This window comes from Lepus europaeus, chromosome 13 (assembly GCF_033115175.1).
Source record: "Lepus europaeus isolate LE1 chromosome 13, mLepTim1.pri, whole genome shotgun sequence".
Taxonomy (NCBI): Eukaryota; Metazoa; Chordata; class Mammalia; order Lagomorpha; family Leporidae; genus Lepus; species Lepus europaeus.
Genome location: NC_084839.1, coordinates 84204960 through 84275790, shown reverse-complemented (window position 1 = coordinate 84275790; position 70831 = coordinate 84204960). Strand labels below are relative to the sequence as shown.

The window sequence follows — 70831 nt, the reverse complement described above, 5'->3', positions numbered from 1 at the left end:
AAAGTATCCAGCCTCAGGCATTTTGTTATAGTAACAGAAAATGAACTAATGCACCACTGTTGGCCCTCACTTCTCTTCCCTTGGCATCTCCTAGTTTCCACCTTAGGAGTTCCCAACCCAAGCTGCACATTTCCTAGTGAGGGGCAAGCTTTCGGTGCAATGGTTAAGATGCTCCCTGGAGGGGCTGGCACTGTGGCACAGTGGGTTAAAGCCCTGGCCTGAAGCGCCGGCATCCCATATGGGTGCCAGTTCTGATCCCAGCTGCTCCTCTTCCAATGCAGCTCTCTGCTGTGGCCTGGGAAAGTGGTGGAAGATGGCCCAAGTCCTTGTACCCCTGCACCTACGAGGGAGACCTGGAAGAAGCTCCTGGCTTCGGATCAGCGCAGCTCCAGCTATTGAGGCCATCTGGGGAGTGAACCAGCGGATGGACGACCTCTCTCTCTGTCTCTCCTTCACTCTGTAACTCTTTTAAATAAATAAAATAATCTTTTAAAGATGCTCCCTGGGACACTCACGTCCCATATTGGAGTCCCAGCTCTGATTCCAGCTTCCTGCTAATGCATACCTTGGGAGGCAGCAGGTAATGGCCTAAGTTTTGGGTCCCTGGTACCTGTGTGAGAGAACTGGATAAAGTTCTAGGTTCCTGGCTATGGCCCGGCCCAGCTCTAGCTGTTGTGGGCAATCAGCAGATGCAAGCTTTCTCTCTGTCTATTCTGTCTCTAATACTCTGTCTCTCTGCCAATCAAAATAAATAAATAATAAATACTTAAAAAAAAAGAATTTCCAACTGAGATGTAAAAATGTCGATATTCAGATCAGGATGTACTTGGTAGATAAAAGTAGATTTTAATTAATTAAAGGTTTTTTTTAAAGATTTATTTTGTTTATTTGAAAGACAGAGTTACAGAGAGAGGTAGAGACAGAGAGAGAGGTCTTCCATCTGCTAGTTCACTCCCCAGATGGCCGCAACAGCCGGAGCTGTGCCAATCCGAAGCCAGGAACCAGGAGCCAGGAGCTTATTCCAGGTCTCCCACCTGGGTGCAGGGGCCCAAGGACTTGGGCCATCCTCTACTGCTTCCCCAGGCCATAGCAGAGAGCTGGATTGGAAGAGGAGCAGCCAGGACTTGAACCAGCACCCATATGGGATGCCGGCACTTCAGGCCAGGGCTTTAACCAGCAGCGACACAGCGCTGGCCCTTGAATAAAGTTTAACATCTGTTTTAAAAAGTTTGCACATCCAAGGTCCACAGATCAATGAGTTTTCACACACTGAACTCTCCTATGTAATCAGCACCCAAGTCAAATAGCAAACTTTGCCAATACCTAGAAATCCTCCTCATCCCTCTTTAACCCACCGCCCCCCACTCCCCAGCGACATCTGACAGCTGAACACAGGAAAACCTCAAATTTCCCAACAGGTGCTTATTAGAAAGTGTGGTGGGTCAATATGAAAACTATGGGAGCAGGTGCTGGGGGCAGGGGGGTTAGCCATGGCTTGGGACTCCACCATTCCAAGTTGGAGAGCCAGTTGCAGTCCCTAGCTCCTCTTCTGACCCAGCTTCCTGCTAATGAATCCTGGGGAGGCAACAGGTCATGGCTCGAATGGGTGGGCCCCTGCCACCCACCTGGGAGACTGGGGTGGAGTCATGGCTCCTGCCTTTGTCCTGGTCCAGCCCTGGCTGTTGTGGGCATTTGGGGAATGCACCCACAGATGAAAGAGCTCTTTCTCTTCTTTCTCAGTCTCTGTCCCTCTGCTTTCAAGTAGATGAAAATAAACAGACATAAAAATTATGAGAACGGGGCCGTCCTGTGGTGTCGTAGGCTAAGCCTCTGCCTGCGGCACCAGCATCCCATATGGGTGCCGGTTCATGTCCTGGCTGCTCCACTTCTGATTCAGCTCTCTGTATATGGCCTGGGAAAGTAGTAGAATATGGCCCAAATGCTTGGACCCTGCACCCGGATGGGAGACCTGGAAGAAGCTCCTGGCTCCGGATCAGCTCAGCTCTGGCTGTTGCAGCCCTTTGGGGAGTGAATCAGAAGATGGAAGACCTCTCTCTCCGAGTCTCCCTCCGTCTGTAATTCTACCTCTAAAATAAATAAATAAAATCTTTTTTAAAAAAATTATGGGAATAGCGTCTAAAACTGTGTAAGAGCTCAACAGGATCCAATTCACTGGATCTAATCCTGGCTTCTTTTTAAGGCTTTATTTATTTATGTGAAAGGCAAAGTGATTGGGAGGGAGGGAGAGGGGGAAGTGGGAAACAAAGGTCTTCCATCCGCTGGTTTGTGTCCCCAGATGGCCACAATGGCTGGGACTGGGCCAGGCTGAAGACCAGAGCTCAAAACTCCATTTGGGTCTCCCATGTGGGTGACAGGATCCCAAGGACTTGGGCATCTTCTCCTGCTTTCCTAAGCGCATTAGCAGGGAGCTGGAGGGGAAGCAGAGCCGGTGTGACGGGACCAACACGCCAGTACGGGATGGAGGTGTCACCACAGCAGCTTAATTTGCTGCACCACAGCACAGCCTTCTAGACCATGGATTGTTTGCTTGTCCCCGTGGTTTTTTTATAAATGGAATTCTACGGTATATAACCTTTTGGACTTGACTTCTTTAGCTCGATGTTTGTTTTGAGGTGCACCCAGGTGGTTGTGTGTAGCTCTGGTTCATTCATTCTCATTGATGTAGGGTATTACACTGCATGAATATGATACAACTTGCTTATCTATTATTCTACTGGTGATGGACATTTGGGTTGTTTTTGCCCATTTGGGGTTAACACAAATAATAATAATATCAACATTTTTGTGTGTGGTTTCTGACTGAATAAAAAAGAAATGCTACAGAGCTCATTTTCTCTCTTTTGGTTTTTTTGTTTGTTTGTTTGTTTTGTTTTTTGTTTTTTGTTTTTTTTTTTTTGAGAGGCAGAGAGAGATAGAAACACAAAGAGAAGGAAATCTCACTGGTTCCCTTCCCAAATGTCTACAATGATGCACTCACACGGGAGATGTGGAAGAAGCTCCTGGCTTCTGGCTGTTGTGGCCATTTTGGGAGTGAACCAGCAGATGGAAGACCTCTCTCTCTCTCTCTCACTTTCTCTCTCCATAACTCTGCCTCTCAAATAAATTAAGTAAATTTTTATTAAGAAAAACAGAAAAAAATATAAAAATAGAGATGGGAGGTGTTGAACCTAGGCTCTCTGATTTGGAACGAGGGCATTTTGGTCACTAGGCCAAATACCTGCCCCTTTCTCTGTGTATCTTTGTTGGGGTCTTAAGCCTGAGACTGTCCCCTGACCAGCAGGGGGCAGTACAAGCACCCCCGATTAGGCAAACGGGAGAGGTAAGATCGACTGGTCAAGCACACCACAGCGAGCACACGCGGAAGTGTGCAGGCTTATAAAGCTTAAGAAAGACATGCGCAGTAGGGGAGCCAATCAGCGAAAAGGTCACACAGGCACAGGTGGACCACGCACAGGGACACCTTAAGCGAGGTATAGGGATCAAGCACTGTCTATGTGTCCGGAACTAAATCGGACCTATCCCTGCAGGTGGTCCGATCTCGCACTGTTAAACCGCAGCGGCCACAGACATGCCCCCCATCATCCGCCAGGTGCCATGTTGTTAGGGACAATGCCTAATATATCTTAAGTATATTTCTACATTGTCTTTTTATAAACATTTTATTTATTTATTCTTATTTCGAAGGAAGAAAGACAAACGGAGAGAGATCTTCCATCTGCTGGTTCACTCCCCAAATGCCTGCAATACAGGGATGGACCAGGCCAAAGCTAGGATCCTGGAACTTAACCTGTGTCTTCCACATGGGTGGAAGTACTTGCACCATCACATACCACCCCCAAGTGCTAGCAGGAAGCTACATCAGAAGCAGAGTAGCTGAGTCTGGAACCAGGCACTCCGATACGGGATGCGGGGTCCCTAACTGCTGAGTCAAATGTCTGTCTCCCTTCACTGTCTTCTAGGAAGCATTATTTTTTTTTAAAGATTTATTTATTTATTTGAAAGTCAGAGTTGGGGCAGGCGGAGGATTAACCAAGTGAGCCACAAGCCATCATCCCATATGGGCGCCGGGTTCTAGTCCCGGTTGCTCCTCTTCCAGTCCAGCTCCCTGCTGTGGCCCAGGAAGGCAGTGCAGGATGTCCCAAGTGCTTGGGCCCTGCACCCGCATGGGAGACCAGGAGGAAGCACCTGGCTCCTGGCTTCAGATTAATGTAGTTCCAGCCGTAGCAGCCATTTGGGGAGTGAACCAATGGAAGGAAGACCTTTCTCTCTGTCTCTCTCTCACTGTCTAACTCTATCTGTAAAATAAATAAATAAGAAAGAAAGAGTTACACAGAGAGAGGAGATGCAGAGAGAGAGAGAGAGAGAGAGAGCAAGAGAGAGAGAGAGAGGTCATCCATCCAATGGTTTACTCCCCAATTGGCCGCAATGGCCGGAGCTGTGCCAATCCAAAGCCAGGAGCCAGGAGCCTTTTCCAGGTCTCCCATGCAGGTGCCAAGGATTCGGGCCATCTTCTACTGCTTTCCCAGGCCATAGCAGAGAGCTGGATTGGAAGTGGAGCAGCCGGGTCTTTAACTGGTGCCCATATGGGATGCTGGTGCTGCGGGCCAGGGCATTAACCCGCTGTGCCACAGCGCTGGCCCCTGATAGGAAGCATTATTAAAAAACTTTTAATAGCCGGCGCCGTGGCTCAACAGGCTAATCCTCCGCCTTGCGGCGCCGGCACACCGGGTTCTAGTCCCGGTCGGGGCACCGATCCTGTCCCGGTTGCCCCTCTTCCAGGCCAGCTCTCTGCTGTGGCTAGGGAGTGCAGTGGAGGATGGCCCAAGTGTTTGGGCTCTGCACCCCATGGGAGACCAGGAGAAGCACCTGGCTCCTGCCATCGGAACAGCGCGGTGCGCCGGCCGCAGCGCGCTACCGCGGCGGCCATTGGAGGGTGAACCAACGGCAAAAGGAAGACCTTTCTCTCTGTCTCTCTCTCTCACTGTCCACTCTGCCTGTCAAAAAAAAAAAAAAAAAAAAAAAAAAAAAAAAAAACTTTTAATGACAATCTAGCTTTCTCTTTTAAATACTCTTTGTGTTCTTACTGTCACATTCTCTATTTGTCTTAGATTTTTATATTCAACTCACCTTTACCTTCCATATCTTTTTTTTTAAAGATTTTATTGGCCAGCGCCGCGGCTCACTAGGCTAATCCTCCGCCTTGTGGCGTCGGCACACTGGGTTCTAGTCCCGGTTGGGGCACCGGATTCCGTCCCGGTTGCCCCTCTTCCAGGCCAGCTCTCTGCTGTGGCCAGGGAGTGCAGTGGAGGATGGCCCAAGTCCTTGGGCCCTGTATCCACATGGGAGACCAGGAGAAGCACCTGGCTCCTGCCGTCGGATCAGCGCGGTGCGCCGGTCGCAGCGCGCCAACCGCGGCGGCCATTGGAGGGTGAACCAACGGCAAAGGAAGACCTTTCTCTCTGTCTCTCTCTCTCACTGTCCACTCTGCCTGTCAAAAAATAAAAAATAAATTAAAAATTTTTAAAAAGATTTTATTTGTTTATTTGAGAGGTAGAGTTACAGACAGAGAGGAGAGACAGAGAGAGGTCTTCCATCCGCTGGTTCACTCCCCAAATGGCTGAAGCTGAGGCAATATGAAGCCTGGAGCCACAAACGTCTTCTGGGTCTCCCACACAGGTGCAGGAGCCCAAGCACTTGAGCCATCCTCTGCTGCTTTCCCAGGCCATAGCAGAGAGCTGAATTGGAAGAGGAGCAGCCAGGACTCGGAACTGGCGTCCATATGGGATGCCAGCACTGCAGGCGGTGGCTTTTCCCGCTACTCCACAGCTCCAGCCCCTCTTAATTTCTTTTAAATCCTCTGCAAATGGTAGGTTTCAGTATTAGCCTTTTTGTGAGCACATCTTTCTTTCTTTTTTTTTTTTTAAGACTTATTTATTTATTTGAAAGTCAGAGTTACAAAGAGAGAGAAGGAGAGGCAGAGAAAGAGAGAGGTTTTCCATCCACTGGTTCACTCCCCAATTGGCCACAACGACTGGAACTGTGCCGATCCGAAGCCAAGAGCTAGGGTCTCCCACATGGGTGCAGGGGCCCAAGTTGGGCCATCTTCCACTGCTTTCCCAGGCCACAGTAGAGAGCTGGATCGGAAGTGGAGCAGCCGGGACTTGAATTGGTGTCCATATGGGATGCCAGCACTGCAGGCGGCGGCTTTACCTGCTACGCCACAGCGCCGGCCCCAGTAGGCACGTCTTTTAGCATGCTTTTTTTTTTTTTTTTTTTTTAGGCTAGGTATTCGGTTCCACATTCTCTTATCTTTTAATAGCTTTATCTGTATAACAATTTTACTTATACCAAATTGCTTACCTCATGTGAAATCACTTTTTCTGAGTTTTCATGGAGTATTGCGCTGAACCAACTTCCTAGCCTCATCCTGAAGAGCCCCCTCGGTTTTATGAAATGCTGTAAGAAAGTGGCCTCGAACTTGCTCAGCTGTCTTGGCTGTTTTCACCTCACTCCCTTGGATCCGAACTTTCTCTTTCTTTTCCCCTTATTTTATTGTACTGCTGAATTTGAATTTTGCTTCTAAAAGTTTTTCTTTTCGGGGATACGTCGACTTGGATGGCAGCTTCCAATTGTAAGACTGAAGAATTTACAAGGCCTGGACTCCTTGGGGACTGCCTTTTTCTTGTGCTTTTGTCCTCACCCAAAAATTGTATCCTACAGCGCTTGCGCTCTCTCTCTCGCTCTCTCTCTCTCTCTCTCTCTCTCTCTCTGCTCTGGCTGCTGTTCTTGGGTGTCCAGTGAGCCCCTGGTGGGGATTAGGATTTTCCTGTGCTAGGTCCATCTGATAAGCCATCATTTCTCCGGCTTCCACTTCTCTAAGCCAGCACCCACTAGTGTTTGGGGTTTATGGGAATCTACTGTGCTCATGATTGACTATGGGGTTTTGATTACACTAGCCTAGTGGAGAGTTACAGGCAAATTGAATAGATTAAAAACTGCAATCCTGCCTTTGAATGGCCCTCAGGGAGACTGTTGAGGAACGTTTTATTTGGTTTTGTTTTTCTTTTCTTTCTCATACAAAGTATGGAACTCTTTACCTAGAATAGAGTTAGTCTTCTGTGTATAAAGTTAGTTGAAAATAGATCTTAGTGAAAAGTAAGACTGGGAATGGGAGGGGGGGAGGAAAAGGCTGGGAGTGTGGTTGGGAGAGCAGCCTGCTGGAAAGAATTACTATGTTTCTAAAGTTGTATTTATGAAATGCATGCAAATAAATAAATCTTAAAAAAAAAAACAAAACTATGCACTCTCTGCTGTCCTCTTTCCAGAGCTGATGACTAGGTATTTTGTCAAACTCCTCAGAGAGTTGCAACCCATGCAACCAGGGCTGTGATCCATTGGTCTGGGTCTGTGGTGTAGCGGCTAAAGCAGCCACCTGCAGTGCTGGCATCCCATATGGGCTCCGGTTCAAGTCCCGGCTGCTCTACCTCCAATCCAGCTCTCTGCTATGGCCTGGGAAAGCAGTAGAAGATGGCCCAAGACCTTGGGCCCCTGCACCCACAAGGGAGACCCAGAAGAAGCTCCTGGCTCCTGGCTTCAGATTGGCCCAGCTCCAGCTGTTGCAGCCATCTGGGGAGTGAACCAGTGGATGGAAGACCTCACTCCTCTCTCTCTACCTTTGCCTCTCTGTAACTGCCTTTCAAATAAATTAATTAATTTAAAAAAAAAAAGAAGAAAGAAAACGGTTTTTATTTAAAGAGAGAGAGCGATCCATTGGTCTAACTGTTCAATTACTGCTTTCTGGGACCCTTTTTTGCCCAGGATTCAGCTTCCAGGGCTCCTCTCCTCCGACTGTCCTAGTCTACACTGGTAATCCATCACCAAGGCTTTGTTTGTTTTCCACTTAAAGTCGCATCTTCATGGTGGGTGCTCGGTCTAGCAGCGAAGCCTGTGGTTGGGATACCCGTATCCCACCTCACAATGCCTGGGTTCCACGCCTGGCTGCTGCTAACTACATGTCAGTGCAGACCCTGGGAGGCAGTGGTGATGGCTCAAGTGATTGGTTTCTGTCACCCACAGAGATGTGGATTGAGTTCTCGGCTTGGCACAGTCCCAGACACTGGGGAATTGGAGAGTGAACCAGTGAATGGAAGCTCTCTCTGTTTTGCCCTCTTTTTTGTCTCTTAAATAAAAACAAAACAAAACAAAAAACCAAAAAACAAAAATTCCACCCTCGTGTCTCTGGAATCCTCCAAATGTTATCTCTCTGGCTGTTTCTATGGTTGAGGCTGAGTTACTCTAACTTATTCTTCACAGGCCATGCAAATTATTGTAATATTCTTTAAAAATTTTAATTGGCACACAATGATTGTATGTGTTTATGGGGTGCATGTGATAACTTGATACTTGTATTCAATGCACAGTGATCCAATCAGGGTGATCAGCACTTTGATTTCCTTAAACATTGGTCACGTCTTCACATGGCTCTCTCGTAGTTCTTCACAACCTTCATAACCAGCGTCTCTCATTGTTCCCACTTTTCTCTGCACTCCTCGGCCTCTGGGAACCACTCTTCTGCTCTCAACCTCGCTGAGATAAACTTTTTTGGCTTCCACATATGAGCAAGAACAAACAGTATTTATCTTTCTGTGCCTGACTTATTTTATTTAACATAACACCCTTCCGGTCTATCCATGTTGCCTCAAATGATACCATTTCTTTCTAAAATTATTGCCACATTCTTAAAGTTTATTTTTTAAAAATGTGTTTGAAAGGCGGGGAAGGGAGTTCTATCCACTGGTTTACTCCCAAAATGCCTGCACCAGCTAGGGAAGAGCCAGACAGAAACCAGGGACCAGGAACTCCACTTGGGGCTCGCACATACAGTAGGGACCTAAGTTCTTGAGCCATCCGAGCATGAGCATGGGTAGGAAGACAGATGGGAAGCAGAGGGGGTACTGGATCCCAGGCACCCCAGTACGGAACAAGAATGTCCCAGGTGGAAGTTCAGCCCACCACACAACGCCTACCGCAATGCTGTAATATTCTTCCCCACCTGAACATCGCTTTCCTACGACAAGCAAAAAAGACTTCTCTGGCCACTTCACTCCGCTTTGCTGAACAACCATTACTGCCTGTCCAGTGTTCTCAAGGCTCCCTCTTCCTAACTCAGCTATGAGTGCCTCTGCTGCTCATTGCCAGTGTTGCTGCCTCCCGACTCAGCCACACAGCCAGGCCCCCCCACTCTCCCAGTGCCCGGCACAGGCTGCTCTCTCTAAAACACTGTCAAGCCCCCTCCTCACACCCAGTTAACTCACCCTCAACTCATGTTGTGTCTTATCTTCTATTATTGATCCAAATCTCTGGCTGGTAGGTGTCCCTGCGTGAGCCCATGACCAACTACTGCTGGCTGGGAAGGGCACGGATGCACACACACAGTAGGCCCCCAATAATTATTGGAAAATGGTTAGGGTGACTCGAAAGGCAGCCAGGGCCTCTTGACTGTAAATTGATCCCATTTTACCCTCATGGCCCGATGAATCCAGGGTTCCTTCTCCCACTGGACGCTGCTACATTTGATAACGAATACAGCAAGACTGCATCCAGCTTCCACAGTCACAAATGCCAGGCAGGGTGCACACAGATCACATCCGAGCGCCGCCGTCTTGGGGCTCAAGCAATCAGACAACCTCGGGGTTAAAATTACTGTCGTATCGACGCTAACACAATGATCCGTGTTCAAGCAGCCCTGGCCTCAAAGCACTTTCTGGGCATTTTCCATCCGTTGAAAGGATAATTTTTTTAAAAAGGCAGAGCTGAGAAAGTGAGGATCCAAGACACCGGCAGGGGAATTTTGGCTTGCCCACCATCCACCCGTAGCCCTCACTGAGCACCGTTATCCCGGACTGGAGGTTTGTACTGTCTCCACCTCCCCGTTCTGCCGAGTCACTCCACGTCCTGGCCCCGCCTCCTCACCACGGCCTGGCCTTGAGCCACGCCTCCACCCCGGCCCCGCCTCCACCCCGGCCCCGCCTCCACGCTCAGGCTTCCTCCCCGTTCTCCAGCTCCACGCCCGGGCCCCGCCCTGAGCCCCGCCTCCACCCCTGGCCCCGCCTCCACATTCAGGCTCCCTCCCCGCTCCCTAGCTCCACGCCTGGGCCCCGCCCTGAGCCCCGCCTCCACCCCAGCCCCGCCTCCACGCTCAGGCTCCCTCCTCTCTCTAGCTCCACGCCCAGGCCCCGCCCTGAGCCCCGCCTCCACCCCTGGCCCCGCCTCCACCCAGCCCCGCCTCCACGCTCAGGCTCCCTCCTCTCTCCAGCTCCACGCCCGGGCCCCGCCCTGAGCCCCGCCTCCACCCCGGCCCCGCCTCCACGCTCAAGCTTCCTTCCCGCTCCGCTCCCTAGCTCCACCCCGGGCCCCGCCCTCAGCCCCGCCTCCACGCCCAGGCTCCCTCCCCGCTCTCCAGCTCCACGCCCGGGCCCCGCCCTGAGCCCCGCCTCCACACCCCGGCCCCGCTTCCCGGACTCGCGCCGGGTCTCAGGCCCAAGCCGAAGCCCCTCCTCCACATCCCAGCCCGAGCCCCCACGCTCCCACCGCCGACCGTCCTGCGGGGGGCGGAGTTGCAGGTGCGGCCGGGGCGTGGCCGGCGTCTCGGGGCGCCAGGTGCGCCTGCGGTGTCAAGATGGCCGCCGCCTCTAGCGCGGCGGCTCCACTCCAGCGGGGCCACCGCCGTCTCCCGGCCGGGGCCCGGCTGCTGCGCGTCGCCCTCGGCCTCCTGTGCTGGGCCCCGGCGGCTGTGGGCGCCGTCCCCGAGCTCGGGCTCTGGACAGAGACGGTCACCAACGTAAGTGTAGTGCGGGGGCCGAGGCGTGGCGCGGATCAGGCCCTCGCGGCTGGCGCGCTCACCCGGGCCTGCGCCGCGTCTGCGGACCCCTTGAGCCTCCTCGCGTGGTGCGCGGCGGGCGAGGAGCGCGGCTCCTCCGGCTCCACCCAGGCTGCGGGTCCTGGGCTCCCCGCGCCCTCAGCTGCCGCCGCCGCTCACGGGGCCGCAGCCCTGCCCCTCGCTCTGCGCTGACGTGTTCTGGCCGGGTCAGGGCCTGGTCTGTTCAGACCTCCGCCCAGAGTCCCCGCGGAGCCTGGGCGGCATCTCTGGGCTTCGCCTGTCCTTGCTGCGGCCCCGGGGGCACTCAGCGGCGCGTCATGTCGGCCTAGACTTAGAGGCGCGCGTGCAGCTTCCGTGTTCTTTCGTGACGTGCACTCCTCTCTCCCCCGCTGGCTGCCTGCCTTTCTCTGGGGCTCCTGTACCGGTTCCGAGAGCAAGCGAGCGACAGTGCCTGTGCGTGTGTGTGCGCGTGTGTGGGGAGACCGGGCCCCGATGGTGCTCCAGCAGCATGGGCGGCTGGAAACTTCTCCCCAGGACGGGCCCTTAGAGCTCTTGGCATCCAGCAGTTAGAGGACTTGGTGTGGGAGGAGTGCAAGGGCAGGATTATGGAAAGTCTTGCAAAAGAGACAGGAAGTCGGGAAGTGGCATGATCTTCTCTCGAGGGTCAGATGACTCATCACGCTCTGTTTGTGATGAGTATTTTCCCCATGCGTTCGAAGGATGTCCAGATTCTAAATGTGAAATTTATATTTTTAATTTCCTCAACCGGAAAAAAAAGTAAGCAGGACCGGAGACCACAATTACGTCTTACAACTCAGGCTACACGGAGGAAGCAACGTAGGAACCCTTAGGAACCTTTTGGACACCGTGCTGCTGCTGTTTCTTCCAGCATTCTGCTGGGTTGCTGTCCTGTTTTGTGCTATAACGTGCACTTCTCCACCGTCGGATTTCTCTAAATAGGAGAAAGCAAAACCTGATGAGCCACACCTACGGCCTCCAGCTGGTTCGGTAGTGAAGGGGCCGGATCCTAAACTAAGGGTGGAAGATTCTAGAAGTGAATCAGCTGCGTGCACACTGTTACTGTGCTTGAAGATGCCTGTTAAAGTCCTGGCCAAAGTGTCTGTCACATGGTGACGATCCAAAGGCCGTGGAGGAAGAGAAGTTTGTCCCTTGAGGGCCACAGAACCTTCTGTCAGGCTAACTTTAGTCTGTGTGACGCAGGCCAGGCGGATAAAGCTTGTGTTTCCCTAGAGCAGCCTGATCTATGCCCCATGTCATTATCAGAACCTTGTCCCTCAGACCGTGGAGAGAGAGTTGACCGCTCTTTCATTTGTGCTGCAAATCTAGCAAGGGTCAGCTCTTGGGATGGTACAGTTCAGCCGGGAGTTTGAGCACCGCTGTGTGCCATGTGTGCTGTGTGCCGGGCTGGTCACTGCTGAGGCTGTTCTGAGATGAGTTTTAGACAGAGCTGTGTTTCCCCAGAAGATCACACAGTGCCAGGGATGGGGGTTCTGGAATGGGTAATTACAGTACGGGGGCAGCCAGGGTGTGGCCCTGACCCAGCTTTCTGGAGGAGAGCCCTGGCTGGGTGTTCCCTTGGGGAGGGAAAGGAGGACAGTGGAACAGCAGCCGTGGGGGCAAGTCTTGGGGTTTCTGCTGAGTGAGGTTCTGGCTATTGGGGTCTCAGGTCACAGAAGCCTTGCCTGCTGGAACTTGGCCGTGAGCCTGAGGCTGTGGATCGCCAACTCAGAGACCTAGGGACCAAGGCACCTGGCGGGTGAGCGGAGCGAGGCAGCGTCAGGGCTCTTAAGGGGCAGCAGGGCGCACGGTGGGCTGCAGAGTGCAGCCGCCGGCGTGGCGCTCCAGTTGGGCCTCCCTGGCAGGGCAGGCGCAGAACTGCCGGGCCTCCTTTTTAGACGAAGCTGGCAATCAGGTTCTTCGTCAACTGCAGACTTCAGTCAGGTGTTTGATTTTGGTTGTACCGCCTGTGAGGCAGAATGGTGCTGGAGAGCTAGAACGCCAGGCCCGGTGTGGGTTGCCCTGGGAACATTTCTGAGAAGGGGCTTTGGAGCTGGGAGTCAAGTCGTTGAAGAAACAGTGTGAGAGAAAGGTGGTAAAAGAGTTTTCAGGCTGACAGGAGGGCCTCCTGGGACAGGAAGAGGCGCATGCTTTTCAGGAACTGAAACAGACATGGTTGTCCAGAGGTGTAACCCCTGCCCCAGGAGATAACAGTTTGGGAAGGGAGGTAGATGTTTATCAAAAGTACCTTCAAGGCAGACATTTGGCCCACCAGTTAAGACATGGGTTAAGGCTGGCGCCATGGCTCAACAGGCTAATCCTCCTAGTCCTGGTTGGGGCGCCAGATTCTGTCCCGGTTGCCCCTCTTCCAGGCCAGCTCTCTGCTGTGGCCCGGGAGTGCAGTGGAGGATGGCCCAAGTCCCTGCACCCCATGGGAGACCAGGAGAAGCACCTGGCTCCTGGCTTCAGATCAGCGCGGTGCGCCGGCCGCAGCGGCCATTGGAGGGTGAACCAACGGCAAAGGAAGACCTTTCTCTCTGTCTCTCTCTCTCACTGTCCACTCTGCCTGTCAAAAATAAAAAAAGACATGGGTTAAGACTTTCACAATCTATTTTAGTGTCTGGGTTTGATTCCTGGCTGCAGCTCATGCTCATGTTCGCCCTGGGAGGCAGCCGTGATGGCTCAGGTAACGGTTTCAGGCACCCTTGTGGGAGACCTGGATGGAGTTCCCAGCTCCTGGCTTCAGTGCTGTCGCTCTCTCGGGACAGTTGTGTCCCATGTTGTAGTGCCTGGTTTGAATCCTGACTATTCCGTTCCCCGTCCACTTTCTTGCTAATGCGAATCCTGGGGGGCAGCAGATGGTATCTCAAGTGCTTAGGTCTCTCTTTACCACACAGGAGACCTGGATTGAGTTCTTTTTTTTTTTTTTTTTTTTTTTTGACAGGCAGAGTGGACAGTGAGAGAGAGACAGAGAGAAAGGTCTTCCTTTTGCCGTTGGTTCACCCTCCAATGGCCGCCGCGGTAGCGCGCTGCGGCCGGCGCACCGCGCTGATCCGATGGCAGGAGCCAGGTGCTTCTCCTGGTCTCCCATGGGGTGCAGGGCCCAAGGACTTGGGCCATCCTCCACTGCACTCCCTGGCCACAGCAGAGAGCTGGCCTGGAAGAAGGGCAACCGGGACAGGATCGGTGCCCCGACCAGGACTAGAACCCGGTGTGCCGGCGCCGCAAGGCGGAGGATTAGCCTAGTGAGCCGCGGCGCCGGCTGGATTGAGTTCTACGTTCTTGGCTTCAGCCTGGCCCAGCCCTGGCTGTTGTAGGCATTCAGGGAGTGACTCAGTGGATGAAAGATCTCTGTCCCTCTATCCTTCTACTTTCAATTTAAAAATGATGATAACATTTTAAAATAACACATTCACATAAATGTAAGAGAGTTGTACAGAGCTGTATCGTGTCTGAGATCACTCGAGGCAGGGGTGCTCCTGGGAGTAGACATGTAGGACAAGATTTAAGCAAGTGTGTGGTCTAACCAGGTTCGTATGTTTTAAAAGTTCTCTGGTCAGGAGGAGACTTGCAAGGAATAGAACACTGCTTTTTGTAGAGTGATTCTTTTTATTTATTTGAAAGGCAGAGTTAGAGGGAGAGACAGAAAGATCTTCCATCTGCTGGTTCACTCTCCAAATGGCTGCAATGGCCGGAGCTGGGCCGATCCAGAGCTAGGAGCCAGGAACTTCTTTTGGGTCTCCCATGTGGGTGCAGGGGCCCAAACACTGGAGCCATCCTCTGCCACTTTCCCAGGCACATTAGCAGGGAGCTGGATAGGAGGTAGAACAGCTGGGACTCGAACCGGTACCCATATAGGATGCTGGCATTGCAGGCGGCAGCTTTACTCATTGTGCCACAGCACCAGTCCCCAAAACCTTCCTGAAACAGTAGAGAAAACCTTTTTAACAAGATCATTCTATATTTGTTTTTCATTTTAGAAATCAGGACCTTTGGTATTTAGAAAAACTATGTTTAACTCTACTGAGATCAAGTTTTCTGGTAAGTATAATCAATACAAATATAAATAGCACGTAATATAAATGAATATGTTAATGTCAACTAGTGTAACATTATCATAGTTACTTGACTAAGTAAATGTAATATTTCTTTCTGGTATTTTAAGGTTTTCTTTTATTCCAGTTAAGATTTGTTATTTTCAAGAATGGATTTATCTGATCCTCTTCCATAAACTGTAATGTGAATCATTCTTTAAAAATTACAGTTAAAGTCTAATAAAGTAGGCTTTTAAAAGCAAGAAAGGATTTGGTTTCTGTGGAATTTGCGTTGGAGTCCTAGATTTTAAAACCAGATAAATTCCTTTTATGAATATATGAAACGTCATAATTGCGATAAATCCTTTATGCCCCTTGAAAATTGTACATTTAATGTACATGCTAGCATGCTAGGGAATAAAAGTTGCCAGACATGAATCTGTGTTAGGGCTTAGGAGAGTGTAGGTATTTGTTAGGTGGATGCGGTCTTCTCTCGGCAAATACTTAGGGACCGAGACTACCAAGGTTTTACAGAATTTTTAACAGGTTTACGTTAGATCGTGTTCGCTGCGTCTGAGTCGTCTTAGCTGTTCCCAGTCCTGCGACTAGGAAAGTTGGTGAGCAGAGTTAGAGGCTCAGGCTAAGGAGCAGCTTTCATTACGCTGAGCCCACTGGCTTCCCTAGGATCCCAAGCCGTGTTGTTTTTCTCTGAGTGTCTGTGGGGTGATTCTGCCGTTTGAGGGTCTTTGCTGAGGGGGGTTGGGCTGGCTCTCGGCTAGAAAGCAGAGGCGGAGTCTGGCAGCTCTGATTTCTGAGATGAGCAGTGGCAATAGGAGCACTGTAGGAGGAAATCGAGGTCCGAGGGAGGCGAGGGAAGAGTGTTGGCATCCCTTTGCTTTAATGAATTCATGTCTCCAAGTCTAGACAAACAGGCTTTAAAAGAACCTCAGCCTGGTGCTCACAAATAACATGGTGGGGGGTGGGTGTGAGCCACGGAATCCCACAATTGGATTTTAAAACATCCTCCCATAACGCCTACAGCTACCCTAACTGTAAACTGTCGTCAGGACAGTAACAGCATGTCTAAAGAATGGGGAGAGCACCGGGATTCAGTAGCAAATACGTAACATAGCAGGTAGAAGCTGGCTTTCTCCAGCAGCGGAGTTGGGGGAGACGGCTTTGTGGACCCTGGCTGCGGTTGTGATGCGTGGCTGGCAGGTGTGGCTGCTTCATCCACTTGCCTCCTCGTTCTGCTGCCATGCTCACCGGGCAACCTTGTCCCCGCTGTGGGGCTCCAGGGAGCATGCGGGAGGGAGGCGGTTAGCTGATCATTATGCATCCACTTTCCAGGTTCTGTGTGTTCAAGGGAGTTACTGGGCATTCTGGTTTATACACCTGTCTTGGTATTGTAGGGATGGTGTGATGCTGAGGGCCTGTGTTCTCACAGGACCAAATTTTAGTGTCTGCAGAGCTAAGCACTGTCCCTTGGATACGTGTCCGTGCAGTACATCTGTCTTTCCCTTAGGGGCCCCTCTTCTGCTTCCTCATTCAGGATTCCGTCATGTTGAGCCAGTGTCAAAAATCTCATAATGAAGTTTTCTGTATTAGCAGAATAGAGGAAATACACCATGGATCCATCTGAATACATACAGAAAAAGTGTTTTAAAAAATTAAACACTCATCCATGATTTAAAAAAAAAAAAAAAACTCTGAGAAAACTAGAAGTAAAAGGAGACTTCTTCAACATGGTGAAGGACATCTATGAGAAATCTAATAGCTAACATCACCCTGTTAGTTCTCCCCAGACTGATGGATTCAGTTTCATCCTAATCCAAATCTAAGCAGGCATTTATATGAGAGACGCGGAGACAGAGAGCTCTCATCTGCTCATTCATTACCCAGCCGGCCACAACGGGCTGGGCAGGGGCCAGGACTGGAACTGGGAATCAGAACCACACTCCAGGTCTCCCACATGGCCAGCAGGAACCCGGTGAGTTGAGCCATCAGCACTGCCTCCCAGAGCGTGCGTTGGCAGGAAGCTGGAGTCAACGGCCAGAGCCAGGAATCAAATCCAGGTATCCTGTTATGAGACTGGACTTCTTAACTGCCAGGCTGCATGCCTGCTCCCACCAAAACAATTTTGAAAAAGAACAAAGTTGAAGGGCTTTTGCCGTCTCATTTCAAAATGTAACCCAAAGCTATAATGGTCTTAGTAGTGTGGTTCTGGCATTGGGTCAGACATAGAGAACATGAATGAGTGGAAAGGTCAGAAACAAACCCATCCATATAAGGTCGATTGATTTTCAACAAATGGGCCAAGATAATTCCAGAAAGGATGGTCTGTTTTAACAACTGGATATCTATGTGGAAAAAAATAAATCTCAACTGTTAGCTTTGCTCATGGACTTAGACACTCTATCCCCACCTCTCTGTCCTTTGCTTTTGGGGCTTTTTTACACATACGTTAGACTATTTTCTGTTCCCCACAGGTCACTAAGACCCTATTAAATTTTTTCAGTCTGTTCATTTTTGTGTTTCATTTTGGATACAGTCATGTGTCATTTAACAATGGAAATCTGTTCTAAGACATGAGTTTTTGGGTGATTTTGTCACTGTGCGAGCATCATGGAGTGTACTTACACACACTAAGAGGGCAGTGATGTCACTATACACACTATACTCTTATGTCACCACTCTCTTATATGCCATCCATCTGTGGTTGAAGCATCAGTGACTGAAATGTTGTTTGGCACATGTCAGTATTACATTACTTTGTCATTAAATTCACTGTTCTGTAAGACTTAGTTTGCTGTTCGTCTCATACAGTGATCTTTTTATTTTGGGTCTTATTTTAAATATTTATTTATTTATTTATTTATTTATTTATTCATTTGAATGACAGAGTGATAAAAAGAGAAGGAGAGACAGAGAGAGATCTTCCATCAGCTAAATTCACTCCCCAAATGGCCTCAACAACCAAGTCTGGGCCAGGCTGAAGCCAGGAGCCAGGAATTTTCTCCTGGTCTGCCACGTGGATGGCAGAGGCCCAAGCACTTGGACCATTTTTCACTGCCTTCCCTGGTACATTAGCAAGAAGCTGGATCAGAAGAGGAGCAGCTGGGCCTTGAACTGGCACTCCAGTATGGGATGTGGGCACTGCAGGTGGCAGCTTAGCCTGTGCCACAACGCCAGCTCCTGTACTTTTTTTTTAACTTTAGGAAATTGAATTCTCTTTATATCTCTTCTCTCAGTATTTTCATATTTTCCTTTATTAAGCATATGGAACATGTTCTCTAATTTTATATTCTTGTCTGTTGATTCTGTCGTCTTTGACATGTTGACTGATTTGTCAGATTCTTCTGTTTTGTATACCTAGCCTTTTTATTTGGATGGTGGATGTTAAGAATTTTGCATTCTTGTGTGCTAGGTCATGGCGTATTCCTTAAAGGCAACTTTGTTTTAGCAGACAATTTCTGTGTGTCAGTTTGATCCTTTGCAGTTTCACTTTTTAAGTTCTTTTAGGTTGGAATCTGGAGTAGCCTTTTCTCCATAGCTAACCTAGCACCATTTCTAATGTGGTTTTCCTACATCTCTCCTGAGTGCTTGGTGTATTTAATGAGGTCTCTCCACTTGGCAAGTGGAAATGCAGTTTCCAGCTCTGTGGGCATGGGCAGTTGTTGGGCTTCTTAGGCACCAGTAGGTTGCCTTTAGCCCAAGATGCAAGGAGGTTGCTAGGCAGATTTCTCTTACTCATCCTCTGTGTAGCTTCTGTCTCTTGGGTACTCTGCCCCAGAAATTCTACCAGCCTTTACCTCTTGACCTTCTGTCTCTGGGCTCAGTTTGGGTCCCCTCTGTGTGGTTACCAGCCATTAAGATAACTCCCAATGAACTCTGCCTCCCAATATTCTCAGCACTCAGAGTCTGAGTGACCAGTAGGATGTGGCATGTCACTCCTGAAGCTAGGTTCTTCTTTGCTGTTTCTCTGACTGTTTGCTCTGGGGGAAGCCAGCTGCCTTGTTGCCAGGACTTTTCCAGCAGATTTTTCTCTTAACTCTAGAGTTAACCCTTTTCAGTCTGTGTCAGCATGTCATCTTCCCAACCTGGGACATTTGTGGTGCTTCATGGCGTTGCAAATAAAAGTCCAACTCCTTAGCAGAGCTCAAGACTATTTTTGGATTTCCTCCAGCTTCAGCTCTTCCCCGCTTCCCAAGTCTGTGTCCGAACCATAGTGGGGCTTTCCAGGTGGTCATGCCCGTGCCCTGCTCTCACTTCCCTGAACATTTGCATACCATCCACCATCCTTACCTTACCTTCAAGTTGTGGGGCTCCTCCTCCAGCAAGCCTGTCTGTACCCCCTTCTCCAGGCTGTCCTAGACTATGGTTGGTGCCTACCCAGTGCTTCCTAGACAAGCTGTTGTCAGCCTTATTGAAAGGGCCTGTTCAATGTTAACCCTTCCTTAGAACCTTTTAGGTCATAGGTTAGGGATCATTCTTGGATTTTAGGTCATGGTTTGGAATTGTTACCCTAATGTCCTTTCCTGGAACACAGCAGGGGGCTCGTTTAGTATATTTTGAATGAATAAGTGAGAAGAACATTTGAAAGTGAACCAAACAGTGACTTAGCATATCAGTCTACTCGATTGATTCTAACTTTGGACTCCTTGATGAAATGAAAGTATTAACAGCAACTTTTGGTTAGTTACAATAATTAAAAATTTAATGAATTTATCTGTCTCATTTTGCAGTGATGTTTTGGAGAAATTAGGTAGTATCCTACTTATTATTACATTGAAGTAGCTTATTTTAATTTGCATTCTCAGAGCTAAGTTTATGTCACTGTGTGTGTGTGTATATATATATATATTAATATAATATATAAATAAGACTTTCTTTTTCTCAACAGTTAAGTCATTCAGTTGTTCCGGGCCTGTGAAGTTTACCATAGAGTGGCATTTGAAATATCATACCTGTCACAATGAATACTCTGAGCTGGAAGTAAGTAAAAGAGAAGTCCTCAATGAATGTAGAGCTATGAAGGAAAACTTAGGAGTGTAAAGATTTTTATTAACTCATCAGGTGAGGAGGCTAGAAATAGACATTGTAGTTTTAGAAACGCCACAGATAATATTGGGATTTAAGGCAGTAAATCAAAGTATGTTCTGGAAGACCACAAACTTGTAGTTTCCCTGACATGTAAGAGCCATCATCAGTAACCAGACTATGGCTCACACACAAATAAAAAGCTTCATTTGAGAAGAAACTGTGGAAGTTTCACTTTATTCAAGAAAATTAGTTCCTGGGAACCTAGAACATTAGTGAGTACAAGCAGCTCTCAGGGAAGAGGAGAAGGGAGACATCTGGGGAAAGGCAGAGAGAAAAGGAACCAGAGGCGTCTGAGAGGGCTGCTCCCGCCCTGGCTTGGAGCACCGGCTCTCAGCCACATGTTTCTTTGATGATTCCAGTGCTGGGTGCTTGGCATTACATCCTTTTCAGCTTCTCTGTGTCTGCTTGACTCCCAGTTTGGATAATGTGTGGGTTTCCCTATTTTTATTAGTATTATCTTCCCATTTGGAGTGAAAGATGGCGTTTTCCTTGTATAGTGCCCTTTCGGCTTTGTCCGTAGCCATTGGACCCATTCACACTGAATGCTTGAGTGCGTGTCTCCTGAGAACAGGGGTGCTTGCTTCGATTAGCTTGGTCACTGAATTCAGGAAATTTAACATTGGTGCGTGTGTGAGTCAGCTTTTTGTCACTGTAACACATATCTGGGAGAAGCTGCCTTATTTTGGCTCACAGTTTTGGAGGTTTACAGCCCATAGTTGGCATCTGATGAGGGCAGTGGACAGTGAAACACGTGCAGAGAAGGGCTCATGTGATGAGTCAGGAAGCAGAGAGAGCAGCTGGCCCCACTCAGCTGCTGCATCCAACTGTCTAAGGGCACATCCCCAGTGACCTAGGGACTCCCACTAGGCCACCTCCCAGACACCACATCAGATCCTCTCTACCCTTAGTCCATTAAGCCTCAAGCTTTCAACTCTGGGAATATTTCAGTGATGTTTATTTTGACATTACCATAAGTGGTATATCTATTGCACAATTTAAGTTTTTTTACTTTTAAACAAAAAAAATTAAAGTTTTATATATTTATTTGAAAGAGTGATGGCAAGAGAGAGAGAGAAAGATCTTCCATCCACTGTTTCATTGCCCCGATGGCCACAACAGCCAGGACTGAGCTGGCCAGAGCCAGAAGCTTCATCCAAGTCTCTATATGTGTGCAGGAGCCCAGACACTTGGGCCATCTTCTGCTGCTTTTCTCACACCTTTAACAGAGAGCTGGATTGGAAGTGGAGCAGCCAGGACACCAGTCAGTGCCCATATGGGATGCCGGCATCACAGGTGGTGGCTTTACCTACTGCACCACAATACCAGCCCACCTGAAGTTTTTATAATGGGTTAAACATTAACAATAATACACTAACCATTAACATAAGACTTTGGGGACCAAGACTTCAACATGTGGGCCTTTGGGTGACACCCAAACTAATATCCAGTACAGATGTTACTGAAATTTCACCAGTATCACAATAATGTCTTTGGTAACAGGTTTTTTCCTGGTACAGTAGAATCCAATCCAAGATCATGTATATTCCCTTTGTTTTTGTTTTTAGTTGCTGGAATCTGGAGCAATTTTTTTCCTTTTGGCGCTTTTATGATATTGATATTTTTGTAAAATGCCCCTTAGTTTGAGTATTTCTGATGTTTCCTCATGATCACATTTAGGTTGTAGATTTTTTTTACCAGAATACCACAGAATACTGTTTCTTCCCCCATTTTTGATAAGGTTAATTTGATCAGCTGGTTAAGGAGGTGACTGCTGGGTTTGTCCACTGTAAAGTCACTACTTCCAATTTGTGAGGAAATAACTTTTGAAGCTGTTAAGTACTGTATTTTATCAGACATTCAGCTGCCTGCTTTAGCACCCTGTCATGATCTTGCCTGATGAATCAGTTATTACTAGGAAGATTGGCAAATGGTGATTTTTTCTAATTCCATATTTTCTCTCTTTTTTTTTTAAAGAATTGACTTGGGGACATTTAGAGTTAGAAATTTTTTTTTTTTTTAAGATTATTTATTTGAAAGTCAGAGTTACACAGAGAGAGGAGAGGCAGAGAGAGAGAGAGGTCTTCCATCTGCTGGTTCACTCCCCAGTTGGCCGCAATGGCCACAGCTACGCCGATCCGAAGCCAGGAGCTTCTTCTGGGTCTCCCACGTAGGTTCAGGAGCCCAAGGACTTGGGCCATCTTCTACTGCTTTCCCAGGCCATAGCAGAGAGTTGAAATGGAAGTGGAGCAGCCAAGTCTCGAACTGGCGCCCATATGGGATGCCGGCGCTTCAGACCAGGGCATTAATCCACTGCGCCACAGCGCTGGCATCCCATATTCTCTTCTACATTTATTAACATTCTGCTCCGTGGATGAACTCTCCCTTTTCCTTTGTCTTATCTGTCAATCAGTGAATCATCAGTTTGGATATAATGATTTTTACTTTGTTATAAAGTTGTAATCTATCACTGCTTTTATTTCTTTTGTTCAAATTGTCCTATGTGTGATCGCACATAACTTTCCTTGCTGATGGGGAGCTGCTGTTAAGAACTTGGCTTATTCATCCATTCTAGCCTGCAAGGAAGCTCAGACTGTTGCTGAATAAGTGAGCGCTCCCTGCTCTCAGCTGCCTTTGCTTTGTGCTACTGTTTGGTGTATCTTTCTTTGTCCTTAAATGCTGCTTGCTTTCTTGGTAAAATCTCTTACACATGAGATAAAATAGAAGTAGCCCCAAGGCAAAATGTGTTTCATTTCTCTGGGAACTATTTCCTTGTGGTGGTGTCTTAAGCCCTTTTTTTTCAATGTAAAATTATGTTTGTTTTATGTATTACTGTAAACACATTGGGATAGTTAAAATGATAAGATTATGTCTGTTATACTTAACATAAAATTCAAAACTTGTTCTCCTTGGCATTGTGTGTGTCTTCACGTATTCCAAGCTTGAGTAAACTTTTGACATTATTTTAAATATTAAGTTCTATTTGTTTTCTAGGATAAGGAGTGTGGGGATAAATTATAACAGAGTTGTATCTCGGTAGGAGCTGGCCCGGAAACATGAACTCCGTGCTGATGAAGACTTTTGTGGTGTATATTTCAAGAACGTTGACTGTTGGACAACAAAAAATGAAAACTTAGATTGCAATAGTGATTTACAGGTGTTCCCTTCATTGAATGTGAGTGCCCCTCCCTCCATGTTAAAATAGAGTTTCTTTTATTCACAGTGGATATAAGTATTGACTAGTGTTCTGTCAGGGTTCTGATTGAGAGAGGTGTGCAGTGTGCCCATTTTAGGTTTGCCGTGTGTGTGTGTGTGTGTGTGATGGTGCATAATAGAAACGCTCTGTATCTTTGCACTTCTTCGTAGCAACATCCCTGTGAGAGTCTCTTGTGATCCACTGTCTCCAATTTATTTCTTGTTCTTTCTTCTCTCCAGCGCTCTCAGACCTTTGCCCCCAGCATCCCATCAGAATACTTCTTGTCTAGGTCCCCAGTGACCTCCGTGTCGTAAAGTTTGGTGATGTGATTCTTCCCAAAGGTCTCCTCCTGCCAGCTTTCACTCCCTTGAACCCTCTGCTTCTTTACACCTCTTCTCTTCTCCCTCCCAGCTGGGAGGAAGATTCTGCAGTGCTAACAGCAGTCATCCCGAGTCCTGCAGTTGGGATCATGTTCACCTGGTTTTTAATCTTTAAATTCTGAAATGAAGTATGTCTTAGTAAAGAATTTAAAGTTCTTTTAAAAATTTAAGTTAAAGTGAAATAAACATAGAGAAAAGTACCTGTAAACGTTCACCTTGATGAATTGTCATGCACAGAACATTTTGGTACCTGGAAGTCCCTTTTAGTTTCTAACATTCTCTCCATGAATGGTGACCACTGTCCAACAGCGACCACACTATTAAGAAAATTATTTTTAGAAAGCAGAATTTTGTTACTCATATTTAGGGTACTGAGGTTTGTGGGCAGAATGCTCAGCTTTTACATCTTTATTTTCTTCCTAATGCATTTTTCTTGTTAGAGCTACTTTTTTTCATAGAAATGCAGCAGTATAAAATGGAATTATTTTACTCTTTTTTTCTTTCCAGAATAAAGAACTAACAACAAATGTCAGAAATGTTTCAAACCAGGAAGGATCCATGGTAAGCCATTTTGCTCATATTTAAATCAAATATACACCAATTATAGTATGATTGAAAAAAACGTTGGGGCTGGTGTTGTAGTACAGTGGGTTAAGCCAGTGCATCCCATAATGGAGTGCTGGTTCGAGTTCTGGCTGCTCTGATTCCAATCCAGCTTCCTGCTAATGTGCAGGAAAGGAATACATGATGACCCCAGTACTTGGGTCCCTGCCACTAACATGGATGACCCAGGTGGAGTGCTAGGCTCCTAACTTTGACCTAGCTCATCTCTGCCTCTTGTCGGCACTTGGAGAATGAACCAGCAGTTAGAAGATCTCTCTTTCTATCCCTGTCTCTTTGTCACTCTACCTTTCAAATAAATAAATAAATCTTTTTTTTTTTTTACAAAAAAATTGAAAGAATAGATAAAGCAGTATCTTTGAATAGTTGATGAAAAATCTGTACTTATGAATACATAAAATAAAAATTTTTTGTACCATTTTTCCACAAACTTTCTGAAGTACCCTCATACTTAGAGAATGATAGAAAGTAGGGTTATTAGAATTGAGAAAGGAAAAAGAAACATTATTTAAAGCAGTATATATTCTTATATATGCCTGTATGACTTTACATCCACTGTTTATGTCTTTGTTTGAAAACCCCTTTAAAATTAGAATTTTCTTTTAAGATTTACTTTTATTTATTTGAAAGATGGAGTCACAGAGACTGGTAGAGCCAGAGATAGAGAAAGGTCTTCCATCTGCTGGTTCACTTCCCAGATGACTGCAGTGATCCAAAGCCAGAAGCCAGGAGCTTCTTCCGGGTCTCCCATGCTGGTGCAGGGGCTCACGGACTTGGGCCAACTTCCACTGCTTTAACAGGCCACAGCAGGGAGCTGGATGAGAAGTGGAGCAGCGGGGACTCGAACAGCATCTGCATGGGATGCTGGCACTCTAAGCCAGGGCTTTAACCCACTGTGCCGCAGCGCCGGCCCCTATAAGTTGTAATTTAAGATCAGCTTCTGTACATGTTTTCCACTTCTGACTAAGCAAGGTAGCGTGGTAGTCAGCTGTTGTCACTGCGGATATAAAGACGTGGTTAGAGATCATGAACGCGGCACTGGCGGAGGGAAGTGTTGGTGTCTGGGGCGTTACTAGGAGACTGGAAGCAGCCTTAGGAGAGCGTCATGGCTGCTTTCCCACTGTGACTTCACGTCTCCTCCTGAAACATTTTAGAGAACCCTGCTAATGGAAAGGCGTTCACTGTGCAGTGGCCAGGACTAAAGCTGTCCCAGATCGCAGAAGGAGTGAGAGATGGAAGGAAGGGGTAGGAAGTACTCAGGAAGGTGAACTGAAACGTCAGGTCCCGTTATGTGGGGGTAGTGGAGGAGTCACTGGTGTTCTAGCAGGCAGTTGGATTCCTTGGTAGGGCTTAAGTAGCAGTACCTTCAGGGCTTTGAATCATTGAGCCTATAGATAATCAGCCTCTGTATGAGTGCGTCCTGTGCCTGTGAATTCAGCCAACCTGGGATTGAAAATATTCTGGAAAAAAAATCTGCGCTAAACATCTATAGACATTTTTCTTTTCGTTCTTGCCTAAACAATACTGTATAATTACTGTTTCTGTAACGTGCATGAGATTCAGTGTCATACGTGATGCAGGAGGACTGAGAGTACACAGGAAGATGTGCAGAGGTATTTGAAGTGCTGCACCTTTCTGCATAGGGAACTTGAGTGTCTGCGGCTTGTGCCCTCCCCAGGACGGGGCATCGAGGCTGCACTGACCCTGACTTATTTCTGACAGTGCTGTCTGACTGCTTCCTCCTCCAGTTCAATTATTTTAAATGTTCATTTCATTAAAACCAAGTGCCTTATAATAGTAAGGTAAAATATGAGAAGAATAACTATTTGCTATTTCAAAGGCTGATTGGCTTAATTGGTTTATGCTGTGTCTATGTGTTGAAGAGTCATACCATCTCCACAAAAATGTATTACATATCAAGCTTTTTAAATAAAAATTTCTGGACACTTGGCCTAATGGCTTAAGTCACTGCTTGGGATGCCCACATTCCACATTGGGGTGCCTGGTTCGAGTACCAGCTGTTCTGCTTCTGAGCCAGCATCCTGCTCCATGGCTCAAGTGCTTGGATCCCTGCCACCCACGTGGAAGACCTGGATGGAGTTCTCCACGCTTGTCTTTGGTCTGGTCCAGCCCTGGCTGTTGTGGGCATCTAGGGAATGAATCAGCAGATAGAAAATCTTCCTCTCTTTGCCTTTCAAATAAAATGAAAATAAAAAATTTTTAAAAAATATTTGAATGATAATATCAAATAAAACAAAATGGTAACATCAGGGAGAACGTAAAGAAATAGAAAAGGTAAGAAACACTGAGGAGTGAAAGGGACTCTGCCCCTTGGGGTCTGAGGATGGAGGTAAACATGAGGGCCGTACCTCTCCTTCCTCTGCCTTCCTTTCCTTTGCTCAGTCCTGTTTGTGTTTTTAAAAAATCCACCCAATTCAGTTACCAAAATTTAAGTGTGGTAGACAGTTGTGAATTGCTTCTCGTAAAGCAATTTGTTAAGAATAGTAAAGGATTTTTTTCTCTGTTTCAGGATGTTGTAGCCAGAACACAGAGAGATGGGTTTCATATCTTTATTGTATCTATTAAAACAGAAAAAACAGATGCAAACTGGAATTTGAATGGTAAAGTTGCATGCGTGTTTACTCTCTACAGTTTCTCTAGTCTGCATTTTCATTGACCTGAGTGTACATTCTCTGTTAAAAACTCACCATTCCTTATGCTTGTCTTAAAGCTGATAGTGTTTTTCTAATGGATTGAAAATTTCATGCTGTTGAACTTTTAAACCTAACTTTTTAATTGACAAATAATTATGTGTATTTAAGATAAATTTTGAAGTTCATAGTGGGATATAAAATTCTTCATCCCTTCAGATTAAGAAACTTTTTCTTACATGTAGAAATGAGTAGGCAACATTGTAATTTTATTTGAAGTAGCTTATATTCTCCATTTCTTGTAAATGGCCAACATTGGGGGTTTTGGAATTTCTGTTACTTACAAAGTTTATTTTAGAGGACCTGGCGCCCAGGGGTATAGAAGTAGCACTCTGCCAGCTGTGGCTTCGATGTTCTGTGAGGTGCTCTCCAGCCCCCACCAGAGGTGGAGCCTCTGCCCTGTAAGCTGTAGTTGTCTAGTGCTGGCAAGAAAGTGTAGGCTCATAGTAAGCCACTTTCGAGGGAATGAACACTTTCATTTGTCCCAGAGTTGCTTTGGCTGATGTTTTCCAGAGGGAGTGTTTGCTGGACCAGCTGTAGCCATAAAGCCCCAAGTAGAAAGGCCAGGGAGTTCGCATGTTGCTCAGATTGACCCACTGGGACATGGAGGTGAAGTCAAGCTTGGCTTCTGAGTGCCCAGTCCAGTGGCCAGGTTGGGAGTGGTACCAGAAACCAATGAGGAGATCCAGACAGCGCTGCAGAGGAGGGAAGGCCACAGGGCCCATGGAGGGGAGCAGGGGGAGGAGGCTGCTCTGTGAGAGTGTAGAGAAAGAGGGCTTTTCTCCTGGAGACTCGTCATGGGCCAGGCTGTGCTAAGTGGAGGGGACAGGACCTTGATGCCAGTCTGCCACCTGGCTGTCTTAGTCCATCCGTGCTGCTGTCACAAAGTCCCTGACACTCAGGACCTGATAAAGAATAAGCTTTGGAGGCTGAGGAATCCAAGTTCCAGGCGCCAGCAAGTTTGGTGTCTGGGAGGGCCCCAGTGTCTGCTTCCAGGATGGCGCCTTGAACTGTGTTCTTACCTGGTGGAAAAGCAAACACAGGCTTAGGCCAGTGCCTTCCAGCCGCTCTTTTGAGTCACTAATCCATTTGTGAAGGACTTCCCCAAAAGCCCCACCCCTCAAGAGCAGCGCCATGGGGATTAAGTTTCTACGCGGGGCTTTTTGGGGACGTTCAGACCATGTCGCACTAGCCCTCGCTCCTTTCTTTCCCAGGCTTGTGTCTCCTCTGACATCAGCAGGCCGGTTACTACCTGGAGCTGTCACTGAGCCTGTGTGTCCTGTTCAGTACTTGGCCCTCTGTTTATTATTATCAGACAGAACCCAGGCTGGATGCCTGAGTTAGAAATTCATCCCAAGTTACATGAAACAAGACGAGGGCTGCAGGGAAATTAGTGATTCAGCAAGAGGGCCAGCCCGAGACTGTTCGGTAGCCGGTGATAGTGCACTTCCTGTAGAAGGTTTCATTTGGCACAGATTTTTATAGTAGTGTGTACACAAGGAAAAGTATCCTGGTCAGATTACATAATCAGACAGTTGCTAACTAGCCAGTACCTTGTGTGTACTGAGTAAACTTCAGCATGTGTTAGTATGGCTGGTGTTCTTGGCATTCTCTGGGAAATGAGCTTACTCTTGAAGACTTAAGAAGACTGATCATTAACTCTTTGATTTCTTCTCCTCCATCCCTGCCGTCAACATCACCAGTCTCTCTTTCTATGATGGGACCGCATGGGTATATCTCTGCGTCAGACTGGCCTCTGATGATTGTGAGTGTTTTTCATCTTTTGTCCTTTTCTTAACACACGTTTTGTAGTCTGTTTGGAAAATGTAAAATGTAGGAACTTGGTGGTGGTCATCCCTTGGTAGCAAATGCTCAGACATGTTCTCTGTATCTGGTCCCGGAGTGAGAAGTGAAGGGTCGAACACGTCAGTGTAGACATTCTGTGTCAAGTGATCTTCACTGATGAAAATTACCTCTCTCCCTACAGTTTTACATGGTGATGTGCATTGTTTACATATTATATGGCGTGCTCTGGCTGATGTGGTCTGCCTGTTATTGGAAAGATATATTAAGGATCCAGTTCTGGATTGCAGCTGTTATTTTCCTGGGAATGCTAGAAAAAGCTGTTTTTTACACAGAATACCAGAACATCAACAGCACTGGCCTGTCAAGTAAGTTTGACTGTCTCCTTCGATCTAATGGGATCTAATGTTTCCTAGCATTTGTGAGCAGAGCTGTGGCAGTCTGTCTGCCTTCATGTGGTGGTTTGGAAAAAGCCCTGTTACAGATGAGGAGGGAAGACGAATGGAGAATGTCAGCGTGGGGCCCTCATCTGGGCTAGCAGCGCGTGTTTTCTTTATTTCCTGTTTTCCACCTTTCTCCTCACTTTCCTCCTTGGAAAAAGAAAATTCCCATGCCCTCAAGTTTAGCTTGGATTTAAAGAACATCAGGTTCTGGGCAGGACAGGACTTCAGGTGCTGCCAGTCCTTTTCACATTCCCCTCCCTCCCCAGTCTTCTTTTCCTTTGTCTCCCAGAAAGGAAAAGAGAGGCATTTTCCATAGGGAGTATAATGCGGGGGGTGGCTGACGCCTGCAGCCTTCTTGCATCCACCTGCCCACTCTTTGAAGCGCTCTGCGTGACCAGTGGATGCCCCACCATCACCACTTCTACCGGGAGCAGTGTGAGCAGGCGGTGTGGAGGTGTGCCCAGGTTCTAGAAGGTAGATGGAAAAAAGGACAGGGAAGTCAAGTGTGACTCCCCCACTGAGCCTCTGGCAGGGAGGGAGCTCCAAGGGTTGAGCATGCTCAAGAGTACTGTGGAGTGATCAGTTACAAATGATCTTAGTGCACAGTTTCAAAAGGCAAGGTTATGTCTGCCATTTGTTTATTTTTGTTTTTCTGTCTTTATTTCAGAGTTGGAAAAACAGGGAGCGCTCCCATTTGCTGGTTCATTCCCCGAATGCCTGCTATAGCCAGGGTTGGGCTGAGCTGGGCAGGAGCTGGGAATCTGGAACTCAATCCAGTCTCCCACATAGGTGGCAGGTACTTAGTTACTTGAGCCATTACTGCTGCTTCCCAAGGTGTGCATTAGCAGGAAGCTGGTACCTGGAGCCAGACCCAGGAGTTGAACCCAGCTACACTCATCGGGGATACTAGCATCTTAAATGGCATCTTAATTGCTAGGCCAGATGCCCGCCCTATTCTGTTTATTAAAGAATATTCCAGAGGGGCTGGTGTTGTGACATGGCTGGTTAAGCCACCACCTGCGATGCCAGTATCCCATACAGGCTCCTGTTCAAGTCTCAGCTGCTCCACTTCTGATCCCACTCCCTGCTTATGTATCAAGGGAAAACAGCAGAGGATGGCCCAACTGCTTGGGTCCCTGCCACTCACATGGGAGACCTGGAAGAATCTCTTGGTTCCTGACTTTGGCCTGGCCTGACCATTGCAGCCATTTAGGGAGTGAATCAATGGGCGGAAGAAATCTCTGTCTTTTCTCTCTCTCAGTCACTCTGCATTTTGAATAATTACATAAATTAAAAAAAAAAATTCCAGAAAAGTGAGTTGGGAGGGAGTGGCATCCTATATTGGAGTGCTGATTTGAGCCCCAGCTACTCTGCTTCTGATCCAGCTCCCTGCCAGTGATCCTGAGAAAGTGGTAGAAGATGGCCCGAGTGCCTGGCCCCATGTGGGAGACCTGGAAGGAGCTCCTGGCTCTGGCCTGGCCCAGCCCTGACAGTTGTGGCCATTCGTGGAGTGAACCAGCTGATGGAAGATCTCTGACTCTCTGTTTCCCTCTCTCTCTGTCACTCTGCCTTTCAAATAAATAAATAAAGTCTTAATTAAAAAAAGAAAAAGGAAGAAAAATGAGTTGAAATTTACCAGAAAACATTCCAAGGGAAGAAGATCGGAGGGAGGTTCAGGGAGACAGGCTCCAGGCGGATAGGACCTAGTCGTGCACGGCAGAGCTGCTGAGATACAGGGCGACGTCGGCAGGAGGTGGCGGGGTCCCTTCGGCCGATGAGCCTGAGGTCATGTGGTTGTGAGAATCCTGCTTGGCAGCCTTTGGATCTGCACACAGTGAATTGTTTTTTTTTCCTCCCCTCAGCCCAGGGTTTATTGGTGTTTGCAGAGTTGATATCTGCAGTTAAGAGGACCTTGGCCCGCCTGCTCGTAATCATCGTGAGCCTGGGCTATGGCATTGTGAAGTGAGTATTGGTGTGTTGAAGACGCTGCGAGTCTCCAGCCCAGTGGTTCAGTCCCTCTGCCTTGTGAAAGTTTGTGTCATCATGCAGACCTCTTTGCGAAAAAATCGGCAAGCACGTGCTTTTAAAGCTTTCTGTGGACTGCACGTTTTATGCCACCTGCAAATGAAGATCCTGAATTTGAATTTTTACAGTTAGATGATTAAGTCATCAACTTTAAGGAAGATGGAAACATCTAAAGTGGTTCTTGAAGGTCAAACGGTTTTCTGGACAGGACAGTTTAGCTTTTATAACTTAGATGAGTGTTGTAAGAGAGTGGATTAAACAGCAGGTCAGGCAGACCTGACCGGCACCTGTCTGTCCCCTGAAGACCCTCCCGGGCGCTGTCAGGCAGGTCTTGTCTTCTCATCGCTGTGAGTCCCTGGGTGTGAACATGGGTGTGAACATGGGTGTGAACATGGGTGTGAACATGCCCTCCTTGTTCTCAAGCCGCTGGTCTTTGTTCTTGGCTGAAACCAGGTGCTGCCCAGAAAGCTCCAGCCTTCCAGGCAGGATCTTCCGCTGCAGCTTGCTGTGGCGGGCGCCCGCTAGCTCCCGCAGCCCTCTGCGCCCCCGTTGGCACCCCGAGTGCTCCCCTCCCTGTCTCTGCCTGGCGCCCATCTGCCTGCTCCCCACCCCCAGCTGCTGACTCCTGTGGTCGTCTTCCAGACCTAGTCGTTCTGAAGGCAGTGGTGTAAGTGCCTCTTCTTCATAATCCCACGTTGAAGCAGTCCATTTTTCACCTGTCGCTCCTGTTTCCTGTTTATTTTCTCTGTTATGTCTGCTTCAGCCATTTTAGACCTTAGTGTGGCCTTTGGCCTTTTAACTGCGTGCCTTGCACTGTTCTCCCCAGCCTGTGTCCCTGGTGGGCAGGGCGCTGACACCTGAAGCCCCGCCTTTCTCTCTGTCAGCATTCTTGCCAGAGTCCAGCCTTGACAAATCCGCTCCCTCCACTCCAGGCTCACCTCTGAGAAGGACCTTGGACCGCACTGCCTGGGACGAGGGTAGGGTGGCTTTCAGTCCGTGAGCCTGAATTCCCAGCATGCCCCCAGTGCCGCCCACAAGTGTCCAGGATTCCCTTGCTGGTGTCCTTTCTTACTCTCACTCTCTGCAAGAGACCACCTCCCCCCTCCCACCCCCATTTCCTGCTCTCGTCCCTCTCAGCCAGCCTCGCCTCTTTCAGCACCGAGGAAGTAGATGCCATCAGAAGGCCATTCTGCACTCCTGCCCTCAGACCTGCCACTGTCCCCGTGTGGAGCATGTGCAGAGCTCCCCTCTTGAGCAGTCCCTGTCCAGTGCTCTCTCTGTAGAAGAAGCTGCTGCAGCAGTCACCAGCTGTCTGTCTGGTGGGTTCCTCCGTTAGCTGTGTCATCCCCCCCCGCCCCGCCCCCGTCTTCAGAAGCAGGGCCCTCCCTGAGCTCCCTGAGCTCTTTGCGGCGCTCCCCTCTGCTTCTGCCTCGTTTCTCCTCACCTCTGCCCTGTCACTCGCATCCCCTGTCCCCTCTTCTCACTTGACTCATCCAGAGGGAACCCCTGCCATCCTCCACGGCTGTCCCCTGCCTGGAGCGGGAGACTCCTATAGTTCCCTGTAGGCTCCTACTTTCCCCGCTTCTGCTCGTGTCAGTCCTCCTGCAAGACAGCAGTGGCCAAGAAGATCCTTTAGAAAAACAATAATAGTAAGAACCCAGATCTTGTTATTTCATTGCTTGTTTTACTTAGTAAAGCCCAAGTTCCCTTCTGTGGACGTTCCAAAGACATGCCCAGCTCTTTTCCACAGTCTCCTTCCAGGGAGGATAGCGCCATCAGGATTCCCAGCGTGGTACAGCCCCCACGCCCTGTCCCCTCCTCCTTTTTACAGTGCCACTTGGTGGTCTATTAGTGCTTACTGTCTGCCCTACCCCCACACACGTGCGTGAGAGCCCTGTGGAACAGCAGCTCTGCCTGTTGTGTGTCCCTTATCCTGAGGCCACAGTCCATGTGCTAGGCACTCAGGACACACGTGTTCAATGTATGTTTATATAGTGAGAGCTTGGGGTTGTAGGATTCTAGTGGGGAAATCTTTTTCTTACAGGACTTTTACTGCAATTCCTTCTCAGATGCTTTTTGTAGCCCTAGTGCTGTGTACAGGGTGTGAGGTCCCTAGTTGAGTCCTGCAGTACCTCACAGTTCTGGTTATGCACATCAGGCGCTCACCAACAGGTGCACTGTTGCTGCTGCAAAACAAGCAGGAGAGTGAGCTGAGGGGTGAGGGCAGAGCCTTTGAATGAACCCCTTCACTGTTAGCTCGTTCTGTTCAACTCTCACAAAGTGAGAGCAGTGATTTGGGATTCTAGCTGGTTATAACGCATCAGAATTTAGATGAACTAGATCAGGTTGTCGTAAATATGAGCTATGGACATTAATTTTTACCTAGTTTTTGTTTTAAAATGACTGTCTTAAATGTTTTTTCAAAATTAGTTTTTTCTTCTGATTATTCAGTTTTTGAGTATCCTAAAGTATATGTGCAGTAAATTCAGATTTCCAAGTGTCATGAGATTTTAGTTCTATTTTCAAATTATTAATTGCAAAAATCACCATCTTTGCATTTTTCCAACTCACATATATTTTTAAAAGAATCTAAAGTATTATGCTTCAATGTTAAGAATGAAAACTAAGGGCCAGCATTATGTGTAGCGGGTTAATCTACTGCCTGAGACACTGGCATCTCATTATTGGTCTGATTTGAGACCTAGCTGCTCCATTTCCAATCCAGCTCCCTGCTCATGCGCCTGGGAAAGCAACGGAAGATGGCCCAAGTTTTTGGGCCCTTGCATCCCTGTGGGAGACCCAGATGAAGCTTCTGGCTTTGGCCTGGCCCAGCTTTGGCCATTTCAGCCATTTTGGGAGTGAACTAACAGATGGAAGATCTCTCTTTGTGTCTCTCCTTCTCTCTGTGTAATTCTGCCTTTGAAATAGAAAAAAAAATGAAAACTAAATTTTTCTAGCTCTCCATTGAGAGGCAGTGATCAGAGGGAGGTGATGGAGTTCTGTCTCCTGACATCCTGTTCTTTGTCTGCCCAAGTCATAGGATCAGGGGATTGTCTATGAAAATGTGTCTCTGAATAATTTGTAATTAATGTTGGTGAAAGACTTAAATATAGTCTCTGCCAGTAGCACTTACAAGTTGGCGCTTATCTTGCAAGGTGTCATTAGCCTGCTCTTCCACTCATAGAAATAATGCCTGGCGTATGATAACCGTGTTGCTTCAATTCAGCAACAAAAGCTTCTGGCACCCTTGTGGCTTCAGAATGTTCCTTCGCGGGCATCCTCAGAGTTCAGGTCCCAGACAGAGAGACACATTTCTTTGGGCCTCTGTTCCTGCTGTGTTCTTGGGAAATCCACTGTTTCTGTGATGCCGTGCCTCAGAGCAGGTGCAGACTATTGGATCAGATAGTGAGTTCTCTGGTACTGGGAAAGGTGACTGCTACGGTATTCAGATGCCCTGTACTCACCAAGCCTTGTCCCCTGTCTCCTCTTTCTCATTCCAGGCCTCGCCTAGGAGCAGTCATGCACAGGGTGATTGGACTGGGACTTCTCTACTTCATCTTTGCAGCTATTGAAGGCGTGATGAGAGTCATAGGGGTAAAAATGACATAATCCCATTGCTGCCCCTTTTTGTCGCTGTGAAATGTGATATCTGTGTAGCTCCTCAGGTGAATTTTTAGAGAAATTAATGAAAAGACCCAACTTGGGCTTCTTCCCTATGAGGTGTTTTTCTTTTATAGTAGACCCTGAAAGATGAAAGCTCGATAAGGAACTTCTTAAAATAATGCAGGTGTGAGGTACCTCTGAGTGTCCCAGGAATTAGTTCCATCCCAGGAATGTTTATGGCTATTCTTCATAAAGAACGTCCGTCATTGTGTAGTCACCTCCATGTCCTCAGGAGTCCTGGGTTTGAACGTGTGACTCAATAGAACAGAGAGTTAATCACACACTTCAGACATAGACACATCACATGACTTTTAAGTTATGTCAAATACTATAAATTTTCTCTGTCTAGAGCAATATCAGTATTTATGTTTGTGAGGACCCTTATCATTCTAACTCCAGTTTTCTTAATAAGTGATTGAGGACTCAGTATATCTTACCTGATTCATTTTTATCCAAGGGGTCTTTGGATTAGATACCTCAATCAGATCACTGTGTACAGGGTGGTTAGTCTGAATGTTGCCACGTAAGTTTGCTTTACAGATTTATGGAATTGGGAGGCACAGAGATAGACAGCAAGAGCTCCCATCCCATAGCTCTCTCCCTGAATGCCTGCAATGGTTGGAGGTGGGGGAGGACTGAAGCTTGGAATACAATCCAGCTCTCCCCAACGGGTGGCAGGAACCCAAGTGCTTCAGCCGTCACTGCTGCTTCCCAGGGTTTGCTTTAGCAGGAAGCCGGAGTCAGGAGCAGAGCCAGTTATCAAAGCCAGGTACTCCAGTGTGGACACAGAGGTCTTCTCCACTAGGCTGAATGCCTGCCTCTACTTCACAGACTTTGATCTGACCCTTAAAGCAGTACATATATCCAATAATGTTGAAAAAAAAAAAAAAAACTCATTCTTGTTCCTCTTGACTTTGATACATCAGCATTCCATGCTAAATACACCTCTCTTTTAATCTTTGAGTATATTTTTACCTCTACGTAATCATGAAGACCTCTGAATACACATTGTTTACAGGAAATTAATCTTTGTTAGAAAATAGAAAAGATAAATATCCTATAGTGCATGCATAATGTTTTCTTAAAATTCTCCTGGCTGTCATCTTAGTATGTGTTTGAGATGTGTTTAGTCAGACTAATTGTCCAAACTCTGGGTTTTTGACCCTTTTCACATGGTCCCTTCCTCATTTCCTCTTCTTCCGGTCCTTTTGCAACAGTTAGGAGAGGTCGGGAGTCCATTGCCTGAGTAGTGCTGGTCAGGGGCTGGGTGAGTGAAATGGGTGGCCTAGGTGAGGCTGGAGACATGTTGCTTTTATTCCCCCTTCGTACAGTTTTATGTCACTGTAATCAGATACATGGATGACAAAAGAGCATTTGTTGCTGCCAAAACAGTTAATGTCCCTGTCCTTGAATGCAGTTCTCTAAGGTAGTAGCGTTGTATTCAGCACTGGGAAGAGGTAAGACAAGCTGAGTTATTTTCTTCGTTAGATGATACTTGCCATGATGTAGTGCCACTTTGACACTGAAGCGTCTCCCCCGTTTTTATCTTTCAGGGTCCTAACCATTTAGCTGTTGTTTTGGGTGACATTGTGTTAGCAGTTATTGACTCCATTTTTGTGTGGTTCATATCCTTTACTTTGTCTTCCAAAATGATTTGCTGTATCACCACCTTCATAGTGCTTCCAGTTTGTAATAGGGATAGAAAGAAATGTAGTTATGGATTACTGTGACTTCAGCACAGAAGTTCAGTTGAAGTGAAAAAGTCACAACTACCCACGCAGGGAATATCTTTTTTTTTTTTTTTTTTCCTATTAAGTTCAGCAAGCAGTTAAGTGCTCAGCAGGTGTGCCATACTGAGGAGGCATCCTGTCCCTGCAATGCCAGCCTGGGAGGTGAGGCAGTAATACAACAATAGCATTATCGTGCTTTTAGAGAGGTACTGTGTGAACAGAGGGGAGAGAGCAAGTACTTCCAGCCTAAGAAGCAGGAGAACTTCACAGAGTGGGCAGCCTTCCAAGTGAGACTAGGAGGACAAGTAGCAGTTCACTGGAAGAGTACGGAGGGCGAGGCAGTCTGGGAGGAGGGGAACAAATAGTCAGAAGCATGAAAGTACAGGGAGTGGCGGTGGAGCCTCCCAGGGTAGCTCGCCCTGGTGAACAGGTGAACAAGTGTGGGAGAATCCTCGCAGGTGCACCAGAGGGAGAGGAAGTGACGTATCAGGGTTTCTCGTTCTCCTGAACACAGAAAGCAGAGAGAGGGACGAACACTGTTTAGAAAGCATGACATAGGACGATGACTCAGGAAAGGAGAGAGTAGAGGCAGGAAGTCGTAGGGAGGCACCTGCTGTGGTCTATAAAGAGGTGGCGGGGGTCAGACATCCGTGAGGGGAGCGGTGGGATGCTAGACACAGGAGGCCAAGGAAGGAAGGGACTCTCCCTCCGCAGAGAACCTTGCCTGTCTCATCCGTGTGGCTGGGGGCCATAGTGCCATTCTGAAGGCAGTGACCCTGGAGGAGGGACTGTTAGGAAGAAGTTTTGAGCTACCCAGGGCATTCGTGTGAAGAAGAGAGTTGGAAGTTAGGCCTGTGTTTGCGAGAGTCGAAAGTCACTTTGAAGATTGGAGGTCATCTTTGTGTGGGAGATGGTGGCAGCCTTGGAGTGACCGACAGAGAGCACGTGGACCAGTGAGGAGGAAACAGGAGCCAGGAGGGTGCGTGGAAGGAAGCCCAGGGTGGAGGGGGTGGGGAATCCGGAAGATGTGGGCGGCGTGGTCCACCTCTCAAGTGGTGCAGCAAAGGCCAGGCTGAAGCCATGCTGCCCCAAGGGAAGTGTCAGAGGCAGTGGATCCACCAGGGTCCTCCCCTCTGACTGGCTGACTGCAGTTCAGCATGGAGAATCCCCCAGTTTTTTCCTCCATTTTGGCACTTGTGGAAATTGGAAGAATTCTAGAGAAAAGATGGCCTGGTCAGAGCACAATGCTGGGCTATGCAAATCCCAGAACATCACGTGTATCTGTTTCCTTGACAACGGTGTCCTCTTAGACACTCTGTCCTAGTAGGTAAACTTCATTTTCTACCATGTTCTTTTTGTTTCTGCTATCTTTGGTACTTTGTCTTTTAGCTTTGAATTTTCTTTTATTGTTTTTCTTGTATTTCTTTTTTTTCTTCTTCTTTCTTATTTTTCCCATCTGTGTGTCTCATCTCCCTTGTTCCAGGGGTGCTAGCAAATGTAGCACTGCCAGTGGGCTTTTCTGAGGCCTTTCCAAATGGTTTTCCAAGCCTGGGCTGCTTATGCTTTAAATTCCTACTTGTGAATTCTTATATGCTTCTGAGTTTAACAACAAAAGCCTTTAATGTTCTGTCCTTACTCTCCAAAGCAGTGGCTCCTTTTTGAGTGCTGGGATCAGACACCCCTTTGAAAATGCAGTGAAAGCTGTGGGGCCTCTCCGTAGAACCAACACCACACAAGTTCACATACAGCAGGGCCGTTAAGCCCCCAGTTATATCCATGGTCTCCGTGTGTCTGAGCAGCCTGGCTAAGAAATAATACTTGACTTAAAGGGTTGTTTCTAACTGAACTTACTTCTGTTCAGAGCTATTCGTTTAGAATCCAAGCTTATTGAGTAAAATGGAAGTTTTAATTCTGACCTTCTCGGAGAGATATAAATATCTTCCTCTAGTGTGGCTTTTTCTTTCTTCATTAAAAAAACATTTACAGACATCCAGTTGCTGAAATGGTAGAATATGAGACTACTTCAAGAAGTTCATGGACCAATGGAATTAAAACCTATTTCAGCACAAAAATGTTGAGGTCTGTGCATTCAAGCATATGCCTCAGTTCTGTGTGTGAACCAGAGACTGGTCCCACAGGCTGCTGGCCGTGTGCAGCTATATCGTGTTACCTCTCGGGACGCTCTCTCGCCTTGAGGCTGGGAAGAAAGTATAAACACCCCTGGACTTGGGGGAGACAGTCGCAGTGGATGTGAACCTAGCTGCTGGCCTTGGATCTTGAAGTCTTGTCTTCTGCCATTCTGTGTTTAGAACATGAGCCTCCGGGTTCTGTTCCATTTGGAAATCTTTGGTGCATGCTTGGAGCGTCCACAGGTTAGGGAGTATGTCCTTCGGTTAACTGAATGGTAGACTTTGCATTTAAAAGCAGGTGCCCTGTCTTTTCTCCTGGTAATTTATAGATAGGTATGTCAAAGATGATTTTGATTTTAACTATCCACCAGGTAGTTCATTGGGAAAAACACTCAGTAATGCAACTACTTGACAGAAAATACCAGAGAAAAGCAGCTCTAATCCCATCTGGGTTTGAATGAGGGTACTTGATGGTCTTTATGGATAGCATTGACTTTGGTACTTTCCAGTACATGAAGAGCCAGACTGAGATGGGGAGAGAAGGAAAACAACATGAAAGGTTTAGTTCGATTATTAATGTTTGTAATAAAAACACACAAATCATAAAGAAATACAGACATTAAGAATAGCTTGGTTAGTGTCATGGTGTGAGGAAGGAAACCTGATGTTGCATTTCTTCTTCAGCCTGAATTCGTGAAGTTTGCTTTCAGATTGCTGTTCGGTAATTTTCATCACTGAAGGGAAAAGTCTGCTCTCTCAGTACAACAAGATAGTGGATTTCCTAGTGATTGCAGATGAAGCAGTGCAGCAGGCTAGATACCTGTATTAATGAGTGCTTTGGATAGTGACCCTGCTTCCTTTAATTTTGATGAGCTTACTACGGCTAATTCTCTAACGCTCTGATGCTAAGGTAACAGGAAAACACAGCTTACAGATTCAACAGTTGTAACCTCTCTCGTGTGCCCGCTGCCTTTTCCGCTTGTTGGTTGTATATTTTTGCTGTTTTGCTGCAGGCGAATGACTCTGATCTCGTCCTGCTGGCCAGCCTGCCCCTCTCTCTCCTTGACTCTGGCTTGTGCTGGTGGATATCCTTTTCCTGCGCAGCAGCCTGTTCCTGTTCTCAGACTTCCGAATGATGAGCCCTGTGTGCTTTGTTACTGCTTTCTTCTACTGGCGGGAGTGACGGAATGACTTAACTTTACCTGAATGTAATTTAAGCAGAGGCTTAGGCAGTTTCAAATTTGCTTTTGATTTTTTTTCTTCCTTTGCTTTTTTTTTTTTTATAAGGTTTATGTATTTATTTGAAAGGGTGTGACAGAGAGTTCTTCTATCCAGTGGTTCACTCCCCAAATGGCTCCCAGGGCCTGGTGCTGGTCCAGGCCAAAGCCAGGATCCAGGATCCAGGAGTTCCATCCAGGTCTCCTGTATGGGTGGCAAGGGCCCACACACTTTCTTCCCCAGGCACAGTAGCAGGGAGCTGAATCGGAAGCAGAACAGCTGGGACTCAAACCGGCACTTTAGTATAGAATGCCAAAGTCCCCAGTGGTAACTTAACCCACTGCACCAGTGTAGGCTCCAATTCCTTGGCTTTTAAAAAGCATTGTTGAAGTTTTAAGCAAGACCAGGCTGTTTGGTCTTGTCTTGATACGATGAAGGAATAAAGTATATTTGCAGTTTTGTAGGTGCTGATGTTAGGCTTGATTGATTGGATTGCGTTGCTTTAGAAATTGACCTCGTTTTGTAACTTTCTGGTCATTTACAAAGATGGAGAAGCAGTTCTGGTAATTTTCGTACTACAGTGAAGTTTCTGATTAACACAGAGCTGGCCACTTCTGTTCTTTTGCTCAGCTCTCATTTTCAGCGTTCGGTTTGGGAACAAAGCCCGCTGCTGAGCTCCGGGGACCACGCCGCGGCTTGAATGCCCGCTTCATGCCGAGGGCTCAGTGGGAAACTGGAAGTCTCTTTTGCCTCTTCACACCTGATGATGCTGACTCTGCCCCGAGCCCTGTGCTCCTGGAAGGCAGCTCAGGTCAAGACCGCGGGGAAAAGACCCCTGCGGGGAACGCCTGCCCCCCAGACTTCCCTGGGCCTGCGCGGGCCTGGGCATCCGGAGCTGGTTGTACCCGAACAGACTCTGACCCGACCCCGAGCGCGGCGCTGGGCACCGGCCCGGCCCGGCCCGCACGTGCTCACCCGGGAAAGCGGGACCCTCGGTGGCCCCACGCTGACGTCTTGCCCCGCTTAGCGGCCTCGGGTCCTCACGGAGGTCCAGCTGTCCCCGACAGCTTTCAGGGGCCTGTTTTAAATATGCAGTGGGAATGGAGAGATGACCTAACTTGTGAATTATGATCAGTCACAGCATAAAACGAGGACAGCCTAGAAATACCAGAACGGTAAATAAAGAGGCCGGGCCACGCGCGGGAGCGCCCAAGCTGTCTTCCCCTCGGAGCTTGCCTGTTTAGTTCACGCTGGTAAATTGTGAAGCAAAATCTATGAGAAAGGCACGCTCATGGTTGTCCAGTGTTGGCTAGATAACACTTTTAGCTTCGAATTCAAGGGCCCGTATCTAGCAATACTAACTGGAAATGCAGAAGACTCTTTACTTTGCTTTCTGTAGTTATTACTGTTTAAAACGACTTTATTCCTTAACCCTTTCCACATTTTTATAAGTTTGGCGCAAACCATGAAGACTCTGAGGCTAAGAAAGAACACAGTAAAATTTTCATTATACAGACACTTTACAAACACTCTCATCTTTGCTGTGCTGGGTAAGTTCCTTAATTTTGTTTTAATATTAAATTATGTCAATAAGACATGTTCTTTCAAAGGTGACTCTTGTATCTTTCAGCTTCTATAGTGTTTATGATATGGACAACGAAGACATTTAGAATTGCAAAATGCCAGTCAGTAAGTGTACTCTTCCTCTTTAACAGTTGTCATTTGTAATCATGCAACTTTGTTTGGTGGAATGTTGAAGAATTTACCGTGAGTTTGTAAATGGAGGTAGTGTCAGTGGAGAGTTTCTGCCCACCGTGAGCTATTTTGTAAAGAATTATAAAAAGCTTTGCCTCCTTTAAATGAATTGGGAAGTTCATCTTAAATCTTCTTTTCTCAACTTCTTTTTTGTATATTTTGCAAAAGAATTCTCTTCTTGTGTAGTTTAAAGGAACAGGAAATCTTTTTCTTCCTGTGGGCATGCCTCGGGGTGGTTTTGCATCTAAATGGAGCTGGAAGTCTTGTGTGTGTCTAGGGCGGCATCCTCAGCTCGGACTCATGGGAGGTGTTGTCCAGTGGGAAGAAGAAACATCCTTAGACTTGGGATATAAAAGGCCCCTGTCTGGCCTGTCCTTCTGCATAAACAGTAGCAAAGAGTCCTTTGAAAATCTTGGGCAGCTGCTGCCATTGGGATAATTTAAGGAGAGAAGGAGTTGAACCTCCTGAATTCCTTTTCTCCTCTCTTCACCCTCGTACTTTCCACTAGAAGATCTAAGTATATTTTCCATATTTTTTATTTTCTGAATCTTTGTTAACTCTAAAATTTTATGGAAGGGAATCTTTACAATGTTAAAAACTCTGTAGAAGCATTTTGAAAAATACAGGTTTCTTAAAAAAAAATACATGTGCTGTTCATTTGGAAGACTTAGTTGGGAAGAATCTTAGTATCTGTTGTTGAGTTCCATTTGAGTGGGAAATCTGTATGTTTGTCAGAAAACTAACCTTTCACGTATGAATCGTCCTGATTTCAGGATTGGATGGAACGCTGGGTTGACGATGCGTTTTGGAGCTTCCTTTTTTCACTTATCCTTATTGTAATAATGTTTTTGTGGAGACCATCAGCAAATAATCAGAGGTAGGAAAATTCACGTTGCCACGAGTTCATTGGCCACCTTCTGTAGTGTCAAAAACACGTTTGTTGAAACTGGGGAAGTGGTCCTAGCTTTGAAGGAATATATGGTCAAGTAAGAAGAGAAATATAAAATGCAAGAGAGTGAAGCTAGTGGTGTTTACATCAGTCCCTGTGGAATGTGGAAGAGGGAAAAGGCAGAATTGTGTTATACCCTGGGGAAAGGACTAGGTCCATGGAAGACTGAGCTGGGGAAGAACACTGGGTGTTCTTTTTCTGGGAGAGGGGAAAGGTGTGGCATCCTGTGGGTCAGAAATGGAGCAGCCTGGTCCTGAACCAGTACCCATATGGGATGCTGGTGTCACAGGTGATGACCTTACCTGCTGTGCCAAAACACCAGCCCCAATAAACTTTTTTTTTTTTGAAAGCTTTTATTTAATGAATACAAATTTCATAGGTACAGCTTTAGGAATATAGCCATTGTTCTCCTGATACCCAGCCTCCCACCCCCAGTCCTATCCCACCTCCTACTCCTTCTCCCATCCCATTCTTTATTAAGATTTATTTTTTGATTAACTTTATATACAGAAGACCAACTCTATACCAAGTAAAGATTTCAACAATTTCCACCCACACAGACACACAAAGTATAAAGTACTGTTTGAAAACAAGTTTTACCATCAATTCTCAGAGTACAACTCATTAAGGACAGAGGTCCTGCATAGGAAGTAAGTACACAGTGACTTCTGTTGTTGATTTAACAATTGACACTCTTATTTATGATGCTAGTGATCACCTGAGACTCTTGACATGATCTGCCAAGGCTATAGAAGCCTTTTGAGTCCACAAACTGTCAGTATTTAGACAGGGCCATAAGCAAAGTGGAAGTTCTTTCCTCCCTTCAGAGAAAACTACATCTTTCTTTGATGGCCCCTTCTTTGCACTGCAGTCTCACTCACAGAGATCTTTCATTTAGGTCATTTTTTTGCCAGTGTCTTGGCTTTCCATGCCTGAAATGCTCTCATGGGCTTTTCAGCCAGATCCAAATGCCTTAAGGGCTGATTCTGAGGTCAGAGTGCTGTTAAGGGCCTTTGTCATTTTATGAATCTGCTGTGTGTCCTGCTTCCCATGTTGGAACATTCTCTCCTTTTTAATTCTATCCATTGTTATTACCAGACACTTGGTCTTATTTATGTGATCCCTTTGACACTTAATCCTATCTATATGATCAATTACACACTTAACGTGATCACTTTAACAGGTAAGATGGCATTAGTACCACCAAGCTTAATGGGATTTGGAGTCCCATGGCAAGTTTTTAGTTTTACCCTTAGGGGTAAGTCTGTGAGAATGTGTACCAAACTGTACAGCTCCTCTTATTCCTGCTCCCAAGAAACTTTTAAAATGTAAACTTTTTTATATATGATGATTTTTTATATATAAACTGAAAATTGAACAGATGTAAACATGTTAATATAAGTCCTTTTTTTTTTTATAGATATGCCTTCATGCCCTTAATTGATGACTCTGATGATGAAGTTGAGGAATTCATGGTAACATCTGAAAATTTAAGTGAGTGATTGTTTTTAAATGACTATTGTGCGTATTGTATCAAAAGAATATTGTACATTCACCTGTGATACAAGGTCACATAACATTGTTTAAATATTTCCTATAAAATATTTTGAAAACTTTAACTACAGAACCCTCTGTTGTGGTAGACAGTAACAAAAAAGAAAAATCAGTGATTAAATTTTCAAGAGTGGAGTTTGAGCTGTTGTTACTCATTTGCTCTTAAAAGTATTAAAGTAGGTACACTCTTTTTCTTAAGAATAGTTTGATAGATTACACTTAGGGACTGACCGATGTTTCATCTTGATGATTCTTAAGTGTATTTGAACTATCAGTTTTCCTTATTCTTTTTTTTTTTTTTTAAACATTTATTTGAAAGTAGAATGAGAGGGCGAGAAAGGGAGGTATCTTCTGTTCACTGGTTCACTCCCTGATCAAAGTTAGAAGCCAGAATCTCCAAACAGGTCTGCCACGTTGGTGTCAGTGACCTACATACTTGGGCCATCATGTGTGGCTTCCCAAGCACATTAGCAGGAAGCTGGGTCAGAAGCAGAGTAACAGGGGCCTAGTTCCTAGGAACCTAGAGACGGGAAACGGGTATCCCAAGCAGCAGCCTAACCCACTGTGCCACAGTGCCTGCCCCCCCCCCCCCAAAGCGTGCACATCGCTAATTTCCTGTCATGTTCAAAGCCTTCCTAATCATGATTTTAATGCTGTTTTCATTCTTTTTATTGATTTCTTTGTTACATTTTATGTTATTAACTTTAACATAATAGTCCAATTAAGCATTTGTTAAGGCGACATCGGTAAGTAACCCAGATGTTAAGGGTAATCTTATCTGTTCCATGTTGCCTTCTCCGTATGTTGTTTTCTCTGATTAGTAACCTCTGTCACAGTTTGTTCTGGCTCTCTCACTGTTCAGAGTGTTGTTACACGCGGTGGTCTGCCCAGTCTGCGGAGGTTGCCACCCAGCGGTTGTGTCTTCAGTATGCCCTCTTCCTTTTACGTCTTTTCATCTTTCTTTCACCTACAGCTAATTCTTTCATGGTTTCTATCTCATGTTAAGAGGGGAAACCTGAAAAGCTATTCACAGCTATATCGACACTGAATTTTAATATCCAATCATTTTATTCCTTTTAAGTTTAAGGTTTTGAGGGTGGGGTGAATTGTATCATTTATCATACTACTTATGTGAGTATAAACTCCATACAGAATACTAAAGAAAAAATAACTGAAGATATTAAAGAGCAGCAAAAAAGTAGGCAGAAACTGGAAGGTATTTGGCTGTGGCAAGAGAGGATCCACGTTCTTTATGACTGCAGAGTGAGACTCCAACACGCCATGGGGTGGGCGTGGGGAGGTGGACAGTAGTCACTGGGCTAAGAAGCAGTTCAGCGATTTCAGCAGGTGCCCACTCTAGAGTTTGAAGTTCAAGTGTCAGCAAGCTGAAAGGGCTGGGGTAAATGCTAAGCTTGAAAAATAGAGTATCTGAAATCACTGGATGGAGTTAACAGTCCATGAGTGGACTGGATACAACAGAATAAAGTGAGCATTTGGAAACAAAGGAAATTTTGCAGAGCAGATTGTGATAAGAAACAGGTTGGACTCTTTAGAGTATCCAGTTTAAAAATAATATGTTAGTCTTAAACCTATGCTAATAAGTGTATTAAATGCCAAGTAGACTGAATTCCTTGGTTAATAAGGAGAGCTTGTTAGACTGTTAAAAATGAAATGAAAGTCAACTACAAGATCCTGTAAGATATGCCTTAGAAATGACACAGGTTAGGAGTAAAGGATGAGAAAGCCAGTGGAACCATGTTAATGTTTGAGAAAGGAAGTTTTTTTTTGTTTTGTTTTGTTTTTTGAGTGAGAGATACAGAGAGAAAGGTCTTCCTTTGCCGTTGGTTCACCCTCCAATGGCTGCCGTGGCCAGCGCGCTACGCTGATCCGAAGCCAGGAGCCAGGTGCTTATCCTGGTCTACAATAGGGTGCAGGGCCCAAGCACTTGGGCCATCCTCCACTGCACTCCCGGGCCGTAGCAGAGAGCTGGCCTGGAAGAGGGGCAACCGGGACAGAATCCGGTGCCCCGACCGGGACTAGAACCCGATGTGCTGGCGCCACAAGGTGGAGGATTAGCCTGTTGAGCTAATCCTCGGCGCCAGCCAAAAAAGGAAGCTTTAAGATGAGATATACCAAGGATTTTTTTTTTAAAGATTTATTTATTTATTTGAAAGGTAGAATTATAGAGAGGCAGAGAGAGAAAGAGAGATCTTCCATCTGCTGGTTCACTCCCCATAAGGCTGCAACGGTGGAGCTGGGCTGATCCAAAGCCAGGAGCCTCTTCCAGGTCTTCTGCCAGGGTGCAGGAGCCCAAGGACTTGGGCCATCTTCTACTGCTTTCCCAGGCACATTAGCAGAGAGCTGGATTGGAAGTAGAACATCTGGGACTCGAACCAGTGCCCATATGGGATGCCAGCACCGCAAGTGGTGGCTTTACCTGCTATGCCACAGCTTCAGCCGCATAACCAGGCATTTTTTAAAGAATCATCTCTTAATCATAAAAGGGTGAATCTACCAAGAAGCTGTAATAATCCTAAATGTGTATACATCTAATAATAGTTCTGTCAAATTTTGCTTCATATATTTTGAAGCTCCACAGAAAAATCTAGTTAGTCTTGCTACTTTAACATTCTTGTCAGTGATTAATAAAGCAAGTAGGTGTATCAGTAATGTTGTACAAGAGTTGAACAAAATCATCAGCCTAATTGATCTGTGCAAGTCCACATTGAACAAGACCCTGTGGATGACCACAGAAATGTCTCCAAATATCCGTATATTTTCTTTCGTATTTATTTGAGAGGCAGAGAGACGGAGACCTTGCGTTTCTCATTCACTCCCCACGTGCCTTCAATGCCTGGGGCTGTACCAGGCTGAAGTCAGTAACTGGCAATGCAGTGTAGGTCTCCCCTGGGGGAGGCAGGGACCCACGTAGGTAAGTCATCCCTGCTGCCTCCTGACTGTGCGTTAGAGGCAGCTAAAGCCAAAGCCAGGTGCTGAACCCAGATACTCTGGTGCAGGGCACTGCTGTCTTAACAGGCGTCCTAACTGCTAGACTAAATGTCCAACCCTCCATGTATTTTCTCTCTTTCTCTCTCCCTCTCTCTCTAAGTTTTTTTTTTTTTTTTAATTTAATTAAAACGTAGAGTTACAGAGAGGCAGAGACAGAGAAGAGAGAGAGAGGTCTTCCATCCCCTGGTTCACTCCAAATTGCTGAAATGTCCAGAGCAGAGCCAATCCAAAGGCAGGGTCTGGGATCTTCTGGGTCTTCCACGTGTGTGCAGGGGCCCAAGACTTGGGCCATCTTCTGCTGCTTTCCTAGGCGCATTAGCAGGGAGTTGAATCAGAAGCAGAGCAGCCAGGATAGTAAACCCATGCCCATATGGGATGTCACATCACAGGCGGCGGCTTTACCCGCTGTGCCACAGCATCGGCCCCAGCCCCTCCATGTATTTTTTTTTTAAGATTGCAGACATAGAATATGTTCTGTAACCACACTGGAATTAAATTAGTCATTAGTAACAATAGATGTCTAGAAAATAATCAAATATTTGGAAGTCGGTACATTTCTAAGTAACTCATGGATTAAAGAAATTACAAAGAATATTAGAAAATATTTCACATGAGCTGGGTATTAATGTACCAGTTGGGATTACCACATTCCATATCAGAATGCTTGAGTTTGAGTCCTGCCTCCACTCTTTAAAAAAAAAAAAAAAAAAAAAAAAAAAAAAAAAAAAGATTTATTTATTTATTTGAGAGGCAGAGCTATAGACAGAGGGAAAGGGAGAGAGATCTTTCATCCACTGGTTCACCCCTCAAATGGCTGCATTGGCAGGAGTTGGGCTGATCTGAAGCCAGGATCCAGGAGCTTGGGTGGGTGCAGGGGCCCAAGCACTTGGGCCATCCTCCGTCGCTTTCTCAGGTGCATTAGCAGGGAACTGGATCGGAAGTGCAGCAGCCTGGACTTGAACTGGCACCCCAGTGGGGTGCTGGTGCTGCAGGCCATATCTTTAACCTGCCACAGCACAAGCTCCTTGGCTCCACTCCTTTTCCAGCTTCTTGCCAGTACATCCCCTGGAAGGTAGTGATGACAACTCAAGCAGTTGAGTCCCTTCCACCACATGCGAGATCTATACTGAGTTCTGGCTCCCAGCTTCAACCCGGCCCAGCCCAGGTATCATGGGCATTTGGAGAGTGAACCAGTGGATGGAACTCTTTTCTGTCCATCTGTCTCTCTCTCTGTGTCTCTGCTTCTGAAGTAAATGAAATAAGTAAAAATTTTAATAATTTTATACTAATTGATAAAAACATAGCATGTTAAATTTTGTACAACTAAAGTAATCCTTAGAAAAAAAAAATTTACAGCTTCTTTTTTTTTTTTAGATTTATTTGTTTAAAAGGCAGAACACAGAGAGAGGGAGAGACAGAGAGAGGTCTTCCATCTGCTGGTTCAGTCCCCAAATGGCTGCAGTGGCCAAAGCTGGGCCAGTCCAAAGCCAGGAGCCTGGATATTCTTCTGGGTGTCCCACACGGGTGCAGGAACCCAAGCACTTGGGACATCTTTCACTACTTTCCCAGGCACTTTAGCAGGGACCTTAATCAGAAATGGAGCAGCTGGGACACAAACCAAAGCCCATATGGGATGCTGGTGCCACAGTGCCAGCCCCAGTTTACAGCTTTTTAAATTGCTTGTGTTACCAAGAAAAAAAGAAATTGCAAAATTAGTGTTCCATGTAGCCACTTTAAGACCTACAAAAAAGACAAACCCAGAATAAATAAAAGGAAGGAAATTATAAATTTAAGCAATAAAAGTTTCTATTTCACCAGTGAAGTAGAAAGCAGGGGGAAATTGAGAAAAATCAACAAAGCCAGAGGTAATTTACTTGAAAGATTAGTAAAATTGAATTTGTCTCCAGCTAACCTAAACCAGAAATGAAAGCAATAAATGCAGACTAGTGGGAGAAGTTTCCAGCGTTGGAAACGGAGATTAGATTACTGCAGCAAGGAAAGACAAGTAAGGGGCTGTTCTGATGGTGAGTTAGACAACCGGGATGAAGTGAACAGATTTCCTGAAAAATAACAGGTGAAAAAGCTACTCTGGAAAATATTTTTTAATTTACTTGTGGAACAGAAAGAATGAGCAGAGAAAGCTCCTGTTTGTTAACTTGCTTCCCAAATGCCTGGAGCTGGGGAGTGGAGCAGAGGGGTGGAGGTCAAAAGTAGGCACTGGCAGCCCAGTCCAGATTTCCCGTGTGAGTAGCAGGAACCCAATTACTTGAGCCGTCACCACTGCTTCCCAAGATCCGCATTAGCAGGAAACTGGAGTCAGACCCGCGTTCTCCAGTGTGGAGGGCAGGCATCTTAACTGCTGAGCTAAACGCTCCCTCTGACACTGCCCTCTTCTAACTGTGCCACTGGGTCTTAAGACTCTGTATTTGTTAAAGAAAGTGGGATTGTAATTTAAAATCTTGCTATAAAGTAGCAGGCCCAAATAGCTTCCCTAGTGAATTGTTTCAAATATGTATATAAAAAAAAAATCCCAATCTTAGCAACTTCTTTAGAATGTAGTGGAGGTAGAAATAGTTCCCAGTACGTTTTACAAGACCAGCACATTTTAGATACAAAAATCCAATGAGGACATTACAAGAGGACCATATCATTAATAAGTAGAGACATGAAAAGCCTTTAAAAACATTAGTAAATAAAATCTAGTAAAATATGGAAAGATAATCAGATGAAGTAGACTTTATCCCAGGGTTACAAGCCTGTTTAAACATTTTGAAAATTATTCAGTGTAATTCATCATAGTACAAAAAATAAGAAGAAGAAAGAAAAGTGACATAGTATCTCAGATTTTTTAAAAACTTAGCAGACTAATCATAGGATGGTATGAAAAAAACTCCGTAGCTGAAGTCATACTTAATGGCAAAATAGTGAATGCTTCCTCCCAAGACTGGAGGTGAAGTGCAAGAACATCCACTCGGCACTCCAGGTCGCCTCGATGTGGGAGTACAGAGGCAAAAGAGGCAGGCAGACCTCAAAGAATGATGTATAGAAAGGAAGAAGTAAAATGACTTCTGTTTGCAGGCAATAAGGTTATATAAATACAAAGACCTAAGGTTTTACAAAAAAGGAAAAACACAATGAAACTAATAGGTGACTATAACAGAAATAGGATATATGTCCAGTATATAGAAATTAGTTGTCTACATACTAACTGAAAGCAATTGAATAGTAAAATTTAAAATATCATCAAAAATAAAATATTTTCTACAAAGTTTAAAGAAAAATGTGTAAAACCTCTACAATAGAGACTACAAAACAATGTAGAGGGAATTTTAGAATAAGTAAATGTAGAGATGTATGTGCTTATGAATTGGAATGTTCAGTGTTAAGCTGTCAGTACCCAAATTGACAAGTAAATTCAATGCAGTTCTAACATAACTCTAGCTGACGTAGAAAAAAATTAATTTGGTTAAACTGATTCTAAAACGTATATGGAAAAACAAAAGACCTAGAAGAGTCTAAACAGTCTTATAGTTGACATTGATGCTCCTTGAAAACACATGGTAAGTGAAAGAAGCCAATTACAAATAGGGTGTGATTCCATTTGTCTGACAAGTGCAGAATAAGCAAATACGGAGACCGGAAGTAGATGAGTGGCCGTCTGTGGCTAGAAGAAGGGGTGAGCAGGCAGTGTCTGCTAATGGGTCTGGGCTGCTTTTGGGAATGATGAAAGTCTTCTGTCATTAAATGGTAGTGATGATTGCAAACTCTGTGAATGGCTGAAAGTACACTGAAGTGTGCGCTCCAAAAGGGCTCATTTTGTAGTATTGGATCTACATCAATAAAATTACAGTTACTGAGGGTCAGCATGACATAGCAGGTAAAGCTGCCATCTGCAGCGCCTGCATCCCAGGTCGGCGCTAACTTGTGTCCCGGCTGCTCCACTTCTGATCCAGCTCCCTGCTAATGGCCTGAGAAAATAGCAGAAGAGGGCCCAAGTGCTTGGGTCAGCGCTACCCACATAGGAGACCCAGAAGAAGCTCCTGGCTTCAATGTGGCCCAGCCTGGCCATTGAGGCCATCTGGGGAGTGAACCAGTGGATGGAAGATTATCTGTGTCTCTCCTTCTCTTTCTCTAACTCTGCTTTTCAAATAAATAAATAAATCTCTCCTTTTTTTTAAGATTGACTTATTTATTTAAAAGACAGAGTCAGAGAGATCTTCCATCTGCTGGTTCAGGAGCTTCTTCCAGGTCTCCCAGGTGGGTGGCAGGGATCCAAGCACTTGAGCCAACCTCTGCTGTTTTCCCAGATACATTAGCAGGGAGCTAAATTGGAAGTGGAGCAGCTAGCACCCAACTCAGACCCACATGGGCTGCCAGCGCTGCAGACGGCAGCTTAACCCACTGAGCCACAGCACCGGCCCCATAAATAAATCTTTAAAAAAAAAATTACAGTTACTGAACTTGCACTGATTTCAAGTTACAGCAGTCACCAGAGTTTGATATCGGCATAAGGACAGAGAAGTACATCAGTGTAACAAGATGAGGCCGGAAACAAATGTGTGGTCAGTTGATTTTTGACAAAGGCACCGCGGTTTTTTAGGAAGAAAGGATAGCCTTTCACAGATGGTGCTCGGACAACTGTACAAACTTAGAGGAGAAAATCACCTAAATTCCTACTGTGTATCTCACAGTAATTAACTCAAGATGGGTCCCAGACCTAAATGTAAAAATGTGAAAACGACCATAAGTCTTCTGGAAGCAAGCACGAAGATATCTTCACGACCTTAGATGAGGACACAAAACATAGTAACCATGAAATTTAAAAATCAATAAAGTAGACTTCATCAGAGGTAAAAATTTATGCTCATCAGGAGAAACTTAAGAAAATGAAAAACTGGTCTTAGCATGAAGTGTAATATTCTCAGAAGATATATCTGATAAATAAGTAAAATGCTTATAAATCAATAAAAAGATAATCCACATTGTAAAATGAACGGAGACTTCATGAAAGACCTAGGAATGGCCAGTAAGCACATTGAAAGGTATTCAGTAGAACTGGTCATCAGGAAACACAATTAAGACTGTAAGGAGGTGCCACCCCTAGAATGGTATGAATGAAATGTTGGAGAGGACGAGGAACAAATGGGTCTCCCATACTCTATTGGAAGGAATGTAAAGTAGTAAGATCTCTTTAGAAAGCAGTTTGGCAATTTCTTCAAAAGCTAAACATCTGCCTGTCAGACAATCCAGCCATTCCATCTAAAGTTTCTACCCTGAAGACGTGAACCAGGTGTCCACAGAGACACTAATGTTCACAGCAGCTTCCTTTTTTTTTTTTTTTTTTTTTTTTGACAGGCAGAGTTAGACAGAGAGAAAGAGACAGAGAAAGGTCTTCCTTCCATTGGTTCACCCCGCAAATGGCTGTTATGGCCAGCGCGCTGCGCCGATACGAAGCCAAGAGCCAGGTGCTTCCTCCTGGTCTCCCATGCAGGTACAGGGCCCAAGACTTGGGCCATCCTCCACTGCCTTCCTGGGCCACAGCAGAGAGCTGGACTGGGAGAGGAGCAACCAGGACAGAACCGGCGCCCCAACCCGGACTAGAACCCAGGGTACCGGCACCACATGCGGAGGATTAGCCTAGTGAGCCGCGGCGCCGGCCAGCAGCTTTATTCTTAATAGTCCAAAACAGGACATAACACAAATGCCCATTAACAGGTGCATGGAAGAAGAACTAGGTGGTGTATCGGTACAATGGAGTACTGGTCATTAATAAAAAAGTGGCCAGCGACATGAGTCCATCTCAGAAACCTCCTGTCACACACAAGTAGCCACGTCCAGAATAACACGGAGTCCGTGGATTGTGTGAAATACCAGACACTCAGGGCAAGCTGTGCTGATTTCCTGCGGTGGGGGTCGTCCAGGGAGGAACAGAATCTTCTGAGGTGATGGAGGTGTGGATGTAGTTACACAAGTGTATGTGTGTCACATCTCCTCAGACTCAGAATGTGTCTGTTTTCCTGCATATATATATCCTTTAATGTTAAAGTGCGATGAGTTGCCCCGCAAGAGAGATTTTTTTTTTAAATACCGTGGAACCTCCTCACATCCACAAAGCTTTCGTTTTTAGATTTACTCATTTACTTGAGAGGCAGAGTTGCATACAAGGAGGAGAGATAGAGAGAGGGAGAGAGGTCTTCCATCCACTGGTTCACTCCCCAAATGGCCGCAATGGCCAGGACTGGGCCTATCTGAAGCCAGGAGCAAGGAGCATCTTCCAGGTCTCCCATGTGCCATTTTCCACTGCTCTCCCAGGCCATCAGGGGAGAGGTGGATCAGAAGAGGAGCAGCCGGGTCTTGAACTGATGCCCATATGGGATGCCAGTGCTGCAGGCAGAGGATTACAGTGCTGGCCCCAAGAGAAATGTTGAGATTTAAATCCCGTGGAACCATTTTTAGATGGAAGAGCCTTATTTTGGTTCATTCTATAATGACTGCAGCTGTTGTCGTAATTGTACCTGTTGCCCTTGTTTATGGTAACATAATAGTTGCAGGTTATTATAATAACAAAAGTGAATACTTAGCATAGACATGGTCGGGTACTTTGTCCGGGCTGACTTGGTCAAGGTGTCCTAGAACTCCATGAGGCCGGGTCTGCTGTCCTCTCTCTGTGGTTGGGAACAGTGAGTCACAGAAGTTCATGGCTTTGCCCCTGGCTGTATAGGCAGAGCTGGAATTCTGCGTGAGGCCATCCACTTTCAGGACCTAAACTCTTAACCTCTGCTTCACTTAAACCGCAACAGAAAGAACAGCTTTGGGCAGATATGAATAAAACCTTTTTCTTCCTTATTTATGCCATAAACACATTCCAGCAATTTCTACATGTTTTAGTCTTGAATATAATACTGTGAGTCTTATAGATATTTCCATCTGTAAACTTTAAAATGTATTGAAATTAATGAAAAGTGTGTGTATGCTTGTTCAAGCTCTTCTAAGACTCACATTCAAACCAGCAACTTGAAGACCCGGGAGTCCCAGCAGTGGTCAGAATCTGTTAGCTTTTTCCATACTTCTTTCCTGCATTTCCAAGAGGTCTGTTAAAGCCAGCACCCTGCCCAGAGTTTCCACTATTAGCTCCTTTAGAAAAAGAATGTAATATTTTCCTTACTGAGTTAGTCTGAAACTATAAAGGAAAACATTTTCTAATTTTTAATGTCTCTCTGTAATATTTCTCCTTGTAGCTGAAGGAATAAAATTGAGAGTCTCGAAAACAGTTTCCAATGGAACAGCTAAACCTGCTACTTCTGATAATTTTGTGAGTATATGCATTTTTTAAAGAATCTAAGTCCTCGGTGCTTTTGAAATCTGTGTGAATACCATGTTCATTGACTTGTCAGGCGAGCAGTTTTTTCTGAGGTTTCTTTGGTATGACCACGTGTGTTACCTCGCAGTCACACTGGACAAGTCTGTGGCTGTCCTGTCACTGTGCTTTGGCCGACAGCACGAGCATCCTCCAGGAACTTGTTGGCATGCAGAATCTCAGTCTATCCCAGACCTACTGGATGAGACTACTTTCCGACAAGGTTCCGGAGGTGATCGTGTGCACGTGTAAGGACTGAGGGGCTTCCGTTGTGGCTTTTCAGCATGTGGAAGTGCTTTTTGAAGGATTTAAAAATAATATTTGTTATCTGTTGGGAAAAGGACTTTATGTGTTACCTCTGCAGTTACTAAAATGAGCAGGTATATGGTGAGAGCACTATAGAAGCTTGAATAAAATGGTAAAACACAGGGCAGGGGTGGATTTTTAAATATTTTATGCATATTGTTTATGCATGAAAGTGGTAATTATGAAAGTAGGCAAAATGGAAATGTCTATCACACAGATTTTTAAAATTATCTTTGAAAGCGAGAGAACTCCTATCCACTATTTCACTCTCCAGATTCCTGCAACAGCCAGGACAAGTGGACACTGAAACCAGGTGTCTAGATTCAGTCTGGGTCTCCCATGTGGTGGCAGGGATTCAAGTACTTGAGCCATCAGCTGCTGCCTCGCAGGGTGAGCATTAGTAGGAAGCTGGAGTCAGCAGTGGAGCTGGGACTCAAACGCGAGCACTCTGAATGAGACACAGGCATCTTGACCAGCAGCTTCACTGCTGGGCAAACCCTGCCCCCCCTCATACAGCATGCTATGATGATAGCATTACATAACAATGTAGGTGCGCCTAAGTTCTGCTAGGACAAATGATATATGAAAACATGGCTATCTGTTGTATCTGGTAAATTCCCTAATTTTTACTTTTGGTAATATAAAATTATTTAGATCGTGTTTTTTGAGTACTTTCTAATGATAATATAATTAAACTTTAAAAATTTTTAGCAGTTTTAATTATGTGATGTTAGAGCTATACTTTTAATTTGTTAGATATTTTTGTCAATTTTTTTTAAAGATTATTTATTTGAAAGTCAGAGTTAGACGGAGAGAAGGAGAGGCAGAGAGAGAGAGGTCTTCCATCTGCTGGTTCACTCCCCAGTTGGCTGCAATGGCCGGAGCTGTGCCGATCCAGAGCCAGGACCCAGGAGCTTCCTCTGGGTCTCCCATGTGGGTGCAGGGGCCCGAGGATTTGGGCCATCTTCTACTGCTTTTCCAGGCCATAGCAAGGAGCTGGATCGGAAGTGGAGCAGCCAGGACTCAAACCAGCACCCACATTGGGATGCTGGCACTGCAGGTGGTGGCTTTACCCTCTGCGCCAGAGCGTCAGCCCCTTTTCTCCTGTTTTAGTGATAGTGGCATGGAAGTACTTTTTCATTTTCCTAAATTAAATGTAGTCATATATTGTTAAGAAGTTGGGGTCTGTGTCTTTTGTTGACTTATTTCTACCTGAGACCTACAGAGAATTAGGATTCCTGTTAATACTGGCTGAGTTACCTTGTCTCCCTCTGGGCAAGCAAAATGTAATGAATCCTAGAACCAGGGCATTCCATATAGCCAGGTAGACAATAAAGAAATTTTAAAATTTACTTTATCATAGCAAGCAAAGTATTCAGTATACCATAGAGTTTACTTTTTCCCAGTGTAATAATAAGTGCTTGAGTCAAGTTTTTATTTGAAAGGGTTTGAAAAAAAACTCCTACTCCCTCTGTTCTATAAGGAGATGAGCATAAATACGAGTGATAGAAATAAAAAGATGTTCTAAAGTTGGTTGGAATATTTGTATCATTTTTTTCTATTAAGAAATTATAAAACTCAAAAAGTTGAACAAATTAGGGGTCATAGTGATTAAGGAAGCAAAACATCAGTACAAGTCAGTACTCTTGTGTACTGTGTACTCTATCTTATACATCAACTCTGTTTTTCCCAGGACAAAAAATAACACCTGTGCATGTAACACCAAGAAGTACAAAAATCTGAAATCCAACTTTTGTTTGCCTGGTTAAGAAAATACTGGCATAATTACTGTGCAACATAAATGCCAACCTTTTTTTTTTTTTTTAAAAGATTTATTTATTTGAGAGAGGTAGAGACACAGAGAGAGAGGTCTTCCATCCACTGGTTCACTCCCCAATTGGCCGCAATGGCTGGAGCTGACCCAAAGCCTCTTCCAGGTCTCCCACGTGGGTGTAGGGGCCCAAGCACTTGAATCATCCTGTGCTGCTTTCCCAGATGCATTAGCAGGGAACTGAATCAGAAGTGGAGCAGCTGGGACTCAAACCAGTGTCCATATGGGATGCCAGCGCTGCAAGCCAGGGCTTTAACCCACTGCACCACAGCGCCAACCCTAAATGTCAACCTTTTAAGACAGATGTAGCGGCCGGCGCCGTGGCTTAATAGGCTAATCCTCCGCCTTGTGGTGCCAGCACACAGGGTTCTAGTCCTGGTTGGGGCGCCGGATTCTATCCCGGTTGCCCCTCTTCCAGGCCAGCTCTCTGCTATGGCCCGGGAAGGCTGTGGAGGATGGCCCAAGTGCTTGGGCCCTGCACCTGCATGGGAGACCGGGAGAAGCACCTGGCTCCTGGCTTCAGATCAGCACGATGCGCCGGCCGCAGCGGCCATTGGAGGGTGAACCAGTGGCAAAAAGGAAGACCTTTCTCTCTGTCTCTGTCTCTCTCACTATCCACTCTGCCTGTCAAAAAAAAAAAAAAAGACATATGTAGCAACCAAAAAGATGTCATGCTTTTGAACTTGAATACTTAACATTTTACATGCATTCTGTTGAAAGTTTTGCTTTCAGATGATATTAAGCCAATACTAAATATATATATTTCTACAGGATGAAGATTTGAAGTGGGTAGAAGAAAATATTCCCTCTTCATTCACAGATGTGTAAGTATCTTCTGTTAATGTCTGAGCCTAGAATTTAGGCTGTAGATTAAAGGGCTGGTTCTCCACCTCCCAGTTCTTATAGGCCCTCTCCACCAGGGAATGACCAAACTGCTTCTTAGGGAATTCTATAGGAGTGACCACGCCCTGGATCAGACGGTCTTTCTCCATCCTTTGCACTGGACAACAACCATTGTCATACTCGTGGCCTAGAGCCAACTCTTGCTTTATTTGATCTACCGTTTTCAAGGTCATTTTGTTTTAATCTCCTAATATGGAAAAGTTCAAAAACATGTAAATCTTCATTTTTAACATGTGTAACCGCAGTGTATTCTGGGGAAGCTTTTGGAGGGAACCTGTGAGCATGGGGAAATAGACTGCATAGGAGCAGCCTCAGGGAATCCCGGGCTGTTCCAGTTCCTGTTTACCTTTGTTCGTTTTAACACACTACATGTTTTTGACGTAAAGATATAACAGGCAAATATGGTGCTGTTTTCACATATTGTTCTATTGTCATATCTTTACCTGTAGATTGTGTCAGCATTTAAAAAAATGTTCATTCATTTTTATTTATTTGAAAGAGCAGCAGAGAGATAGGTTGGGAGGGAGAGAGATCTATGTACTGGTTCACTCCCTGTAAATGCCTGCATAGCTAGGAGGAAGCCAGGCGCCTGGAGCTCCATCCAGGTCTCCCACGTGGGTGGCAGGAACCCAAGTACTTGAGCCATCTTCCGCTGCTTTCCCGGGCGTATTAGCAGGGAACTGGATTGAAAGTGGAGCAGCTAGGACAGTGCCCATATGGGATGCCAGCGCTGCAGGCTGCAGCTTAGCCTGCTGTGCCACAACACCAGTCCCACTGTGTCAGTTTTTTAAATAATTTATTTATTTGAGACGCAGAAGCAGAGAAAGAAAGAGCAGGCTTCCATTTGTTTACTCTCTGTGGGCCTGCAAGAGTGGAGACTGGGCCAGGCTGAAGCTGGGAGTTGAGAACTTGACCCAGGTTCCTCAGGTGGGTGACAGGGACCCAGCTACTGAGCCATCACCTGCTGCCTCCCAGGGTGTGCGTCAACAAGAAGCTGGAACTGGGAGCGGAGCCAGGCCCGGGACCCAGGCACTCAGATAAGGAATGTGGGCCTCCCCCAATAGCATCTTAACTGCCAAGCCAAATGCCCAGCCCCTTTAAAGATAAAATTATTTGAGAGAAAGATGGAAAGAGAGCAGTTTGGGGTTTTTTTTTGTTTTGTTTTTCTTTTTGTTTCTGACAGGCAGAGTGGGTAGTGAGAGAGACAGAGAGAAAGGTCTTCCTTTGCCGTTGGTTCACCCTCCAACGGCCGCTGAGGCCGGCACATCATGCTGATCCGAAGCCAGGAGCCAGGTGCTTCTCCTGGTCTCCCATGCGGGTGCAGGGCCCAAGGACTTGGACCATCCTCGCTGCACTCCCAGGCCACAGCAGAGAGCTGGCCTGGAAGAGGGGCAACCGGGACAGAATCCAGCACCCCGACCGGGACTAGAACCCGGTGTGCCGGCGCCGCAAGGCCAGAGGATTAATCTGTTAAGCCATGGCGCCGGCCAAGAGAGCAGTTTTTAAAATGTTATCCCTCCGTAGTATATCATTTTTCTTTGTTACGTAGTTTTTCAGTGTATGAACATTTCAGAGTTTATCCATTTGAATGAGTTCAGTTCAGGAGTGTTGAGCATGGCGCTGTGCGAATCTTTCTCTCTGTCTGCCGGGGAGGCCGGGTGTTCCCTTCTTTCGGCTGTGGTAGCCAGGAGGGAGGGTTGGCAGACCCTGGAGCACGCCTCTGTTCACCTTTGTAAATCCGCTGGCGTTGTTGTTGATCCATTGTCAACTTTTCCCCTTTTATTTCAGAGCCCTTCCGGTGTTAGTGGATTCGGATGAGGTAAAGCATAATTTTGCTTATTTCCTTGAAGCTGTTACATCCACAAAGAAGAAATATTTTTCAGAAAGAAATTCTGAAACTTACTTTTTCAAATGATCAGGAGCGTATGGAAGAACACTACAAATTGATTTGTGGGTAGAGATTTGGGGATAAATCCTCATTTCAGACAGAAGCAGGAGAAGTGCTTGCTGATGCAAAAAAGGGAAGGATTGCTTTATGCAGTCTTGAATCTATGTCATTTTTTTCTTTTTAAAAGATTTATTTATTTATTTGAAAGAGTGAGAGACAGAGGAGAGATTTTATTTATTTATTTGAGAGGCAGAGTTACAGATGAAGAGAAGGGGAGACAGAGAGAGGTCTTCTATCTGCTGGTTCACTCCCCAAATGGCCACAACAACTGGAGCCTGGCCAGTCCAGGCAGAAGCCAGGAGCCAGGAACTTTTTCCAGGTCTCCCACATGGGTGCAAGGGCCCAAGCACTTGGGCCATCTTCTGCTGCTCTCCCAGCCCCATTAGCAGGGAGCTGGTTTGGAAGTGGAGCAGCCAGAACTCAAACCAGTACACATGTGGGATGCTGGCACTGCAGAAGGTGGCTTAACCTGCTATGCCACAGCGCTGGCCCTGAATCTGTAATTTTCTTTTTCTTTTTGTTTTAAGATTTATATATTTATTTGAAAGTCAGAGTTACACACACACACGGGGGGGGGGGGGGGTGTCTCTATCTGCTGGTTCACTCCTCAATTGGCCACAATGGCTGGAGCTGCACCAATCCAAAGCCAGGAGCCAGGAGCTTCTTCTGGGTCTCCCATGTGGATGCAGGGGCCCAAGGACTTGGACCATCTTCTACTGCTTTCCTAGGCCACAGCAGAGAGCTGGGTCAGAAGTGGAACAGCTGGGACTCAAACCGGCGCCCATATGGGATACTGGCACTGCAGGTGGTGGCTTTACCCGCTACGCCAAACCACTGCCCTCCCAAATCTGTAATTTTCTAAAATTTTTGTGTACAGTGAGGAGTATTGAAGATTAAGATGGCAGTTTGTCTAAATCTGATCCTTGCAGATATTTCGTTGATATAGTAAGTGAAGTTTCTATTTCATTTTCATTTTCTAAGCAGGAGAATTGAACACAGGATGTAGATTTAGATTTTTCTTTTCTTCTTTTTTTTTATTTATTTATTTTTTTTTGGACAAATGATGTTGAAGGGTGGCTCAAGGCCAGGAGTGTGGTGTGTGAGAATTAAGGGGTGGCTGTGTGGAACATTAGTCACAAAGGGAGAATAGAGGGGGCTCAGAGGTGCCTGAGCCCTGACTGCGTGGTGTCCGTGGGATCTAGGAGGAGCTGGCACTCTGTGGCATGCCCTGGGAGTGGCTTGGGCACCGCTGCATTGATGGACAGTAGCAGGCTGAGAAGGTGTGCGAGGCCTAGCTACAGAAGGGTTCAGTTTGGGGACGTATGACTCTATAGAGAGATGCCAGAGAATTACCTTTAAAAGGACCATTTAAAGTGTTCATGTGATAAGTGATTGATTTATAATTTCAAAGATATGTTAGTGAGGTGCGACAGCTCCCTCGAGGGCCCATGCCGCAGACGGGTTTGAACCGTGCTGTGCCCCTGCTCCTGTCGGAGACCCTGAGCTTGTTTTGCAGCCAGCAGAAGGCCAAAGGTCTCTGAACTTCTCAGCAGATAGTTCACTCTGCACTGTTACAGAGTGAGGATTATTTCTGTTTTCTGTATCCGGTACTTCTCCCAGTTTGTGGCTACTGGAAAGATCAAATTGTGACTTTGGAAACATGGGGAAAATCTGTTAGGGCTCTGGAAGCAGCATCAGCATCGTGCACACAGACCTTTGTATTCATGGGTTTATTTGTTTGTTTTAGGAAATCATGACCAGATCTGAAATGGCTGAAAAAATGTTCTCTTCAGAAAAAATAATGTGATCGGAAGCCTAGCAGCGAAGCCTGGCTACCAGTGAAGGGGCGTCTCCGGGGCGGGGCGAGAGCCCTGGGCGGACAGCACACACGCTGCGGTGGGGGCCTCTTGGAAATCTGCGTGTGGAAGTGGAGAGTTCAGGTGGGGGGAGGGCCCTGCACCCCTCTTCAAGCCAACTTCTTGTGCAGTAAACTGTCTGGATTCGAGAAGACTGAGAACGGCGCTGTGACAAAGCTGTCCGCACGCATGCCTTTAGCTGACAGGCAGGCACGGGGGTAGCGGTTCCTGTGCTTTTCTCTGGAAACTAGGACAATTCCAGATTTTACAGAATGTTTCTGGACCCCGCCCCCTTTTCTTCTTCTACACCTTTGCCACAGAGCGTGCGGTTCTTCTGAGGTGTTGGTTCAGTGTCTCCATCTCTGGGGTTTCTGGTTGCCAGATGCACTGATGACGATCTTGACTTTTTATCCTGATGAAGCATTGGAACACAGGCATGTTTATATATTTAATTTTACCTTTTTTTTTTTTTTTTTTTTTTTGTGGTATGCACAAAGCCCTTGTTTGTGAATATCAACGTGTGCATCCAGTTGTGGAATAAGGTCTTCTCTGAGCTCAGGGGAACAAAAGTGCACAGGGAGAGAAGTCTTGAGGGTCACTTCCAAAGATGTGTTCTCCGTTCTCCACTGTCCCCTCCCTCAGGCCGTGTGCACCAGTGCTGCTGCTGATTCTGCTGGGGTCCCGAGGAGGGGGCTGGGCCACCTGGCTCCGCCGAGCACTCCTGCCCAGCCAGCCGGGAGAGTTGGTACCAGTGAATCTTGTGGGAACTAGAACTGTATCTTTTACCTAATCTTGGCATATTCTGTTTCATAATAAAAATCTATATTTAACTGCAAAGTACATCACGGTTAATTTTGTACTTGATTTCTCAACCTGCAACCATACTTTATACCTTATTTTGTTATATTGTATATTTGTATTGTATGATTTGAAATTATGTGTTTGAATATCTTTTAAAACTGTAGAACAGCCTAAACTTGAAAGGCAGTTGAATGTATTATGTTGAAAATGTGAATGTCTTACTGCTTTCATGACCAAAGACACAGGACTGGTGGACATTTCGAACAGGAATGAATGTTGGAATCTTGGCTGTCTTGTCTTTGGAGGAGTTCTAACCTTGTGAACTGAGAATGACTTCAGAGAAGTTTGATGGAGAAAACATTAAAATCCTCACCAGTACAAACACTTAAATATAACCTCTAACTTTTTTCACTGTGAAGCCACAAAATATTTTTTCAAAAGCTTCCTTCTTTTAAAAGCTTACTTCTTAAAATTTATTTATTTTTATTTGAAAGAGAGAGAGATTATAAGATACACAGAGAGACAGCTCATCTACTGGTTCACAACCCCAAATGCCTGTCACAGCTAGGTCTGGGCCAAGCTGAAGCCAGGGTCTCCCACGTGTGTGGCAGGGACCCAAATACCTGAGCCATCCCTTTCCGCCTCCCAGGGTGCACACTATCAGGAAGGTGGGACTGGGAATGGAGCCAGGACTTGAACCCAGGCTCTCCAGCATAGGACACAGGCAGCCCAAGCACCGTGTTTACCGTTGCACCAAACGCCATGCCTGACTTCATTTCTTAAATGGTTTACTTATTTGAGGGATTAGTACGACTTATCGCCGGTAATAATGTCTCTGAAAGATATCTGCAGATGTGTTTTCCGTAGTGAGTGTTTGGAAAGTAAGCAGCATAGACAGATGCTGGGGACGTCATGGTGTTCAGAGTGTCGTTGCTTGGGGACGGTCTCCTCCACAGGAAGAGAGAGATTTCGCAGTGCTGGATTCCGTTCCCTATCTCAGTGCGGACGCCGTGGGCTCCCACCCACCCCCTCCCCAGCCTGTGTGTCCTGCCCGGCTTGGCTTGTGTTCCGCCTCAGCGCGGGCGCTAGAGCTGGAGTGACATCTGCCTTCTTCCCAACATTAATATCCAGTCTCTCCCCCTCCCCAGTTTCGTGGGATGTTGACACTCCCCCCACACCCCCCACACCCCCGGGCCAACTCTGCAACGGCTTTAGTTGAATTTTGAGAAAAAAGTTCTGGGCTTGCAGCCAGCAGGAGCTGCAATTTATTGGGGAATTGTTAAGTCAGTATGAAAACGGCCTTTGACATAACCTCAGTAGTGTTATAAAAACGCTTCTTCCTACCACTGGAAAGATAAATGAAGCCACCTGCCATGGCCCAGCTGCCCCTAGACAAAGCAGGAATCGCGCCTAACCACCTCATGGGCGACGTCTAGAGGCGCACGAGCAGTGCTTCCTACATCCAGCACTGTATTGGTGCTGGATGGCTTGACTTGAGGGTTCCGGTGCTGGGCTTTCTCATCCCCCTCCCCCGTAGGAATGGCTGGTTTGTCAGAGTTCACGTGGAGGACGCTGGGGAGAGGTTGCAGCTCCCCATCCTTGCTTCTGCAGGGAGTACGAAGCTGGCCTCATGGCCTTGGGGGCACTCCGATCTTAATTTTTCAGATCCCGGCAGGATGGGTATCCCTACTAACGAAGCGCTCAGCGAAATGCCTCAGAGCTCTTGTTATGCAATTCAGGTTAGACTTGTGTGCAATTTGCCTAAAAGGGAATTTTCAGGAATTGAGTTAGATTCTAGTATTCAAATACCTGCTTTCAAGGATAGTTTATTTCAAACATAAGGGGGAAAAAATAGGTGACTATGTGAATTTTTGTAAGCCTGAGAGATCAGATCTACATAGTTATTTTGCGTCTGTTGATGAGAATACAACCTCTCCCCCTAGTATCACATACTGTTTGCACTATCACAGTGTCAAGACTTCAAGTATAAAAGTGTACACGTAGGGTAGATGCTGACATCATTTTTTTGAACGAAAGATTGAGTCTGTTCCAGTAGATTAGATATGAATACAGTTGGCCGATGTTATGCTTCATTTATAAATCACTAGTTCTGGAACTTGTGTCTTTATGTGATCAATAGCATCCAATAAGCAATACAAAACACCAAGCCTATAAGAAAGAAATCTAACATTGGTGAAGTTCTGAAGGTATTGAATGTATTGAAGTAGCGTAACCATAAATTTTGAAGGAAGTGTATATTACAAAAAAGGTTAATACTGCATTAAGAAACATTTAGAACTAGGAAAACATTTGTTTATTTGAGAATAGTTTAAAATATTTTTTTATTTAAAATTAACTTGGCAGACATTTCTTTGAATGTAGGAAATACAGTTTGAAGGATTTTTGTTTGAAAAAATGATGTACTTTTGTGCCTTAACATTTGTTCTTTTAATAAAATGCTTTCTGATGTTTTGGGTGATTGATTTCCATAGGTTGATTTATTTATTTTGAAAGCCTTACAGAGAGGAGAGACTTTTTTTTTTTTTTAAAGATCTGTTTACTTGAAAGGCAGAGTTACAGAGAGACAGAGAGAAGTCTTCCATCTGCTGGTTCGCTCCTCAGATGGCCGCAATGACCAGAGCTACGCTGATCCGAAGCCAGCAGCCAGGAGCCTCTTCTGGGTCTCCAATGAGGGTGAAGGGGCCCAAGGACTTGAGCCATCTTCTACTGCTTTCCTGGGCCATAGCAAAGAGCTGGATCGGAAGTGCAGCAGCCAGGACTCGAACCAGTGCTCATATGGGATGCCGGCACTGCAGGCAGCAGCTTTACCTGCTGTACCACAGCGCCGGCCCCAAGACAGATCTTCCATCTACTAGTTCATTCCACAGATGGCTACAACAGTCAGCACTGGACCAGGCAAAGCCAGGAGCTTCATCTGGGTCTCCCACATGAGTGGCAGGGGCCCAGACACTTGGGCTGCTTTTCCGAGGCCATTAACAGGGAGCTGGATCAGAAGTGGAGCAGCCAAAACCAAACCAGCGCCTGTATGGGATGCCAGTGCCATAGGCTATGGCGGAACCAGCTAGGCCACAGTGCCGGTCCCATGGGTGATTGAGTCTTGATAATGTCTGAGTACTAAATTACAGAAATCTAGAGGAGATGTAAACTCCTATGGATGGTAGACCAAAAATCTCTTAAAGAGGAGACACAGTTAATTAAACATGGGAAAATGTTCAGTCTTCATAGTGATAAAAAGTGCAAAAGAAAAGACAGGAGGGAATTTTTACATTGAATGGACCTAGGTTTGTTCTGTTACATCTTTGTAAAATCCCTTTGCTTTCAAAATTTGAGCACACAATAATGATGGTAATGTAATTGATTCAGCCTTCAGCAGTGTGTTACCTTCGAAAAATGTCTGAAATATGGCTTATTAACCCAGCGGCCCTATGGGATGCTGTGCACCATGAAGTTGTTCTGGATTTGTAAAAATACAGAAAAATCAAATGTGATGCAAAGGCCTTTATGTGAACTGTCATCTATAAAAACAAAGTCGAGAAAGAACAGGGTTAGATGTGCACCCAACTGGCCCAAGGCTGGTGGTGCGGGTCACCACACGGGGGTCACAGCTTGATTTCGCCCCTTCAGAAGGTTGAGACAAAGTTCTCTCTCCCATCACGGAGCAGTTCTGCGGTGGGTGCAGAGGTAGGGACGCTGTCTGTATCCAGCGAGCAGAGGGACAGGGCAGCCTGGGAGGTTGGAAGGGCTACCCCTGCAATGGGGAGCGTATTCCATTGACAGCACTTGGTCACGAGGCCACGTCAGCTGCCAACGAGGCTGCAAGTGTCAGCAGTTGTGCCTGCTTGCTGTTCTAGTTCAGTGTAGGGAAGGCGGATCTGGGTGAACAACTGTGGGCAATGGACTATGGGAGACTTAGGACTAATCTACAGGCCGGCGCCACGGCTCACTAGGCTAATCCTCTGCCTTGCGGCGCCAGCACACCAGGTTCTAGTCCCGGTCGGGGCACCAATCCTGTCCTGGTTGCCCCTCTTCCAGGCCAGCTCTCTGCTGTGGCCAGGGAGTGCAGTGGAGGATGGCCCAAGTCCTTGGGCCCTGCACCCCATGGGAGACCAGGAGAAGCACCTGGCTCCTGGCTTCGGATCAGCGAGATGCACCTACCGCGGCGGCCATTGGAGGGTGAATCAACGGCAAAAGGAAGACCTTTCTCTCTGTCTCTCTCTCTCACTGTCCACTCTGCCTGTCAAAAATTAAAAAAAAAAAAAAAAAATTAAAAAAAAAAAAAAGAACTAATCTACCTTTTGTATTTTCCATGGTAAACATACTGAAAAGTTGGTAAGGACTGTGCCTGAACGAGCCTACGGGACAACAGAAGCGTTTCCATATGGAAACAGGTCACGGCGTATTCCGTCCTGCCCTAAGTAGGTGGAATTCGCAGTTTCCTTCAGGGACCTCTTCCCAGTCTTAGAAGGGGGAGCAGGGGATGGGTTGCAGGGGTCCAGAGTCCTAGCGTGGTGCCAAGTTAGGGGGTGTCGGCAGCCGCTGCACAGCGCCAGGCTTTGTTCACCACAGGGTTCCCCTGGGTTTCCCAACATGGAAATAGAGATGCTGAGCGGGTGGCCAGAGCTCTGCCTCCTGCAGGGGGCGCATCCTGGAAGATCCGCCTCGGAGTCCTGGAGAGAGCAGTTGTGTTCACCCAGTCTGAGTCTCCTTGTTAGAGGGTTCAGTTAATGCTTGAAAGGGCCTGGGGAACAGGCCCTCACGAGACCCGGCGGCCAAGGTGACTGTGACAGATGCAACACAGTGGTCTCAGGTGCTGCCGGGACTCGGTAGAGACCAAGTCCCTGGGAATTCAAGCACGTCCTGAGATCGAGGTACTCAGGCTAAGAGGAGGTTGCCTGGGACAAGCTCCCCTTGGGGGACCGTGGAGTTACAGCTGTGTTCTTGCTCACGTAGGCTGACCTGATATGGAATTCAGAGCTAGGGCTGGCACCGTGGCTCACTAGGCTAATCCTCTGCCTGCAGCGCCGGCACCCCAGGTTCTAGTCCTGGTTGCTCCTCTTCCAGTCCAGCTCTCTGCTGTGGCCCGGGAGGGCAGTGGAGGATGACCCAAGTGCTTGGGTCCTGCACCCACATGGGAGACCAGGAGAAGCATCTGGCTCCAGGCTTCGGATTGGTGCAGTGCGCCAGCCGTGGCGGCCTTTTGGGTTGGGGGTGAACCAACAGAAGGAAGACCTTTCTCTCTGTCTCTCTCTCTCACTGTCTAACTCTGCCTGTCAAAAAAAAAAAAAAAAAAGGAATTCAGAGCTAGATCATTTTGACAATCTTTCCTTAGTCGTAGTAAAAAGTGGTAGTGAATTTATGAACAGGAAAAGATTTAAAAGCTGTCCAGCAGAGGGGGCCAAAGTAATGCCTCTGGAGCCTTCACAACATTTTTGTTTAATTCTTTCCTTTAAAAAATGTATACATTTACTTATCAAATGTCATTAAATAAATTTGGGGATAAAAATATTAACATTTCAGAAGCACATTTAAAGACAGCACGGGAGGATTCTCCTGCAGGTTAAAACCCGAGACACACTTGATGTGTCTCAGCCACGCTGCAGCATCATTTCATGTCACCTCGTTTTTTTAAAAAGTAATTTATTGAAAGGCGGAGTTGCGGAGAGAGAGAGCTCTTCCATCTGCTGTTTCACTCCTCAAGACGGCTGCCCTGGCCAGGGTGGGACCAGGCCAAGGCCAGGAGCCAGGAGCTCCATCTGGGTCTCCCACGTGGGTGGCAGGGGCCCAAGGACTTGCTCTGTTTCTCTTCCCAGGAGCATTAGCAAGGATCAGGATGGGAAATGGAACAGCTGGGACCCGATCTGGCACTCATGTGGGATGCCGGTGTCACAAGCATCAACCTCTGTGCCACAACGCCAGCCCCTCATATCACTTCATTGTCTTTCCTCTCAGCCTCCAAATTCTTGTCTCTACTTAAATGGGCATGGTTCTGATTCTCTGTGTCCCCACCCATACACCAGCACCCCAGCACAGCCTGCGAGACTTCAAAGATAAAGGGTTTAAGGAAATCCGTGCAGTAATTGACTACTAGATAACTGAGCAGAGACTTCAGTAGCCACATTTACATAGAATGCGGACTTTACAGAGTAGGTTCAGAGAAGCCACTAAACAAACAACTACTGCTACCAGCTGCAACTACAAACCTGGGGCAGGGGAAGATTCTGACTTCCAGATTTAAAGATGTATTATTTGAACAGAAGAGTTACAGAAAGGGAGAGACAGAGAGATCTTCCACCTGCTGGTTCACTCCCCAAATATCCACAATGCTCGGGGCTGGGCCAGACTGAAGCCAGGAGCCAGGAGCTTCATCCAGGCCTCGCACATGGGTGGCAGGAGTCCAAGGACTTGGGCTGTCTTCCACTACTTTTCCAGGTGCATTAGCAGGGAGCTGGATTGGAAGTGGAGCAACCAGGGCTTGACCAGCACCCATATGGGATGCCAGCGTTGCAGGTAACAGTTTAACCTGCTATTCCACAATTCCAGCCCCCACATTGTCCAATTCAAATTGTCCAATCTTATCAAAAAATGACACAAACAACGGAACAAGAAAGTATGGTCTGTACACAAGCTTGGGAGGAGGTTTGATAATATAATAAAATGTTCCTAGGAAAGATGTTAGCCTAACAACAACAACAAAAAAAAACCCTTTAAGCTATTTTAAATATCTTGGACAAGATAAAGAAACCATGTCTAAAGAAGTAAGGTATGGGGCCAGTGCTGTGGTGCAGCAGGCTAAAACTCTGGCCTGAAGAGCCAGCACCCGATATGGGCGCCGGTTCTAGTCCCGATATGGGCTCCTCTTCTGATCCAGCTCTCTGCTATGGCCTGGGATAGCAATAGAAGATGGCCCAAGTCTTTGGGACCCTGCACCCACGTGGGAGACCTGGAAGAAGCTCCTGGCTCCTGCCTTTGGATCGCCGCAGGTATGGCCGTTGCGGCCATCTTGGGAGTGAACTAGGGGATGGGAGACCTCTCTCTCTCTGTCTCTACCTCTCTCTGTAACTCTGTCCTTCAAATAAATAAAATAAATCTTTTAAAAAAAAAAAGGTATGGGGGCCAGTGCTGTAACATAGTGGGTAAAGCTACTGCCACAGTGCCAGCATCCCATATGGGCACAGGTTCAAGTCCCAACTGCTCCACTTCCGATCCAGCTCTCTGCTGTGGCCTGGGAAAGCAGTAGAAGATGGCCCAAGTCCTTGGGCCCCTGCACCCACATGGGAGCCCCAGAAGAAGGTCCTGGCTCCTGGCTCCGGATCAGCCCAGCTCTAGCTGTTGCAGCCATCTGGGGTGTGAACCAGCAGATAAAAGACCTCTCTCTTTTTTCTCCTCTCTCTCTGTCTCTCTCTCTCTGCCTCTCTGTAACTCTGCCTTTCAAATAAAATAAATAATTTTTTTTAAAAAGGAAGTAAGGTATGAGAATGATGTCTCATCAAATAGGTAATAACAGTATGAGATAACCGTTATACAAATGAACCAAACAGAAATTCTATTGTTAAAAAATAATATACCTGAAGTGAGAAAGCTGCTACAGAGGCTCAAAAGCAGATTTGAGCAGACAGAAGAATCAGAGAAACTGAATATAAGTCCATGGAGATTATCCAGTCTGAAGAACAGAAAGTAAATAGAATGAAGCGAAGTTAACAGAGCCCCGGAGACTCGTGGGACAACACCAAACATATGAACGCACACGCACACACACACACACATAAAAATAACCAGACACCAGAGGAGAGGAGGGAGGGAGAGAGGCAGAGCACTTGAAGAAAAAACGTCTGGGGCTGGTGTTGTGCTGTGGAGGGTAAAGCCGCGTACTTGTGCTTGAGAACTCAGGAAGCTAAAGAAATGAGGTTCGTATTTTCTGGGTGTTCTGCTGATGGCTCATGAAGGATTCCACTTTTCCAGCCACCAAATGCAGCAGGATAAAGAACTGCCAGGGACTGGCATAGCGGGTAAAGCTGCCGCCTGCAGTGCCAGCATCTATATGGGCGCAGGTTCGAGACCCGGCTGCTCCTCTTCCAATCCAGCTCTCTGCTGTGGCCTGGGAAAGCAGCAGAGGATGTTGCAAGTCTTTGGGCCCGTGCACCCACGCAAGAGACCCAGAGGAGGCTCCTGGCTCCTGGTTTCAGATCGGCCCAACTCCAGCCGTTGCGGCCATTTAGGGAGTAAACTAGTGGATGGAAAACCTTTCTCTCTCTCTCTCTCTCTCTCTCTCTCTCTCTCTCTCTCTCTGTAACTCTGCCTTTCAAATAAATAAATAATCTTAAAAAAAAAAAAAAGGAATGGCTGAAACCTGCTCCAAATTTGGTGGGAAATACCCATCTACACATGCAGGAAGGTCAGGAGGATAAACTCAGAGATTCATGCTGAAATCCAAAGCCGATTCTGAGTTTTGGAAGCGACAGGAGAGAACGGATCTGTCACTGAGGGGAGATCCGTAGTCAGACTTCAGAACCAGTAGCAGGAAGACAATGGGATGACACATCCACAGCACTGCGAGAATTTTCCTGCTCAGC

At 46.3% G+C, this 70831-nt stretch overlaps 1 protein-coding gene across 2 annotated transcripts; it reads left to right on the top strand.

Moving 5' to 3' along the window:
• The first annotated feature begins 10524 nt into the window (after positions 1-10524).
• Positions 10525-64652, top strand: TMEM87B (transmembrane protein 87B). Of its 2 annotated transcripts, none has more exons than XM_062209846.1 (19): positions 10525-10861; positions 14899-14959; positions 19856-19947; positions 23093-23227; positions 24136-24189; positions 26780-26870; positions 28664-28725; positions 28948-29131; positions 31069-31168; positions 34732-34825; positions 39767-39840; positions 41415-41521; positions 41602-41660; positions 42500-42603; positions 44096-44169; positions 54477-54550; positions 57504-57556; positions 59424-59454; positions 61331-64652. In XM_062209846.1, exons 1-19 carry the CDS (start codon positions 10700-10702, stop codon positions 61388-61390), a joined length of 1671 nt encoding a protein of 556 aa, XP_062065830.1. In that variant the 5' UTR covers positions 10525-10699; the 3' UTR covers positions 61391-64652. The 2 variants fall into 2 exon arrangements, with proteins under 2 accessions (XP_062065830.1, XP_062065829.1); XM_062209845.1 differs by lacking the exon at positions 39767-39840 and adding an exon at positions 36448-36521 and having other exon boundaries at positions 10527-10861; positions 61331-64651.
• Positions 64653-70831: the final 6179 nt, after the last annotated feature.

Bases quoted from the DNA above. Each gene is read 5' to 3' on its own strand.
- TMEM87B (XM_062209846.1), top strand. From the start codon at position 10,700: ATGGCCGCCGCCTCTAGCGCGGCGGCTCCACTCCAGCGGGGCCACCGC. The intron at 41,522-41,601 runs GTAAGTTCCTTA...TGTATCTTTCAG, and splicing joins TCTCATCTTTGCTGTGCTGG to CTTCTATAGTGTTTATGATA. The intron at 57,557-59,423 runs GTAAGTATCTTC...CTTTTATTTCAG, and splicing joins CCCTCTTCATTCACAGATGT to AGCCCTTCCGGTGTTAGTGG.